At 43.0% G+C, this 72,089-nt stretch overlaps 3 protein-coding genes and 1 pseudogene across 3 annotated transcripts; 3 read left to right on the top strand and 1 right to left on the bottom strand.

Annotated features, from left to right (window-relative positions):
- The first annotated feature begins 10,022 nt into the window (after positions 1–10,022).
- On the top strand, positions 10,023–10,757 carry LOC132583596 (olfactory receptor 5AP2-like; annotated as a pseudogene).
- Positions 10,758–16,875: 6,118 nt separating this feature from the next.
- Positions 16,876–19,568, top strand: LOC132583597 (olfactory receptor 5B21-like). Its single transcript, XM_060255219.1, has 2 exons — positions 16,876–16,914; positions 18,612–19,568. The coding sequence occupies exons 1-2, from the start codon at positions 16,876–16,878 to the stop codon at positions 19,566–19,568; spliced, it is 996 nt and encodes a 331-aa protein (XP_060111202.1).
- A 21,700-nt stretch (positions 19,569–41,268) lies between these two features.
- On the bottom strand, positions 41,269–42,219 carry LOC132583599 (olfactory receptor 6N1-like). The gene has a single exon (XM_060255220.1). It carries the CDS (start codon positions 42,217–42,219, stop codon positions 41,269–41,271), a length of 951 nt encoding a protein of 316 aa, XP_060111203.1.
- A 6,962-nt stretch (positions 42,220–49,181) lies between these two features.
- LOC132584057 (olfactory receptor 5G9-like) lies at positions 49,182–50,149 on the top strand. Its single transcript, XM_060255841.1, has one exon. The coding sequence runs from the start codon at positions 49,193–49,195 to the stop codon at positions 50,147–50,149; it is 957 nt and encodes a 318-aa protein (XP_060111824.1). The 5' UTR covers positions 49,182–49,192.
- The last annotated feature ends 21,940 nt before the right edge of the window (positions 50,150–72,089 follow it).

Consider the following 72,089-nt stretch of genomic DNA (forward strand, 5'->3'; position numbering starts at 1 on the left):
AGGGCTGCCGTTCTCCCCCTTCCCCCCCCCGCTTTCCCTTTTATGGCCAGCGGGAGGAGGAGGCTCCAAATCGGGGGTCTCCAGGCCTAGCGGGGGATTTGGGACCCTCAGTTTTGCCCATGTAGTGATTGCATTAAATTGGCTACTTTCTGTATTCTGTCCATATTACCCAACTCCCTGTCTCTAACCACCCTGTTGAGCAATCAGCACTTGAGGCCAAGCGTAGCATTTCTTTTTTTCTGGATAGCCTACTCTTAAGAAGACACAAAACTTCCTCAGAGGCAGCTTCACCCATGCTGCCAAAGGTCTCATAAAGACCATGGAAGCAGCAAGAATGGAGAGAAAGGCTTCCAAAAGCAAAGCAATCCTTCTTGTTTTTCTTTCTGAACTTGCAGATCTTTCTTCTCAATTGAGATTGTGACAGCTAAAGTTCAAGAGCTCTTTGTCTCTTCCCCTTAAGCTCGTGTCCACAGTCCTGAGGCTTTAGAAGCAGAGCTGAGACTCAGAAAGCTATTACTCAGTTTGCTTCTACCTGGATAGTTTGCAGAATCTCCCCAGTATATAAAAAAGGTTTAAAAAAAATTCTACAGCAATACTTACTTAGTGGAACTTATAATTTTCATCTTGGCCTCCATGAACATGGTACCCTCCACCGGCATCGTCAATATTGTTACAACATTATCATCAGTATCTTCCAAGTGAAGTCCACAGCTCTGAGGCAGAAAGAATAGATCACTTGTTCATCCCATTTCATTATAGTGACATCTTTCTATGGGTCTCTGTTTTGTGTCTAATTAGGCCTCAAAATCAATACACTGAAGGATTCTCATAAAACTTTTTCTTTATTTTATGCTGTTCACATATTGGGAATCATGAAATCCACATGACCGCAAGATACATGGGGCAATAACTAGAATGAGTAAAAAAAAAAAAATAAGGCAAGATGTAGTGGGGTAAGTGGCAGGATCCAACCCATTGTAGGTAATTTTTGATGTTATGGTTAGGCTTTTTGAATAAAACAACTAAAACAGAAACTGGAACTGAACTAGACACTATGATGGGAAATCATATTGATCATGTCATCTGTCTGCATTTTGTAGTTTGCATTCGTGGATGGCAGGGAAAGAGGCCATTTTCCTTCATTTTTCATTATTGCTACAGCTCCCTGTCCTGTGGTGCATTTTGCTGGTAAGGGTCTTAGAGAGGAGCTTCCAGTCTAACGACTGGTTGCTTGAGGAAGGAAAAGGTGAATTCTTCCATGAACTCTTCCTGTGGAGCCCCAATGCTCCTGTATTGCTAACTCAAGACCTTTGTACAATCAAAGTAGATGATTTATGTTTTATTTTTCCACTTGATTTAATGTCTGACTTTCTTGCATAGTGGACTACTATTTAAAAAAAATCCTAGGAATACCAGGAAAACTATTTTCAAACATTCCGTAAACATTAAAAACTATAGTATCTTCTTTATTAAAAATGCCTTGTAAAAAGTTTTGTTTTACACAGTCTACAGAATGCTTTCCTGATTTTCACCAGAGAATGTTTGAGAATGGGCAACTGAGCCTACCTGTTTTTAGAGTGGCACTTTCAAAAGGCTTTGCTCAAATGAGTAAAGCTGTTGAGGAGAAGAAGATTGGGAAAGGCAATGAGCATATTGAGGGTCTCCAGTTCCAGAACCATTGAAGACATTTCATGAATCAGAATGCCTACCATGAACTGGTGGGGAGAGAAGCAGGTGATAACACCCATTGGTCAACCAAGCAGTCAATTTGAAGCAAATTATTATTCCAATAACAGAACATTATGATGCCAGAAGTAGCTACCAGAAATCCGAAATAAAACTAGCTCATCCATAACTGTTAATTTAGTATTCCTTTCTACAATAAGCAATGCTTGTTGAACAGGTTTCCTTAGAGCTCAGAATTAATTACTCTTGCTTAGGGTTTACTGCTTACAAAACCTGCCAAAATTTCCTACAAATTCTTCTTAAAGCTTTGTGAATTTCTTTTTTAAATGAGAGGATTGACCAAGAGTGTCAGGACGCTGCAGAAGATGCAGAAGACTTTGTTTAACAGTGTCAAATTTAAAATGTCTGGTAACATGTAAACCAGGGGTGGAATTCTAGCAGGAGTTCCTTTGCATAATAGGCCACACCCCACTGATGTAGCCAATCCTCCAAGAGCTTACAAAAAAGAGAGCCTTTTAAGCTCTTGGAGGATTGGCTACATCAGGGGGTGTGGCCTAATATGCAAAGGAGCTCCTGCTAGAATTCCACCCCTAATGTAAACTATTATTATGGTTGCATAGAAAAGTCTGAAAAGGCCTTTTGCCTCCCCATTGTGGACAATATCTTCAAGATGGTGGCAACGATACACATATAGAAGACCATTGTTAGAAGGAATGGAAGTGGCTGTGAACAGAAGGTCAGCCACATTCCACTCGGTAGTGTCACTGCAGGAAAGTTTTGCTATTGGACTAAAGTCATAGCAGAAAAATAATTTGGACATTTGAAAAACCAGTACAAAGTAGTCAGAAAACAACAGATCCATGCTCCAGTCTCTAGTTGAATACAGAATGTGCTGTTCCTGATGGCAGCACAGTGCAAAAGTCTTCAGATCACAAAATATTAGCCACAGGATACTGATGGCAGGAAATTTGTTTCTGAAGTTGCCATGGTGGGGAGAGTTCATTACACCCATGAACTGAAAGCATTTTATCTATATGTATGAAATTGTCCACCATGTTGGACACAATTGTTATGGCTGGGGTATGTCTTTCATGCAGAAATCTGGAAGCCAAATGGTCAACAGACTACTCATTTGCACCCAAAGTGCTTGAACAGTGTCAGTGTAGTGATAGTTGTATTGTTTTACATTATTAAAAGAGACATGAGGAGCATTTCAGTATTTCTGCCACTGGGTCATACTAATAGCATGCCATTCTACATGAAACAACAGATATCCCACTATGAGCTTATTTATTTTCCATACTGCAGAAAGGTAAAGAAGCTAAAGATAGGGTGGGATCAGAAATGCATACATTTTTAGAAAAGCAAGCATTTTCCTAGTGCTCTGAGATATCTTATGTAACTGTGACAATTATTTAATACATTTTGGGGAGTAATCCATACATTAACCAATATTTGAAAGCATTGCCTTCAAAAGCATTTCACTTATCATTTCACAGAAAATAATATTTTGTAACAGGGACCTTTGTTTGAAAGATTTCCAGAAATCTCTATGCAGTCAGTCACTGAAATCTCTTAATTGTTCTGCAGGGGGTGAAATAAGAGAGGGATGCTTTCCCTTTCCATATTTCATTTTCCACCTAGGTCTTTGCATATTTAGAACTGAGGTTGGGAAGTTAAAACTACTTTCTTTTTCTGATGTTTGAAAAACATTTACAACACAACCATCCTCCTACTAGTTGGGGGAAGAGGATCCCCCAGTTTGGAGGCCCTCCTCTCACTTCAGGTTGTCAGAAAGTGGGAAGGGGGGAAAGATGTCTGCTGGGCACTCCATTATACCCTGTCGAGACCAATCCTCATAGGGCATAATGAATAATTAATCCATGGGCATTTGGGGCTCTGGGTGGGGGAAGAGGCACCACATTTTTAGCATAACGTCTGGTGCCTTTTTGAGGAAGAGGCACCACATTTTTAGCATAACATCTGGTGCCTCTCCTCAAAACACCCCAAGCTTCAAAAAGATTGGACCAGGGAGTCCAATTTTATGAGCCCCAAAAGAATGTTGCCCTATCCTTCATTATTTCCAAATGGAGAGAAGTCAATGTGTGGTCCCTTTAAATGTGATTGCTAGAACTTGCTTTGGAGGTCAGTCATGCTTGTCACATCCTTGCTCCTGGCTCCACCCCCGAAGTCTCTAGATATTTCTTGCGTTGGACCTGGCAATCCTATCCTAAACCAAAACCTAAATCAATTCCTCAACAAGGGGGCCACTATGTGAGCTAAAGTATCATCAAAGGACATTGAGAAGTAGGCATTTAGTTAGGAAAGGAGTTAGGCTGCCAACTACTGTCCAGCACTCAGCGGGAGGTGGGGCAGGTAAAGCCTTGGGATGTCTCTTCCAGGAAAACCTGGATTCCGCTGAGGTAGCAGAATAGGCCCTTAACTTCTTTCACTTGTGTATACAATTAAATGTTCATTTCAACCTGCACATCCATTTTGAAACAATTTCTCTCAGAAGTAATAAGCCTCTGGGCTCCATATCTGTCCCCAAGGACAGGGGTTTGTCTTCCCTCCACCGCTGTGAGAAACTTGACTCCCATAATGAAGACACCAGTCTGTATTTAAGTACAGCTAAAGCAAATAAATATAGAGTCAGGAGAAGTTGTGACAGTTCAGTAATCAGCATTCTAACAAGATGGAAAAGGCCTGGAACTTATGAAGAACCCAGGAGCAAAGAGGAGTATGCCTAGACATCTTCAAACCCAAGAATGGAGAGTGGATGGATATATCAGATTTTCATCTTCACTTGGAGGTAAAGCAATTTTAAGTAGTAGCTCAACTACCGTCTTTGCCCTTGGAGAAACTCATGTCACTATATCTCAGGATATGTGCCATCACATAAAGTGGCTAAGACGAGAATGGCACCCTTTGACCTTGCAGTCTGGACACACAAGTTCTGCCAGTACCTTATTACTGTCCAACTTCATTATCACAAAGGGAAAACAAAATGGGAAGAATTTGATGGGTTTTTTTAAATGTAAATCCAAGAGATTTTTAATTTTAATTCTGCATTTCTCTTTTGGTTCTGTACATGATACTGCAGCCAATAGTTATCCACGAGTCTGATTATCCATTGGATCTGTCTTTGTGCCTAAATATACTTCTGACCCTAGTTTCACTATCCAGACAACTTGGTGTCCTTAAATAAAGCAGAAGCTGGTTCTGTGGCATCTCCCCTTAGAAGACCATTCTCAGTTTATAAGATAAAGGTCTGTTGACATTCAAGCTTAGTCTTGAACTTTTTATTACGGTCATAGACCAATATAAAAACTATAACACATCGGGCGTTTTCGCACTGACCTTCTAGTGGCGCGACCACCCTCTTCACACCGGAGGATCTGCCCGGATTTCGCACAAGAAGCGCCGGCGCACCCAAAAGAGCCGGCGACTTCCGTCGCGAAACCTGCTCAAACGGAAACCGCCAAGAAGCAGGAAAACGTTTGAGCGGGTTTCGCGACGGAAGTCGCCGGCTCTTTTGGGTGCGCCGGCGCTTCTTGTGCGAAATCCGGGCAGATCCTCCGGTGTAAAGAGGGTGGTCGCGCCACTAGAAGGTCAGTGCGAAAACTCCCATCATGTAAAAACCCTCCTAAACTACATAAACTACAATAAAATACATAAAACTTTTCCACACCTATACAGGTCAGGGATAACTAAAATATAATTTAACCAATTTTAAAATCCAGAATCAGTTCAAATTAATATAAAATCCTTTAAATCAGAATATATAAAATCGTTTATAACCTAAAATTCAAACAGATCATACAAAACCTACAATTTCTTGTTTCTTAGTATGGAACTTCACAAAGTAATGGCAGAATTTAGCTATCTGTCTAGAGATAGATGGACTTGCATCCACCAAAAGTTTCTCCAAACACGCCCTGTCCGCATCTGTTATTGGTTTAACTACAGTCGAGGAAACAAACCTGTCCCTATATGCTTGGTGGAATGGGCATCGAAAAAACATGAGTCATCGACTCCACCTCTCCCGTAGTCCAAGAACAGCGTTGATCTTCATACGGAACTTTTCTATATTTCCCTTCTAACACTTTTGAGGGCATGGCTGCACATCGAGCCAATGTAAAGGCTCTTCTGTGAGCTGATACCTCCAAATAAGAAAAGTACTTGGCGATCCTCATAACATATTTGGTCTCAGTAGACGCCAAAAAAGAAGGGGCCTGTTCTAGATCCCTTTGTCTCTCTATATCACAGATTCTTTGTTTGATAATACTTTTTGCTTTGGCATTACTCTGTGTCAAGAGGTTTTCAAGTGAGAATCCTATACTTTCCAAATTGCTTTCAACCAATTGCAGCCATCTTGGCCTATAGAGGTCTTGAATTATTAGAGGAAAGAGGCCTTTTTTGATTATAGATTCTTAGCCATTGGTATGCTGAAGATAACATAATTCTGGCCTCAATTCTCATTTGCCCAGTTTCTAGTCACAAAAGGGCATTTGGCACACCTGGCGGGAGCTGCAAGATGTTACAGAGAAATTTAGATTGCACTTTTTCAAGAGCCTGTAATTTTTTAGCCGAAATGCCCAGGTTAATACCATACAGCAGTTGTGTTAAAACTTTATATTGGAACAGTTTCAGTGCTGCCGGAACATAAAAGCCCCCCTTAGGACGAAAAAATCTCAGGATAGCATACATTGTTTTCTCAGCTTTCTCCACCCTCATATTACAATGTTCAGTATAGGCGTCTGTATCCTGAATTACAATTCCCAAATAAGTAAATTTTGTTACTTGTTCTATTTTCTCCCCTTTCATAGTCCAATACCTCTTCTTGGCTTTTTTACCAAATGCCATCACTTTTGTTTTTTCAAAATTTATTACCAAACGTTCCTTTTCACAATACTTAACAAAGCTGTCTAATGCCCTCCGCAACCCAATAGGTGTTCTAGATAACAGTACCACGTCATCTGCATATAGCAGTACTGAAAGGTGGCGAAGAGCCAGCTTTGGGGGGTGTAATTTAATATCAGTCATATGTTCCACCATATCACTGATGTAATAATTAAATAAGATGGGGGCCAAAAGACAACCCTGTCTTACGCCCTTCTTGATTTTTATTGGTTCTGTGAGTAATCCTTGCATATTGCATCTCACCCTAAGAAATGATTCTTCATGGAGGCCACGAATAAGAAATAGGAGCCTTTTATCAATATTGGAAGCCGCTAGTTTTTGCCACAATCGTTGCCTTGAGATGGAATCAAATGCTGCCTTTAAATCAATAAAAGCCGCATATAGAGCGGTTGTACCTTTGCCAGAGTACTTCTCAATTAGCTGTTGCAATATTAGGCAGTGCTCAGTTGTCGACCTTTCTTTCCTAAATCCAGCCTGTTCCAAGGGGATAATTTCTTCTTGTTCCATCCATATTTCTAGTTTTTCTAAAAGATGTCTTGTATAAATCTTACTTATAATATTTAAAAGACTTATGGGCCTATAATTGGCGGGATTATTTCGATTGCCCTTCTTAAAAATAGGGACAACTATAGCTGTTCCCCACTGCTTTGGAATTCGACCTGTTTGATCAACATAAGTAAAAAAAAGATGCCAGAAACTGTGCCCACCAATTTACATTCTCTTTAAGCACTTCAGCTGGTATGCCGTCTATACCTGGGGCTTTCCTATTTTCCAGTTGCATTATATGGGCTTTTATTTCTTGCATACTAACTGGTGGCCACTGAGGAAGGTTCTCTGTGTTACCTGAAAAAGGTGGTTGAACATTGTCATCATATAAATTCTGAAAGAAAGCAGTCCATGTTTCCACCGGGATATACATGTCCAGGGGAAAGGTTGTCTTAAATCCCCCAATCTTTATTAGTTTCCAAAAAAGTGCAGTTTTTTAGTTTAACAGGCTGTATAAGTTCCTCCCATAGTTTCCTAGTATATTCTTTCTTCTTCCTATGAATAATGTCTTTATAGGGTTTTTTATGGCTCACTAAGGCATTTTGTGTCTCTACCCTTTTTTCTATGCTACTTCTCATCGCAAGGTAATACAAACGATTTAGTTCTTTTTTTGCTTGAACACATTCAGAATCAAACCAAGGTTTGGTTTTCCTATATAATCTATTCCCTATTGGTACAGTCATAATAGAGTAAATCTCCTGAATTATATCTTGGTAAACTATTAGCGGGTCTTGGTTTTTCTCTAAAGCTGTAAACACTGACACATGCTTCAGCAAATTTTCTGGAGTTAAGATTTCTTTCACTTTTTTATCCAGTTCCCCACCCCACCGTACTCTTCTCCCCCTAATTCCTATCCTTGTTGTATAACGTGCCTCTTTTTGGTTAGTATTTAATGGAAGCGCTATCTGCAGACATAGAGGTACGGTAGATGGTCACCCTCCAAGTATGGGAATACTTGGAAATTTTTAATCAGAGGTAATAGAGAATTGCATATCAGCATATAATCAATAGTGCTCATTCTATTCCCGGACATAAAAGTGTATTTGCCTGGATAATCGCTATAGAATGCCCCATTTAAAATATGGAGCTCTCTTCTACCTGCTAATTTAGCTAAACATAGGCCAGCAAAGTTTGCCTTACAATCTTTAGAATCTTGTGTGAAGGGGAGTCCATTCTGGCCTTGCTCCTGCTCATCTAGTAGGGAATTATGTTTGTTTAGCAAAAAGGCATCATTCATTCCCATACGGGCATTAAAATCCCCTGCCACTAAAATTTGAGCTTCTGGATGTTCCAGGGCAAGATTTATTATAAATTGGTCTAGTAATGCCCAATTTTCTTCTATAGATGACTGTTTTGTTAGAGGTGGGATGTATACATTTATGATAATCAGGCTTCCCCTGTCCCATCTCACCAATAGAGCCATAGCTAAATGGGACAGCGAGGGTTTCAATACGCATTGAACCTTAAGGGCATTAGAAATAAAGATACCCAGGCCTCCCCTTAACCTCCCTGGGCCCTTTCCTGGAACTGTCGGTAAATTATAGGAGGAATAACCATCCAACCAAAGAGTTTCTGCCATCCACGTTTCCTGCAATATAATAATATCAAAATCTCTCTGAAAAAAAGGAACCTCTATGTACAAATGGATACATCTTAGCCATCCCGCCACATTCCATGACAAAATTTCAATAGGTTTGTTAGTGATCCCCATATCTTGCATTGAGGACAGTCATGAGTGTTTTCCTCCATCAGGTGCATGGGTGACATCCCTTATTTCACATATTTCAGGATCGTCAGCTGCAACAATCAGGTTATGCTTTCCTTTGTTAATTATATCCAGACAACTTGGTGTCCTTAAATAAAGTAGAAGCTGGTTCTCTGGCATCTCCCCTTAGAAGACCATTCTCAGTTTATAAGATAAAGGTTTGTTGACATTCAAGCTTAGTCAAAGGAGAAAAGAGACACCTCCCGAGTGCTGCTCTGGTTTGTGATGCATTTCGCCATAAGAGCTGTTTCTGGCACAGCAGTGTGAGTATGTTAACCAGAGTCCGCCTAAAATTTAAGGTCAGCTGCATGAAGTGTGCTATGGTATCACTGTGAGTCACAACTTTAACAACTTTTCTTTTCACATCAATAAATCCAATGAATATTTTTGTTGTAATCTGTGCATCAGCCCTGTAAAGTATTCCTGTATTATAATCCCTCCATTGTGGACACTAAAGTTTAGAAACTAGTTTATAAGGCCATCTATAGATTTCATTGCAGAGACAAGATTTGCAAGGGGTGGAACATGTTATTGCACCACTGTATTTTTTGCAACATTCATAGTTAGCACTTGCAGCATTTGAAAACCCTTAGATACATCATTTCATTGTGGTCTTTCATTAACCCCACACAGTAAACCAGTGTAATATTTCCTCTATTGCAGTTCTAAAGCTACAAGCAAATTTCTCACCTAAAGCAACCCACTAGCTTTCATCTGGGAACTCCCAAATCGTAACACTTTCCCTTATAGCCAGTTCCTGTACCGCAGGTGAAGGGATTAAACCTGGTCTATTAAGTACTTGTTGTTGTTCAGTCGCACAATCGAGTCCGACCCTTTGCGACCCCATGGACAAAGTCACGCCAGGCCCTCCTGTCTTACACCATCCTCCAAAGTCTGCTCAAATTTGTGTTAGTTCTTACAGCAAATACAGAATGCAACAAATCTGTTCTTCAACACAAACTTCATTCTTCGAGGATTCAGTGATCACCCAGAGCTCCAGACTCTTCTCTTTGTAGCATTCTTCACAATCTATGTGCTTATTGTGGCTGGCAATCTCATCATTGTTGTGCTGGTTGTCAGTGATGAGCATCCCCACACCCCCATGTATTTCTTCCTAGGCAACCTGTCATGCCTGGAGATCTGCTACACATCCACCATCTCGCCCAGATTGCTCTTCAGTCTGTTGACAGGGGATAGAACCATTTCAGTTCATGGCTGCATTATACAATATCACTTCTTTGGTGTCTTAGCATCAACAGAATGTTATCTCTTGGCTGTGATGTCATACAATCGATACTTAGCCATACTTAAACCATTGAGATATACATCTCTCATGAATAGCAGAGTCTGCATCTGGCTTATTACCTTCTGTTGAATGAGTGGGGTATTAAGTATCAGTATAATAACATAATTGTTGCTGAAGCTGTTGTTTTGTGGTCCAAATGAAATTGAACATTTCTTTTGTCACCTAGCTCCCATGTTAAAGCTTTCCTGCAGCAACACTCATTTCGTGGAACTTCTAATTTTCATTTTTGCCTTCATAGACACTGTTCCACCATTTCTCCTTACCCTGATCTCATACATGAATATTGTCACCAACATCCTCCAAATGAAGACCAAGGCTTCAAGGAAGAAGGCTTTATCCACTTGTTCCTCTCATCTCATTGTAGTTACACTTTCGGGGGGCGGGTCTCTAATTTGTGTCTATTTACTCCCTGGAATGAAAACAATGAATGAGCTTCATAAAACTTTCTCCCTGTTTTACACTGTCCTTTCTCCTATGCTAAATCCTCTTATATACAGTCTGAGAAACAGAGAGGTGAAGGCATCCCTTTAGAGAACTGCCACTAAAATTGTCCATGTCTCTTTTACCTTATCTTAATTATGGCTGTTTGATATTGTTAAGGAGCTGTAGTTCTCTGCACATTTCAGTACTTTATCATACACATGTTATGATAACCTAACCTGGATGGCCCAGACTACACCTATCTTTTCAGATCTCAGAAGCTAAAGAGGGTTGGCCCTGATTCGTACTTGGATGGGAGACCACCATTTAAGTCGAGTCACTGTGCAGAGGCAGGCAACGGCAAACCAATTCTGCACTTCTTTTGCCTGGAAAACTCTATAGGGTTGTTATAAGTCAATTGAGACCTGATGGCACTTTCCAGAACCACCGATATGATAACATTGCTCATGAAATAATATGTTCCTCTAATAAACCTTTTTTTTTTTCATATACTGCATAAGATAGAACTATCTAAAGGAGAAGTGGAATTTGAAATACAATATACCAGATATGTCATTGTGTAATGTTGTGAAAAACCTTGCACAATTATTGTGTAATTATTCTTCACATTGAGAAAATAAAGAGCAAATAGATCAATACTTTAAAACATTAACTTAAAAAGCATTTCACTCATTCTGTTGGTGATAAGATTTCATAAGGTTCTTTTATTTTAAATATTTTTTGTAAAATGTCTATTTTTTCCATAGGAAAAAATGGGGGGGGGGATGCTTTTCCCTTCAATATTGCCATTTCCCCCCTAGGTTTCTGCATTTCTAAACTTGACATGAGAATGCACTACTGCTTTTCTGAATGTAGTCACAGCCTCCTAAATTCAAAGGAGGCCTCTCTATTAATTTTTGACTGAAGAGAGCACTATACACACTGAAGCATAAATGTAAGAGCTCCTGTGAGGTAATTCCTACAGTTATCATCCTCACCAGGCTCTCAAAGTCTTCAGGGGCACCTGCATATAGAGAACGAACCATATGTCCACTGATACCATTGTGGCTTCCTTGTGGGGATGCCTTCAGTTATAGGCACAAAATTAGGGACAGAGTTTCTCATAGTTTTCTACTCCATATTAAAACTCAAGGCCAGGAAATTTGTAAATGCATCCCACCTTTCCTCATAATATTTTGTTTAAAGGTCCAGCATTTGATATCTGTCACTACATTTTATTCAGTCCAGTGTTCGAAAATCTAAGAAAGAGATTTGTATGTTAACAGTATGTTTTGTTACATCCCACGACAAAATATGAAGCCAAATCTCTCTGATTCTGGACAAGACCTATGGTAACAGTCTTCCCAACTAGAAATGAGTCATAAAGGCTCATACCCTGTCACAAATTTTGTTAGTTGTTAAGGTGTTCCTGAACTCCTATGCTTTTTTACTGCTACAGACATACTAATATGGCTACCCATCTTGTTCTATCTCATTTGACATAATTATGGTAGAGAGACCTGCAAAAATTTCTTACAAATTCTTCTTAAATCTTCAGGAATTTCTTTGTTTCTGGACAAGACCTATGGTAACAGTCTTCCCAACTAGAAATGAGTCATAAAGGCTCATACCCTGCCACAAATTTTGTTAGTTGTTAAGGTGTTCCTGAACTCCTATACTTTTTTACTGCTGCAGACATACTAATATGGCTACCCATCTTGATCTATCTCATTTGACATAATTATGGTAGAGAGACCTGCAAAAATTTCCTACAAATTCTTCTTAAATCTTCAGGAATTTCTTTGTTTTCCATGCTGTAAATGAGAGGGCTGAAAATGGTGTCAGAACTGTACAGAAGATGAAGAAAGCTTTATTTAACTGTGTCAAGTTGAAAATGTCTGGTAATATGTAAACTATGATTATGGTTGCATAGAAATTGCAAACCAGAACAAGTCTGAGAAGTGCTTTTGTCTCCCACTGGTAGACAGTATCTTCAAGATGGTGGCAATGGTACAAGGTCATTATTAGAAGGTCATTATTAAGGAGGAATGGGGGTGGCTGTGAGCAGAAAGTCAGCCACATTCCATTGGGTGGAGTCACTGCAGAAAAGTTTTGCTATTGGGATAAAGTCATAGAAGAAATATAATTTGAACATCTGAAAAACTGATACGAAGTAGTCAGAAAACAACAGATCCATGCTCCAGTCTCTAGTTGAATGCGGAATGTGCTGATCCCGATGTCAGCAGAGTACCGAGGTCTTCAGATCACAAAATATTAGCCATAGGACACTGATTCCAGGAAATTTGTTTTTGTTGCCATGGTGGGAGGAGAGAAAGATGATACAGCCATGAACTGAAAGTGTTTTATCTATATGCAAGAAATTGTCCACCATGTTGGATACAAATGTTATGGCCGGTAACACATCTTTTATGATGCTCAATGTGCAACAATCAGGAAGCCAAATGTCTGACAGACTGCTCATCTGCACACAACGATCCTGAACATGTCTGACAGCAGAAAAGATATGTGCAGTGACATGTGCCATTTTCTCACAAATGCTTCCCTTACCTTCCAGTAACCAAATCTGATGCTGCACCTGCATATGCAATAATTTTCTTATGCAAGCGTATGATAAAAAAAGAAAATGCTTTTATTTGCCTCAGAGTCTGCTAAAATGGCCAGTTGGGACCATTCAGTACTGGCCCTTGTATACCCAATCTGCAGTCCAATCAAGCTTCCCTCTGGGAGAACAATCCTGAGAGTCTCGTTCCCCTATGAACAGGTTTTTATTCAACCTTTTTTGTCAGAGAGAAGTAATGACTTTTTCGACAGAGAGCAGCACTGACTACCAGCACAAAAACCTCCCTATTCCAAGTAACCAAAGACACTATTTTGTGTTGAAGTACCAATGTAGAAGATTAAAAAAGGGTTAGCTCAGCCTCCAACAGAAAGTTCTTTGGCAAATTGGCTGATGCATACAAAGGACGCAAAAGAGAAGAGGAGTGTGCACTGTGATCCCAAAACTGAAAAATGGGGAGCAGAGAGACTCTTTCTAAAATTCAGCCACCTACTGAAATTCACTTTGAGGTAGATCAATTCTATTTACTATCTCAACTTTTTCCTTTAGCCTGCAGAGAATCTCATTTCTGCATATCCAAGGCTTTGAATCAACACACAATGAATTGCATGTGAGGTGATACAACGACACCCTTCATTTTTCAAGCTGGGCACCTACTACCCAGCAGTTACTCTTCAGTTAGAGTAACCACAATTGCATAAGTAGCCCTATGGGTTTGGTCCTCTTTTTGAGTTTAGTGCCGTAACAGCAAGTCACCACTCAGGTCTGTCATCCATCTTCCCACTGGAAATGTTTCTGGCACATGTTGACATGGGAAATTTCAACTGCCAATAATATGCAGCTGTAGATCAGCTATAGAAACACAAGTATTTCCTTGACTGGCTTCTGCTAGTGATCAGTCAGTTCTTTGGATGTTTCAAGTAGGTCTTGATCAACAACATGATCTGCTGTTCTGTTGCCAGAGTTGAGCAGAGATTGCATGATGAAAAGACGTTACATAGTAAGTAACTAATTTTCACCATATTATTATGATGTTCTGACAATATGTGAATTCCCAGCTTTCATTTCAAAAAGAGGTAAATAATTACAGACGTATGCCTTTTTTCCTGATATCACTGAAATGAGGTCTTAATTATTTTAAAATTAAAGCTGGTAGTTCAGAGAGCCAGTCACACATATTGTTATAATGATATCAACAACAACAACAAGCCTTTATTGGCATAAAACAGGTTTAGCAGTACAAATAACAATATAAGTAATATAAAATCCTGGATAATAGAGTACGCAAGGGAGCTAATGTACATAAAATGAGTAAAATATATGTAATTTCAAGTTTAACAAAATTAAATGAATAAAACAAATAAGATATGGTCATTCCAGAGCCAGTCTCTGTTGGATTTCCATGGCCTGTTGAAGAAATTCGGCAACCGTTAAAGTTAACTCAGAGCAGGTGTCATTTAAAAGTCTGTAGACTTTGCCTGAATCAGCACAGCTCAACATATCTGCTAAAATATCTTTCAAATATGTACGACGAATATCATCATAAAGGGGACAATTCAATAATACATGGGAGATAGTTTCGATACATTTGGGATTACAAAGACAATGTCTGGCACAGTAATCAATCCTGTTAAATCTGCCAAATAAAATAGCAGATGGTAATGCATTGCATCTCATTAATGAGAAAGCACGCCGTTGTTGTGGTGCTTGCAGAAAGGAGAAATATGATGCTAATATTCCTACAGAAAGAGGAAGTTCAAAATTCAGCGGGGAGCAAGTTTTGTTGGCCAGGCTATATAATGTTTGCATTTCGATATCCAAGATTCTAAGCTTAAATTTCAAGAATGCATCTTTTAGGGATAGCATAAAAAGTGAATCTATATCAATGCCCATAGACTTAATTTTCCTCTCAATAAATACTAACCAATTTGACATATTGGATTCTGAGAGCAGTTGATATAGAAGGCTCTCCGAATCTGAGTAGAAATGTAGCCATAACCAATATTTAAATAACAATAGCCATGCTTGTGTTTCCACAAGATTCATCCCTGTTTCTAAACATAGAACTGCATATGGTACGCACTTCGGGAATCCCAGGATTTTCCATAGAAATTTTGATTGGACACCTTCAATGTTGTTGTCCAAGGCTGTGATCCAAACTGGGACCCCATATAAGAGCTATGGTATCACTTTAGCCTTAAAGATTTTTAGCGCAGCTGGGACAAACTGATTGCCTCTACTATAAAAGAAGCACTGAATATCTGCAACGTTAACATTGACTGACTTAATTATACAGTTACGGTGATTAGTCCAAAGTGAGTTATATTGGAAATGAATTCCTAAATATTTATAGTATTTTACTTGTTCCATCTCTTTGCCACCTATTGACCATTTAATTGGTTTCCAAGATTTGGAAAATACAACAATTTTAGATTTGTCATAGTTCAATAGGAGCTTATTGTAGTTAAGGAAAGTGATACAACAGGCAAGCAAGCGTTTTAATCCAATTCTGGAACAAGATAGTAAAACTGTATTGTTTGCATATAAAAGTAAGGGAACATGTCTGGCACCGAGTTTAGGACTATGATGATAGATATCTGACAAAAAGGGAGCAAGGTCATGAAGAAAGAGGTTAAACAGAAAAGGGGCCAACATACAGCCTTGTTTAACCCCTTTGTTTAACAAGATTTTTGACGTAAGATTGCCTGATGAAGAGCATTTGACCTGACAAAAGTTAGAAGTATATAATTTTTAACAAGCATGAGAAGTCTTTTATCAATACTTGTTTGTTCAAGTTTAGCCCAAAGCAGGTCCCTGTCAATTGAATCAAATGCTCCCTTTAAGTCTAAAAAGGCTACATACAATTTCATCTTTTTCCTAATAGCGTATTTGGAAATTAGATGAGACAAGGTATTACAATGATCAAGAGTAGTTTTGCCTTTACAAAATCCCAGTTGTTCAGGACCAAGAATTTTTTCTCGTGTCATCCATTGTTCAAGTTTACTCAAGAGATGTTTAGAATATAGTTTGCCAATGGTAGTTAGGAGACTAATCAGCCTGTAATTATTTGGGATGGTGGGATCTCCTTTTTTATAAATTGGGACCACTATTGAGTTGAGACAGGCTTTAGGAATTATGCCTGTTCTGTCAATATTTGTAAAGAGGGATGTGAGAGGAGTAGCCCACCAATCTGAATCTCACTTTAGGTTTTCAGAAGGAATAGCATCAGGTCCTGCTGCTTTACCTAATTTCAATTGCGAAATTAGTTCTTTAACTTCATCAGGAGGCACAGAGGGCCACTCCGGAAGATCTACCTGAGATAGTTTGAAAGGTCCAGAAGTGTATAAAGTACTTTGGGAGACAACTGATTTTGAAGGTCAAAGTACTCTGATGGTAAGGAAAAAGCCCCAGAGTCACGGTAGCATCTATAGGTATTGCGCAACAGAGTTTTAATGGTTCTACATTCTTTATCAAACCAGGGCTGCAGAAATTTCATGTTTCTTTCCTTTTTTACATTTTTAGGTCTAGCATTTAATGAACTAAGAATGTCAGATATTAGGGAATCATAGGCTGTTATTAGCACTGAAGGATTAGTTGCATTAGTCAAAACACTTCTAAGATTCGAAAAGGAATGAGAGTTTAAAAGTAACTATGCTTCTCATATTGTCTGATTATTCCAGCAGATTTTTGGTAAGAACATAGAATCCACCAAGTGTAGAGAGGGATTAAGGGAAAGGTCAGGGGAAAACTCTGCATGGACGATCAAAATAAGTGGAAGGTGATCACTGGTAATGAGATCACCTATGCAGAAATATTTAAATAAGATTCTAGTGAGGGAGGGACAGTAATGTAATCAATTGTGCTGCAACCCTTCTTAGAAATGAATGTAAAATCCCCAGAATGAGAAAACCTTTCCAGGCCATTTAGCCAGACCCTATTGTGTTGGATACAGAATTTGGCAAAGCAAATGCCTGCCAAGTTTGAAAAGCTATCTTTAGCTTGCCTCCTATAGGGGAAAAAAGGTAGTAAAGTAATATCTAAATTGAGGTTAAGGGCCTTAAAAAAGATTTTTTTCATCATTGCCAACTCTTGCATTAAAATCCCCTGCAGCTGAATGAGCTCTGAGAGAACTGTTCATGAGAGAACAGTTCTGAGAGAACTGTGAGTGACCCACGGTCACCCAGCTGCCTGCATGTGGAGGAGGAGTAAGGAATCAAATCCAGTTCTCCAGATTAGAGCCTGTGCTCTTAATCATTACACCATACTGGCTCTCCACATGATAAGGAGCCCCCTTGCATTATTGTTTTAGATCAGTTACATAATTCTGCATGTTTTGCTACCCAGTTCCTGGCTTCTGTTCACTGCTATCATCTCCATCACTAAAACATTGTTAAAAACATTTTTTTTTTTGTTTTTGTTAAAAAATGTTTGTCTGCCATTTATTTTTTGGAATAGTTATTCTAGCATTTCATTTTTAAAAAGGTAAAGATAGTCCCCTGTGCAAGCACCAGTTGTTTCCAGCTCTCGGGTGACGTTGCTTTCACAACGCTTTCACGGCAGACTTTTTACAGGGTGGTTTGCCATTTCCTTCCCCAGGCATCTACACTTTCCCCCCAGCAAGCTGGGGACTCATTTACTGACCATGGAAGGCTGAGTCAACCTCAAGCTGGCTACCTGAACCCAGCTTCTGCTGGGATCGAGCTCAAGTTGTGAGCAGAGCTTTGGACCGCAGTACTGCAGCTTTACCACTCTGCGCCATGGGGCTCTTCAGCACTCCATTTACTCATCCCATATACATTTAACCTAATGCTTTCATGTTCTTTCTTGGTCTCAAACTGAATCCCAGTTCTTAAAATATCTATCTCACTTTTATCTCATCCCTTCTCCAAAGGCCTTAGGGTGGCTTGTATGGTTCTCGTGTACTCCATTTTTTTTTATTTTTGCAATAGTCCTATGATGATGTAGTTTATTCTGGCTCAAGGTCATTCAGTGAGCTACCCAGGCAGGAATTTGAACCTGGGTCTGCTTCAACCAGGACTTTTTTTGTAGAAAAAGCCCAGCAGGAACCCATTTTCATATTAGGCCACATCCCAGATGTCACCATTCTTTCACTGGGCTTCTTGTAGAAAAAGCCCAATAGGAACTCATTTGCATATTAGGCCACACCTTCTGATGCCAAGCCATTCAGAACTGTGTTCCTGTGCATTCCTGCTAAAAAAAAAAAAAAAACCTGGCTACAACCACTGCCCCATGCTGGATCAATCTATGTATTCCCAGCTCAAGCGTGCCAATTTCCAGAGGTTTTTCTAATCTACCATGCGTACCATGTAGAAAATATTTTTTTTTTAATCAGAGCTTTATTTCATAAAATCTTTTACTTCCTACAGCAGATACAGAACAGAACAAATCTAACTGCCAACACAGTCTTTGTTCTTCTGGGATTTAACGACCACCCAGAGCTTCAGACTCTTCTCTTCCTGGCTTTCCTCAACATCTACATGCTAACTGTGGTTGGCAATTTCATCATTGTTGTGCTGGTTGTCAATGATGTACATCTCCACACCCCCATGTATTTCTTCCTAGGCAACCTCTCATGCTTGGAGATCTGCTACACATCCACCATCCTGCCCAGGCTGCTCTTCAGTCTGCTGACAGGGAATAGAACCATTTCAGTTCATGGTTGCATTATACAATATCACTTCTTTGTTTTTTTGGCTGTTGCAGAGTGTTATCTCTTGGCTGTGATGTCATATGATCGGTTTTTAGCCATATGTAACCCACTGAGGTACATATATCTCATGAATAGCCGAGTATGCATCTGGCTTATTATCATCTCTTGGATGAGTGGGCTGCTAAATGTCAGCATAGTGGCATCACTGTTGTGGAAATTCATGTTCTGTGGTACCAATGAAATTGAACATTTCTTTTGTGACCTAGCCCCTGTGTTAAAGCTTTCCTGCAGCAATACTCAGTTAGCAGAACTTGTAATTTTCATTTGTTCCTCCATCAACACTGTTATCCCCTTCCTACTTACCCTGATCTCATACATAAATATTATCATCACCATTCTCCAAATGAAGACCAAGGCTTCGAGGCAGAAAGCCTTCTCCACTTGTTCTTCCCATCTGACTTCAGTAATCCTTTTCTATGGGTCTCTGATTTGTGTCTATGTACTTCCAGAAACTAGCATGTTAAAGGGGCTTCATAAAACCTTCTCCCTCTTTTATACTGTCTTCACTCCAATGCTCAACCCACTTATCTATAGTCTAAGAAACAGAGAGGTCAAGGTATCTTTTTTTAGAATTGCCACTAAAATTGTCAATGTAGTTCACACCTTACCTTAACGATAGCTGTATTGTTTTACATTATTAAAAGATACATGAGGAGCTACAACTAAATCCTCGTACGACATTTCAGCATTGCTGCCACCGGATCATGCTAATAGCATGGCATTCTACAAGAAGCAACAGATTTTCCACTACAAGCTTATTTATTTTCCATGCTACAGAAGAGTAAACAATCTCAAGATAGGATGAGATCAGAAATGCATACATTTTTACAAAAACAAGAATTTATTTAGTACTCTGGAATATGTTATGTAACTATGACAATTATTTAAACATTTTGGGGAGTATTATGTAAATAAACCAATATTTTAAAGCATTGCCTTCAAAGGCATTTCACAGGGGGTTTTGCTTGATCGAGTTCCAGAAATCTCTAAACAGTCAGTCACTGAAATATCTTAATTTTTTCTATAGGGGATGCTTTTCCTTTTCATATTTCATTTTCCACCTAGGTCTTTGCATTTATAAAACTGAGGCTGGGAAGTTACAACTGGTTTCTTTTTCTGATGTTTGAAAAACATTTACAACACAACCATCCTCCTACCAGTTGGGGCAGGAGGGGGAGAGAGAGATGTCTGTTGGACACTCCATTATACCCTATGGAGACTGATCAGAGAATAGGTCTTTAACTTGTCTTGCTTGTGTACACAATTAAATGTTCATTTCAGCCTACACATCTATTTTAAAACAATTTATCTCAGAAATAATAATCCTCTGGGTTCCAGATCTGTCCCTAATGCCAGGGGTTTGTTTTCCCTCCACTGCTGTAAGAAGCTTGACTCCAGCAGAGCAGTATTTTAGCATAATCATCACTATGATGCCTTCTCCCTTCAGATGGGTGAAGACACTGGTCTGTATTTAGGTTCAACTAAAGCAAATAAATATAGAGTCAGGAGGAGTCAAGACAGTTCAGCAGTCAGCATTCTAACAAGATGCAGTAGGTTGGAACTTATGAAGCACCCAGGAGGCAAGAGGAGTGTGCCTTGAGATCCTCCAACCCGAGAATGGAGAGCAGATGGAATTCATCTGATATTCATCTTCCTAGTGGATTTCACTTGGAGGTAAAGCAATTTTAAGTTCTACCTTCTTTGCCTGTGGAGTAGCTTATGTCAATATAGGTGTTTTTACATTCAGTTTGATCCAGAGTTTTAGAGTCATCAAATCACCTGCCACTGTTCCGCTTTAATTATTTTCCTTTTACATTCAAGCTTTTCAATTTTTTTTTGGGGGGGGGAGGCGTGTCTCTGATCAGAGGGCAGCTGGAATACCAGTGCTTAGTTAAACGTATACGATTGCTTGGAAATCATGTCAACAAATCGTGTCAACTGCAAAAACAATAAAAATTTAAATCACTAGATGAGGCAACCAATGATATGTAAAAATTTCAAATGCTGTCAGTTCTCATGCAAATTATTGCATCTTGTGGTGCCTTTTGGAGGAGTCTTTTAAAACGCAGGAAAACTTTTACAACACAAGTTTGCAACGCCTGTAGAGAAAAGACCAGACCAAAACTAGTCTCGAGAAAAACACTTTTGTGGCGTCGTCAAAACCCGTCTCACTGAAACAAATGTAAATGCCTCGGGAAGCAATGATGCGAAACAATTATGGGAACGTTATGTAATGTAAAAGGTGAGTTTACAATGCGGAGATAGAGATTCGCAAACTGCCAGTGTAAAAACATCCTCTATCTCTGGGTCACATAAAGTGGCTTAGACAAGAATGGCACCCTTTGGCCTTGCAGTCTGGACACACAAGTTCTGCCAGTACCTTATTACTGTACAACTTCATTATCACAAAGGCAAAACAAATTGGGAAGATCTTGGTGTTGTTGTTTTATACATTGTGAATCAGAAATACACTGTGTATATATATAATTTTGTCTGCATTTCTCTTTTGGTTCTGTGCATGATACTGCAGTCAATAGTTATCCAAATGTCCTATTACCATGAAAGCTTGACTACCTAAAAGGTCTGGCTTTGTGCCTAAACATACTTCTGAACTCAGTATCCAGACAACAGAGTGGCCTTAAATAACGCAGAAACTGGTTCTGTGACATCTCCCCTATTTGCCTTGGAAGACCATTCTTAGTTTATAAGATAAAGGTATGTTGACATTCAAGTTGAGTCAAAGGAGAAAAGAAAGGTACCAGCATTCCCAAGCGCTGTACCAGCCTTTCTCTGTTCTGGTCTGTGATGCATCTTGCCATAAGAGCTGTTTCTGGCACATCAGTGTGAGTATGTTAACCTGAGTCAGCCTTAAATTTAAGGTTGGGTGCATGAAGTGTGTTACAGTATCACTGCGAGTCACAACTTTGATTAATCACACCACTAAAACAAATGAGTATTTTTGCTGTAATCTGTGTGTCATCTCTGTAAAGTATTTCTATATTATAATCCCTCCATTGAGGATACTAAATTTTAGAGACCAGTCTACAAGGTCACCTACAGATTTCATTGCAGAGGCAAGATTTGCAAGGGATGAAACCAATACTCCCTTAAAGCTGTGGAGCTGTATGAGCAAGAATTCTACTTCGTGAGCTGCAGGCATTATAATTGTGAGTTACTGCATAAATTAATTTGCTCTGGGGCCATTTTTCCTGAGCTAAGACAAAAATGTGTGAGCTGGAGGCTAAAAAGCTGTGAGCTAGCTCACACTAACTCAGCTTAGGGGGAACACTGAATGGAACATGTTATTATACCACTGTAGACTTTGTATCTTTTCCAACAATCATAGTTAGCAGTTGCAGCATCTGAAAACCCTCAGATACATTATTTCATTGGTCTTTCATCAACCCTGCACAATAAACCAGTGTTATATTCCCTCTATTGCAGATCCTAAAGCTGCAAGCAAATTTCTCACCTAAAGCAACCCACTGTCCAGCTTTCAACTGGGAACTCCCAGATCCTAATTCTTTCTCTTATGGCCAGTTCCTGTGCCACAGGTGAAGAGATCAGACCTGGTCTATTCAGAACTAAGTCTCAAGTTATTTAGTGGGGTTTACTCCCGGGAAAGTGTTGTTACAATTGCAGCCCTCATCCTACTGAGTGCATAGATCCTAGGGATCTAACTCTGTATCAACTGCAGTCTTGCCTTTTAGCATATCGGCTCACAGAAACATTCTGTAAGTATAGAAAACCAGGGAGATAATGGGTGTGTCATTAAAACATTCAGAACCAATTTTTATTGTTTAACTTATTTAATTTCCATATTATATTGCACATTCACGTCTTTAAAATGTGTGCGATTATTAAATTTAGAAATAATTGCCAGCAACAGTGTAGGAAAGGCTGTTCACAAGAGCAATGAAATGCCTGACAGGTGAGGTAGCAAAAAAGTCTCTGTGTACAATGTCTTTATCAGTTTACAACACCCCAAGGCTGGCATTGTGGAATTTTTAAAAGGAAAACAGTGTGGGAAAGAACATTTGGAAGCAATGGGTAAGGAAAGTACATAAACCCTTTCCCTAGAATCTGCAACCTGTGGCTCAGTATGCAATCAAAAATTTTAAATGACATCAAATCTTAAGGTATATTGGAGGGACAGGCAAGATGCTAGAATATCCAGTGTGTAAATGGAATGTCTTATTTGATTAAAGGGCTTCCCAAGATGCTTTTCAGAAAAGAAAATGATATAAGTTATCCATTGTGCACCATGCACATATTCATACTAGCTTTCTAAAACAAGTGCTCAGGGTAAACCTGTGTATATTTATTATTATTATCAGACCTCATATGTGCCCCTTCCTTAAAAAGGCAACAGCCAACATTTCAGCTGCAAAAATGTTATGGATATATTAATTGTGCAGTGATTAGAAATGTCAAGAGAGAGAGAGAAACATACAGAGAGAGAAAGAGAGTTTTGCAAATAGGCTTACACTGGCTCTTCATTGAATTTTGATATAGTTTTGCTCCTTAAAATTTACATAAGAACATAAGAGAAGCCATGTTGGATCAAGCCAATGGCCCATCCAGTCCAACACTCTGTGTCACACAGTGGCCAAAAAATTATATGTATATATTTTACATATATATACACACTGTAGCTAATAGTCACTGATGGACCTCTGCTCCATATTTTTATCTAACCCCCTCTTGAAGCTGGCTCTGCTTGTAGCAGCCACCACCTCCCGTGGCAGTGAATTCCACATGTTAATCACCCTTTGGGTGAAGAAGTACTTCCTTTTTATCCGTTTTAACCCAACTGCTCAGCAATTTCACCGAATGCCCACGAGTTCTTGTATTGTGAGAAAGGGAGAAAAGTACTTCTTTCTCTATTTTCTCCATCCCATGCATAATCTTGTAAACCTCTATCATGTCACCCTGCAGTCGACGTTTCTCCAAGCTAAAGAGCCCCAAGCGTTTCAACCTTTCTCCATAGGGAAAGTGTTCCAACCCTTTAATCATTCTAGTTGCCATTTTCTGCACTTTTTCCAATGCTATAATATTCTTTTTGAGGTGCGGTGACCAGAATTGTACACAGTATTCCAAAAGAGACTGCACCATCAATTTATATAAGGGCATTATGATATTGGCTGATTTGTTTTCAATTCCCTTTCTAATAATTCCCAGCATGGCATTGGCCTTTTTTATTGCAATCGCACACTGTCTTGACATTTTCAGTGAGTTATCTACCATGAACCCAAGATCTCTTTCTTGGTCAGTCTCTGCCAGTTCACACCCCATCAACTTATATCTGTAGCTGGGATTTTTGGCCCCAATGTGCATTACTTTGCACTTGGCCACATTGAACCTCATCTGCCACATTGACACCCACTCACCCAGCCTCAACAGATCCCTTTGGAGTGCCTCACAATCCTCTCCGGTTCTCACCACCCTGAACAAGTTAGTGTCATCTGCAAACTTGGCCACTTCACTGCTTACTCCCAACTCCAAATCATTTATGAACAAGTTAAAGAGCATGGGACCCAGTACTGAGCCCTGCGGCACCTCACTGCTTACCGTCCTCCACTGCAAAGACTGCCCATTTATACTCACTCTCTGCTTCCTATTAATTAGCCAGTTTTTGATCCACAAAAACCTGTCCTTTTACTCCATGACTCTCAAGCTTACTAAGGAGCCTTTGATGAGGAACTTTATCTAAAGCTTTCTGGAAGTCAAGGTAAACAACATCTATTGGGTCTCCTTTGTCCACATGTTTGTTCACCCCCTCAAACAACTGTAACAGGTTAGTGAGGCAAGATCTTCCCTTGCAGAATGCGTGCTGAGTCTTCCTCAATAACTCATGTTCATCAATGTGCCCACTCATTCTGTCCTTGATAATGGTTTCTACCAACTTTCCCGGTATTGAAGTCAGACTGACTGGCCTGTAATTTCCCGGATCTCCTTTGGAACCCTTTTTAAAGATGGGGGTGACATTTGCTACTTTCCAATCCTCAGGAACGGAGGCAGATTTCAATGAAAGATTACATATTTTTGTCAGAAGACCCACAAGTTCAACTTTGAGTCCTTTCAGATTGTTGTCCTAGGACATAACTGCACTTCCATTGTTCCTTTAACAAAATTTTATTATCCTGTAATATTTTGCAATAATACTCATAATCTATTATTAAAAGTTCATACAAAAACATTACATTTTTCTCCTCCCTCCCCCCCTTTTCATGACCTCCAATGGTGTATTTTAAGTAAATTGCTAAAACTAAAAGGTATTTTTTTCAAATAAAGAATCTTCATTAAAAAATCTTACAGCAAGAAGATAAAAAGGAAAGAAAAAAACATATGTAATAATTATAATCCATCTTCATTATAATCCTTTAGTCCTATCAAAAGAAAATTCAAAAGAAAGTATATTCCCATATTCCTGCTTTTTGACTATAGTCCATGTATACTTCCTCCAAAGTATTGACTATTGTCAAAAATCGCCAAGTATCCTTTAACCTTCCATTGTTTTTCTACATATATTTCAAATATTCCCCATTCATTTTTAAACTCCTCTAGATCATTTTCTTTTAAGATTCTTGTAAGCTTGTCTATTTCACTCCAACGCATAACTTTTAAAGTCCAGTACCACTTTTCTGGTATTTTATCCTGCTTCCACATCTGCGCATATAATGTCCTTGCAGCTGAAAGCATGTACCAAATTATCATTCTATCTTGTTTCGGAAATTTTTCCATTTGTAATCCCAACAAAAAGATGTTGTCTCACTCACCTGGCTTCCAGGCAGACAAAAGAGGCCCATCCGGCTTCACTCCCCTGCAAAAGGAGGCAGCCTCCAAGTGACAATGCTCTCCTCTGAGTTCAGCTAGGAAGCCAGTCACAGAGGAGAGCACACCATCCTGCTTTTGTCAGTGACTGGATAGCTTATAAGTTAAGCATGGTAGATCATCTAATGTCAAAGTACTGAAGTCATGTGATAAGGATCACAAGGCAGGCTGATGCAATTCCTGGAAGTCACTGAAGTCACAATGAGTCAGCATATTCACTGATATGTGGGCTGAACTATAAAAGGAGCTGAATGCCAGAGTCTTTTTCCTCTCTGTATTATTGGTAGTCTGGCGAAGCATTTTGAAGCTCTGAATTGTGAATATTGTATATATACTACACTTCTGTGTGAATATCTGTAAATACACTAATAGTCCTGGAAGAACTGGTGTGGAGTCTCTCCTTGTCAGCGTGCCTATTCTTATCAGCCTATTCGGACAGCTCTCTGCTAACACTCACTCTCTGTCAGGGTTATGGGCCCAGACTGTGAGCTGTGCTGTTGAGGCTATTTTTGGCTGTGAAGAAGAGAAGTGCAGGGCAGAAGTGTATGAGTGAGTTCGAGGAAAGTGCCGAGGACATCTCGTTATCCTTGTCGGTGAGTGACGAGGGGGAGGACGGAGTCCAGCTATCAGTGGAGGTCGGTGATATGGCGCAACTGCAGGCTGTGCTGGTGGAGAAGCTAACCTCAAATAATTATGCTGTGTGGTCTCTCCGGATGGAATATTTTCTATGGAGGGAAGGACTGTGGATGTTTGTTTCTAACCCTCCTGTGAATCCTACAGCTAATGAGGCAGCACAAGAGCAGAAGGCTCTTGCCCATATTATTCTTTGTGCGGGAGATGATCAACCTATCTACGTTAGAGGCAAAGCCACCGCCAGCGAGGCTTGGAATGCACTGCGTGGTATGTATGTACGCACAACCGCTAGTTCGCTTATGGCCTTGACACGAAGAATGTACCGTATACTGATGAGCCCAGGCAGTTGTGTAAAGGAGCATATCAAGGCTCTGACTGATTGTTTCGTGGAGTTGGAGACAAGAGGAAAAATTGTTGCAGTTGATGATCGTGTTTATATTTTACTTTCATCGTTGCCGAGTGAATATTTGCATCTAATTACATCGTTAGAGGCTGTGGATAGTACACTGCTGACTATGGAATATGTATGTGCTTGACTCTATGATTATCAGGACAGGATGACTGCAGCATCCCATTCTGGGAACAAAGCCAGTGCACCTGCTGGTGGGAGTGAGCAGAGCTCTGTGCCAAGTTTGCATCCTGTTGCGAGGCAGCAGCAGGAAGTCGGCCCTGTTGCTCTTCATGTACGAAAGTGCTATCAGTGTGGATCTACAGCTCATATCAGATGGTTTTGCACTGAGTCTGGAAAGCAGCGGAAGAAGACATCACCATCGTCATCTGGGAGCCATGAGCAAGCAAGACTGGTGACTGCAGGAGCAACTAGACTACAGTCTGTTTGGCTGGTGGACTCTGGTGCAGCCAGTCATATCTGTACTGATAAGGCTTTGATTAAAAATGCCCAAACACTTGTTCTAACACATGTAAACCTCGCAGATGGGTCTGAGTCAGAGGTAGTATGCAAAGGCCAGGTAAGTTTTCCAGCTCTGGGGTGTGAGCTGGAGGAGGTGCTCTGCGTGCCAGAGCTGAAGTCTAATTTGCTAAGTGTAAGTGCATTAGCAAAAGCAGGGTTTGATGTGTCTTTCACTGTTACAGACTGCAAAGTGTCTAGAAACGGAAAGGTTCATTCCCAGGCGAGAATGATTGATGATGTATATGTAGTGGAAAGCATGTCTGCAAAAGCAGAGCAAGTGTCCAATATATGTCCACATGATTCATGTGTCCATTTGCTGCACTTTAGACTTGGTCATTCTAGCTTTCACACAATAAATAAAACTTTGTCACTGCTACCACATGCATCAGTGAAGAACTGCAAGGCATATTTAGACTGCCAAATATGTAAACAGATGAAAAGTAAAGCATTCCCTGTCACTAAAGAAAGTCTGAGAGTGTCTAAAGGGCCACTAGAGTTGGTCCATACCGACATAGTGGGACCATTCCTAAAGAGCCACTCATCAAACAAATATCTGTTATTGATAATTGACAACTGTACCAGATATTGTTGGTCATTTGTGCTTAAACAGAAGTCTGAAGTGTTCAATTGTTTCAAGTTGTGGGCAATGAAAGTGCAAAAACTTGGGGTGCAGCTGAAAGCTGTACAATCAGATAAAGGTGGAGAGTTTATGTCTAATCAGTTTAACACATGGCTGGAAAAACAGGGTGTTGTGCACAGAGTAGCAAACCCAGCAACTCCCGCAGAGAATGGAATTGTGGAAAGGGGGGGGGGGAGTGCAGTGCTTCAACAAATGATGTATGCCATGTTGTCTGATGTAGATTTACCTATAGCTTATTCGGCTGAAGCAATTTTGATGACTACATTTCTGCATAACAGACTATGGACCAAAGCTACAGATAATATTCCTTATCTAGTTCTTTATAATAAGGAACCAAGCTTAGAATTTCTAAAAGTGTTTGGCTCTAAAGCTTGGGTTAACATCCCTTTACAACTAAGAAGGAAAGGAGGTGCAAGGTCCAAGAAACTAGTATTCCTAGGGTATCAGACACACATGAAATCATACAGATTCAGTGATTCAGATAAAAAGATCATGTTAAGCAGATCAGCAAAATTCAGTGAGCATGGAAACTGGCAAAGAATTCATGGGACTGAAGGAAAGACTCATGTGTGGTTGCCATTAACTGATAATAGTTCTGAGTTAGAGATTAAGCCAGAAACTGAGCAAGTGCCTGTTAATTTAAAACAGGAGGTGCCTGATCATGAGCAGAGTACTGATCAGGTGCCGAGAGTGTCTTCCCGAAGCACCAAGGGAGTTCCTCCTGTCCGATATGGATACAATAACAGTGTTAATCATGTATATATAACTGAGCCTGAAAGTTATAATGAGGTTTTATCACTCCCAAAGGAGGAGAAGGAAGCTTGGCTGACAACTATGAAAATGGAGTATTGTTCCCTGTACGAAAATAATTTGTTTTCTCAAACAAGCAAGCCTAAAGGGAAAAACATACTTTCATGTTGATGGTTGTTTAGAATAAAACAACTAGCTGACGGATCCGTGCAATGAAAGGCTAGGCTGGTAGCCAGAGGATTTTCTCAAAAATTAGGCTCCGACTTTGAGCAAGTATTTGCACTCACTTTGCGTGCAGAGACTTTTAGAGCTGCATTGTGCAAAGCCGGATCACTAAACAAAAGAGTGCATCATATAGACTTTGAAACAGCTTACTTAAATGCTCCTATTTCAGAGGAGCTGTATATGCAGCAAATTCCAGGTTTTGAGGACAATACTGAGCATGCTGTGTTACAATTGCACAAAGCATTCTACGGATTGAAACAATCGGGGCATGCCTCGTATACTTGTTTGAAAGAGGCTTTGCTGCAGGAGGGATTCCAAAAGGGCTTGGCAGATCCCTGTATGTTTACCAGGCAAGTGAAAGGTTCAGAAATAAATCTATTTGTTTTTGTTGATGATTTGCTGATAATGTTTGATTTGGATGAGCAACTTAATTGGTTCTTGGACATGGCGAAAAAGTTGTTCAAAATAAAACATCTAGATACTATTAGTTATTACCTGGGAGTGGAAATAATAAAGAGTGCTGAAGGATATTTTGAACTGTGTCAAAACAGAAAAATCTACACGTTACTAGATCAGCATGGATTGAAAAACGCACATAGCATGTCCACGCCAATGACAACAGGTTATGCAAATGAACCAGACGAGAAGAAGTTGCCAGATATACAGGCATACCAGTCCCTAGTGGAATCTTTGCTTCATCTAGCCTGCTGGTCCCGTCCAGACATCTGCTACGCTTTACATATGCTATGTAAGAAAGCTGCTAATCCGTACAAAAAGGACTGGACAGCAGCCAAAAGAATTTTAAGATATCTAGGAGGCACAGCAGAGATGAAATTATCTCTAAGGGCTGGAGAACAGCCGCAAATGAGAGCTTACTGTGATGCAAGCTGGGCAGATCTCCCAGAAGCAAAATCCAGATCAGGATTTGTAATATACCTAGGGGGAGCACTCATTCAATGGAAGGCTATAAAACAGTCACTAGTTGCATGCAGCACGTGTGAGGCTGAATTTAGTGCATTGAATGACTGTGTACTCAGTATTGAGTGGATTGTACAAACGTTACAAGATATGAATATGCATTGTAAATTGCCAATATCTGTAATGAGTGATAGTTCTGCTGCCAAACAGTTGGCTGAGAACCTCTGTGCAAAAGGGAGGAGCAAACATATATTAATAAGGTATTAAAGTGTGAAGGAGGCAATCAGCCATGGTGTTATGTCATTGGTAAAATGTTCCACAGACAATAATATTGCAGACCTGTATACCAAATGTTTGTGCACAGAAAAAAATGTCAAACTAACAATGTTGTTAGGCATGCATTAACTTATAACCTAAGGAGGTGTGTCAGTGACTGGATAGCTTACAAGCTAAGCATGGTAGATCATTTAATGTCAAAGTACTGAAGTCATGTGATAAGGATCACAAGGCAGGCTGATGCAATGCCTGGAAGTCACTGAAGTCACAATGAGTCAGCATATTCACTGATATGTGGGCTGAACTATAAAAGGAGCTGAATGCCAGAGTCTTTTTCCTCTCTGTATTATTGGTAGTCTGGCGAAGCATTTTGAAGCTCTGAATTGTGAATATTGTATATATACTACACTTCTGTGTGAATATCTGTAAATACACTAATAGTTCTGGAAGAACTGGTGTGGAGTCTCTCCTCGTCAGTGTGCCTTTTCTTATCAGCCTATTTGGACAGCTCTCTGCTAACACTTGCTATCTGTCAGCTTTAGGGTGGGTGAAAGTGCAGCAGGATGGGGGGCACCCAATGGTGCCTGGTAGGTGGACTGGTGCCTAAGGCAGCCCCCTACCTTACCTACTCCCATGCATCAGGCATCTATTTCATTCTCAAGCTCGTTCTTTTTCATGATACTGATTCCTTCCATCATTCAATTACCATGTTGTAAAAGTTCCTGGTTTTCAATCTGTTGTCTGTTTTGCTCTGATCTTATCAGCTACTAGAGATCTGCCCCTGTAACATTTCTCATCACAATTCAATCTGATCCATGGCTTCTTTTGGAAAAGTGACATCAAAATAATGGAGGGGGGTATTGAAACTTCAGGATGGGAGGTTCATAATAGTCCTTTGGCCACAGCTGATCACTGAAGCACATGAATTCACACAACCCATCAAGGTGAAAGGCCAAACAAGCTCGAAGCACAGAATCATACAGACTATATGACAATATGGGCAGCAACAACAATTGCAATTTCTACTGTTGGAATTTGGCCCAGTAATGTCATTAGCATCTATGATGCATCATAATTCAACCTTCTCCCTGCTAGGTCAAGAAAAATATTTGGGTGAATAAGTGTGCATGGGTATAAAGAGATTCATAAGCTGATGGTACATCAAAAAACTTTCTACTGTATTGTGGGACATGTAATTTCTTATGAGGAGACCATACCAATATCTATTTATGTGGACTTAGCCACCAATGAGAGATGGTTTTGAGTCTTAATGTGGACATATGGTATTGGGCAGGTGTGTTTTAAAAAAAAAAAAAAAAAAAGCCCAACAGGAGCTCAGCAGGGCTCCAAGAGGCCACCACTGAAGCACAGCTCAGTCCCGCAAGCTGGGCAAGTGACTCAGGCCCCAGGAGGCCTTCCCAGTTCTTCCTTCCTTTTTTTGAAGCCAGTAGGAGTAGTGCTCCAGTGCGCTCCGGCTCAAAAAAAAAAGCCCTGATACTAGGTAACATGCACACCTGGGTTTCCAGTTTGGTTTGGAAATCTATTACTCTCTATTTGATCTGCTTGCAGCGCTGATCCCAACTGCGGGTGACTGAGGATGGACATAAAGGACAATAGGCAAAGTTGAGATTTCAATGTCATTAAATTTTCATGTGATAACTGAGATTTTCATTATTACTACTTAATTCTGAGATTATGGCCGATTCTGCATTGATGTTTAAGCCAGAGTTTCTGTGGACTGAAGCCGGACTGAAGCTGGCTTATATAACTCTGGAGTAAAGTTGTGCAATCCAGACTGATCAGGGAGAAATGAACACCAAGGCTGCATTTCTGCACTGTATCCACAAGGTGGCGCCATTGCTCTCATTGTAACATCTGATTTGCCTGCAAGTTGGCACCAAGAAAAAAAAATGTTCTGGCCCATGTAGCCCTCCAGAGGTCAGAGAGCTGATGCACAGCACACTACTGTGCACCATGGGATCCCCTCAAACCTCCGTGAGCCTTCACCGCAAAAAGAGTCCGGAGGAAAGGGGGAATTTTCCCAACAGAGATGGAGCCTAAGGGTCTGGGTGAGGTGGAACATATTCTGCTGACATTCATGCATTGCATATTTTCATATCAAACGCGAACAGAGTGTAAACGTCTCCCCCAGAAGTCTGTGCAAGTGCCTATTTGCTTATGTAAACAGTAACTTCAACGCAATAGGATATGACCATGACATGTGTTCCCATGGCTGAAACAAGGGGGGGTGGGGCTTCTAATGAATGCCGCCTGGCCAGACATTCCCCATCTCTCTTTCTCTCCCTCCCTCCTCCAGGAAGTGTGCTTATTTTAAACAAGGCAGGAGAAAGTTCCTCTCCCTTCCACCTGCACAAGAAGATTACCACTCTGCGTTGGCAGGGGGGGGGGCGGGTCAGAAGACTTTTGCCAATTAGTAAGCAGAGACAGTTTGGTGTAGTGGTTAAGACCGGTGCTCAGGTTGCCATGTCCGACTCAACAAGTATTTGAGGACTTTGGGGTTGGAGCCAGGAGCAAGGGGTTGAGAAGACAAGCACGGCAGAACTCTGAAGGGAGCTCCGGCCATCATTTTTAAAGGGACCATACTCCTTTTAAATGTCGAAAATCCATTGGGAATAATGAAGGATAGGGGCAACTTCTTTGGTGGCTCATAGAATTTATCCCCTCAGCACAATCGTTTTGAAACTTGGGAAGGTTTCTTAGGAGAGGCATCAGATGACATGTTGAAGTTTTTGTGCCTCTTCCACAAATTACGGCCGCCCCCAGAACCCCAGATACCCATGGATCAAGTCTCCATTATACCCTATTGGAATCAGTCTCCGGTGGGTATAATGGAGTGCAAAGTGGAGATTTCCCTCTCCTCCCCTCCCCTACTTTCTGATGACCCTCAAGCAGGGGGAGTTTTATGGGCAGTACAGGAGCACTGCTGACTGCTGTGTTTTGCAAATGTAAATGTGATATTTGCTTCAGGGATATATAATTCACAAGGTGAGAGTCCTGGAAAAGGGTCATTTACATATCAATTCCCACTAAAACCCATGCTTGCTGCCCCTACTCAGCCCATCAAATGCGTGACTTGTCCAGTTGACGGGTGCCATCTCCCACCGGATTTTCCAAATAGGCGTTTATATGCATATCTGTTTATAAGTCTGCTCTTTACAAGGGAAGGTGGGCCAGCCCAGGGAGGGCCGGTTTTGAGGTAGTCTGTTGTCCGAACCAGGGAGTCTGAGCCTATATCAGGACCCTGACAGAGCCCTGTAATCGCAATATGTTCAGAGAAGATAACCTCCACATGAGTGCTCCTCCCAACTTGCCAGCAACCCACACATTCTGCTCCCTGGTTGGGTCTGGGTGAGCTAATGGACGTGGTGGTGGAGGATGGGCACCTAAGCGCAGTTGGTCTATTGTAAGCAGGTGCTTGCTAGAACTGTTATTACAATGCTTATGCTTATGTTTTTAAAACATTGCCTATAAACAGGAAGACCATCATGCACTGCGTGTGATCGGGTTCATCTGCATAAGGCAGCCCACTTTCCAAATATGCTCGAACAAACCCGAGATATATTTCTGAGATATATTTCCACGTGTATTCCGACAAGAGACTAGGCGGACCCCTCCCCCTTCACTCCAACAGAACAAGAGACAAGGGCCCCTCCACCTTCAGAGACTATAGAAAGGCCACTCCCCCTTCCAGCAAACAGAAAAAGAGGCTAGGGCCCATCCCCCTTCAAGCAAACAGAGGGCGTGTTGAGGGACGATCCTTTTAGTGAGTGACAGGTCACGTTTATAATGGATTGCTCTATTTTTCACTGCATCAAGGGGGAGTCCCCCCCTCCCAGCCAGACCCTCATGGATCCACGTGATTTTTGCCTTGGAGCCCCCCAAGCCCTCCACCACAGAAATCGTGGATCCACAGCTTCGTGGCAGCGCCACGGACCAAAAACTTGCTTTTGGACCACGGAAACTCGTGGATCCACATCATTTTAGCTTCAGATCTCCCCAAGTCCTACATCCAGTCACATATCATGTCCATGGGCAGAGTTTCCACCACAGAAATCATGTGGCTGTATGGAGGGCTTGGGGGGGTCCAAAGCAAAAATCACGTGGATCCATGAGGATCCGTGGTCCCAAAGCAGAAGCTGCTCAAGCAGCAGTCCATGCTGTGAAGCAAAGTGCATAACCACTAACATAAAGGAATGTGTGCAGACTCGGGAACAGAGCAGGCTTTCCGCACACGTTCAGAACTGCAGCCACTCATGGCGCTAAAGCTGCTGCAGTGTTGCCACCACCTAGGTTAGATCCCCGGGGAAGCTGGTGCAGATAGCTGTCTCTAGGTTGACTACTGCAGGCCATAATTCATAGCTGCACAGATCGAGAATCCAGCTTCCTTTTATGCAAGGCGTCGATGAATGGTGAAGCTGAGGGGACCACCATCCTCTCCTTTGGAAGGCAGTTTTGAAAAATCACAAGCTCATGTTTCCCAACACCTACCAATGCGGAGAGGACGCCTACTTCAAGCCTTCGTATTTCAACCAATGCAGACTTACAGGGCTATATGCTTTGATGTGCTGCGGAGCACAGTGCACAATTTTTGGTCAATCAAATTAATTTAAAGTAAATGTATAGTTAAAGGGAGAGAGCTTGGAGCTTTGCTTTTTCATTTGTTAAGGTATGCCTGGTTCAAGCAGGAAAGGTCGTATTTCTATTACCGAACTGAAGGACATTTCGCGGTTTGGCCTGAAGGCAGCTGAGCCTGCAACCACTTTGAAATGTAAATGGAATGACTTGCCAGGGTGTCGCTAATCGCTTTCTGGCGCCCATTGAAAAGTAAGCTTTGGAAACCATTTGCTTTCTCAAGTGTCTATATTTACATAATGGCTAAAATGGGAAAAACTGATTCGCTTATGTTCTGACCTTGGATTCCTTAAATGATATTATAGCATCATGAAACCCTCTTATCCATCCCAAGCAAGTCAACCACTTGGTCAATTATCTCTCACAAACCTGTTCTACTTATTAGGAACCACCCAAGTCGCTTGTCAGCCAGCAGCCCTATAGGGTTGTTTTTAAAAAGATGATAAGAAAATAAGATGAAAAGATAGTTAAGCAGGGTTAGGCATGCTGAATTTGGTGTGTCACAATCGCCTTCACCTTCCTCCCCCACAACAGACACCCTGTGAGGTGGGTGGGGCTGGAGAGGGCTTTCACAGCAGCTGCCCTTTCAAGGACAACCTCTGCCAGAGCTATGGCTGACCCAAGGCCATTCCAGCAGGTGCAAGTGGAGGAGTGGGGAATCAAACCCGGTTCTTCCAGATAAGAGTCCACACACTTAACCACTACACCAAGCTGGCCCTCCGGATTCTGCTGGATTTCTTGGAGGCATGCCTCATTAAAGGTTGCATATCAAGCTAGCTCTTATAAAAGGCATATTCATAGCTTTTTTATTAATTGAATGGAATGCTAATGTGCTTGAATAACCATGGCGATGAAAGCACACCTCACCTCACCTTCAACCACCCACAAGGAAGAATAACTATGCAATGTTTCAGAATTTCAAAGGAACAGGAAATCTTTATTCCAAGTAGAAAAAAAGGGATGACATTTGAGATGGGAAAGATGTCATGACAAGTGTAATTGGGCAACATAACAGCATTCTGGGAACTCCACAGAGAATTACAGCTAGACTGATCAATACATTGTTGATGCTATAGGAAATCTATGATAATACGGAATTCTAAAGGAGGTTTGCCATTGACTTTATTCTTTGCAATGGAGCGTGGTGACTAGAACACTGAATTCACACAGATTCGTCCTCTCCCTTGCCCTGCCTGCACAAGAACGCCTTGGTTGATCTGCAGTTATCTCTTGCACAGAAACCTCGGGAATTCTGCCTCTGGAGGGAGATTTCTCTTGAGAGGAAGGGGGGGGGTGAGGGTAGGAAGGGGGGTGGAGGAAGGAGAGGGTGGAGGGATTCCCTTTTTGCTTCTTTTTTTTCTTCTTCTGCTCTCAGGATTCCTGTTCCTACGTAAATCACATCACTCAATTAACCTACCCAATGAGGGGGCAGAGTGTCACACCAATGGAAAATTGGGGTGTCATATGTGTAATATCCAATCAGACCATTCGCATCATAGATCCATCCCCCAACATAGGCATTTTAATTACACTGGCCAAATGACTTTATGGCCTTGTTTTTCCCAAAACTGGTTCCTTTGAAGCTCCCCAAAAGTGATAGATTTCTCACTTAGTGTCAACCATGGATGGGCATCCATCAGGTGGTCAGGGGACTGGCTGACTTTGATGGCCTTAGCAATTAATTGCTAATAATGAAGGCAGCTAGGAATAAATAATGAAGGCATAAGAATAGGAATAAATAATGAAGGCAGCTAAGAAGAGTCTTTTTTTCCCCCTCCACTGTAGGATTTTGAACATCCTGAGGCTGTCTTCCAGAGCACAGCCACCGTCTTCTGCATTCCCATCCTCAGAAACGATTTGCCTCCAGTCTTATCCGCTGTGAATTGTAAAGAGAGAAAGCACAATGACATATTTTTCTGCATTGATTTCTAAAGTTTTACAAATCATCAGAAAGCTATGGCACCGCAATGCAAAGGAAAACGAGAAGTGTGTTTTCAAGAACAGGAATTTTAGGGAAACTGAATGACTGATTTCAGACCAGTCACAGGCTTACAGCCTAATCTGCTTCACAGGGTTGTTGTTCAGATCATATGAGGGGAGAGAATGATAAGAACTGCTTTGGCTCGCCCCCCACTATGAGGAATGACTAATTCTCCTATATAGAGGATGCAGGGAAGTCAAAGGTGATGGAAAGCTGAAGTCAGAGGGGCAAATAAGAGGACAAACATAGGTTGTCAACTCCAGCTTACGAAATTCCTGGAGATTTAAGGGGCTGGGCCTGGAGAGGAAAGGGGTGGGACCTCAGAGAGGTTCAATGCCATAGTATCCAAACCAATAATTTCCTCCTGGAAACACTGCTGCAAATCTGCAGGTGAGGGCTGGAGATCACTCAGTGTTACAACTGCTCTCCAGATGCCAGAGATCAGCTCACCTAGAGTTGGGGGGGGGGGGGGAGGAATGCCTTCACTTGGGTGGGTGGGAAGACAGCAGGGGTGGTAGACACTTGCCTAGAGGCCTTGAGTTGTGCCTTTCCATGTTGATGGGAAATTCCTGCAGATTCTCTGGTGGACTTTGAGGAGGGCATAGGAGTTAGGGCTTCAGAGTGGGGTCTGCTGGACCCAGCGATTGACTGATTTCAGACCAGTCACAGACTTCCAGCCAAACCTGCCTCACAGGGTTGTTGTTCAGATCAAAGGGGCAAGAACAGAATTATGAAAGCTGCTTTGGTTCCCCACTCTGCACTGTGAAGAAAGACAGCCCTTCCAAATAGCCCTTCCACGCAGGCAGGCCAGACTTCTCCTCCAGCTGCCATCCACAATTGCCTGCGTGCGTGGAAGTAGGGATGGGGGAGGGGGGGAATCAAACGGCCACAGCAACTGTACTCACCTCCCCAAATTCCACCCTTCCCAGGCACCATTTCCAAGCCAGAGTTGGAAGCCCTATGGAATCTGAAAGCACTCCTCTTAAGGTGGAAAGGAGTGCCTCCCAGAACCAGTTGAACAGTACCTCTTAGGTCAGCAGAGGACCTCCATCTTGTCTGGACTCCATTTCAATATATTATATCTCATCTAATTTATTACTAACTGTATGAGCTTGCTTAGAGTTATGGCACAACCTTTGTGCAACACAATCCAGGTAGAAAAAACAATAGATCTGGCAATACATCTGAAGGGTACAGCTTTTCCATCATTGCAGAGGCTTGTTGCAATTCTGTTGGGGGAGGAAGGGAGGGTGACTGCCTCTGATTCCCCCTCCAACTTCTGACCACCTTTTTGTCACCCCACTGTTCCTGGGGACCCACTGACCTGCAGGAGTACCATTTGAGGGGAATGTGCAAAAGGCTGCAATGGGGGAGGTGCAGAAGATACATTCATTTACAGTCTCCATTCACATTATTTACTGGACTTTTTCTTCAATAGAGAACTAAAGTTGGTGGTTCTTGTTTTAAAATCCGTGTTTAAATTAGACAAGAGTGCTGCCGGATAAGAAGATTGTGTGGGAAGAAGTGTACAGCCTGAAGGGAAGTCTGTCCCTTCAGGCTGTACACTTTGGGAGAACATATTTTGGACCAATTTTGTTCAAAATGTGTTCAGACTCTCAATCCTAAAGCCTGAAGTCTTGGTGCTGCTGTTGAGGGAACGCTTTTTTACTTGCCTCAGAGCGCAGCAAAAAAGTTAAGCTTAATTGTACTCACAAGAAGCAATCTGGAAATGATGCAGCAATTATGCTTGATAGCCAAAACTTGTCATGTAACAATCGCACAGCAATTGGTGGGTCAAAATTGCGCTGTGTAGTTCTTTCATTAAGAAAGATTTGCAGTGCGGGTTAAATTAAAAGAAAAGTATTTACCTGTTTCAACTCGCGGTGATGCTGAAATATCATCAGGATTCAAAGTTAGGAGAGCCCCCGGAGTGAACAATTCCTCAGATCTAGCTCTTCAAAATATGGGCAGGTTATAGGAGAATTTCCAGATATGTTTAATAACGCGTTTATAATCAGCACGCATTCCCTCAGCTTTGGTACGGCATTCCAGAGCAGAGCGTCTGTGTTCTCTCTTGGTCATCTCCACAGAGATCCGTTCATAAATATCAATATTCCTGAACTTTCTCTTCCCCCAAAAGTGCAGAAAATGCAGAAAATTGGGAACTCCTTCCATCTTTACAGTTGGAGAACTTTTGCACCAATGTGATGAGCAAAGAGACGCATTTCAGCGGTTGCAGCAGAAGGAGGGACGAAATGCACGTCACATAGGAGCTGACCAATGATGATTGCTGCAGGAAGCGCCACCTGCTGGTGGTAATGAAGAAAAGCTACAGAAAGAATAAAAGCCACTGAAAACCCTCTTAAAAACAGCTCTTGGAAAAGTAGGATCAACACCGTGGTTAATGCAGCTTCACTCCTGTTCCAGGATTTCAAGTGTAGATCCTAGCGAAAAAGCAGGAGCTAGACAGGCCAGTTTTCAATGTGGATTGAACCACCTGAGAGGGTAGTATTACTGGGTCTTTTGCCCAGTGCAGAATCGGCCTATGATAAAGTTGGAAGATGCACAGGAACGAGCGTTAAAACTGGAACCTATATGTTTTGTGATTCCAAAAATGTGTATGTGTATGTGAGTGGACCAATATAGTAGACATATGTATAAACCATTTTATTCATTTATTAAATTTTTTATGGTGCAATGATGCCCCAGGACAGCCCAGTCTCATCAGATCTTGGAAGCTAAGCAGGGTTGACTCTGGTTAGTACTTGGATGGGAGATCACTAAGAGCGTCCAAGATTGCCACTGCAGAGACAGGCAATGGCAAACAGTCTATCACCTTGAAAACCCTCCAAGGTTGCCAAAATTCAGCCAGAACTTGACTGGACTTTACACATACATTTAAAGTCCACTGTTCCCAATGAGTATCAAATCAGATCACACTGAAAATCAATGACATTGTATATGAAATCTAATAAACACAGTATGCCAATACAACCACTATGAAGAGACTTCTAATGAGCAGTGAACTAAGATTTAGGATTACCAAAATCTGAAAAAAGCAAAGCATGGCACAGAGTGTGACTATAATGAAGTAAAAGTGTACTTTTAAAGCAAGTACATTTATTTATAATTTTGCATAACTGTAGAATGACAGGGTATCTAATGAAAACCCTGCAGATTTAATGCTGGGAAAGAATGCATTCAGTTTAGACAGTGGGCAAGTTCCAGCCAGGTTTTTTGCTGGTGAAAAAGGTAGCAGGTAGTCTGTGTTGATCATGAAAAAAAAGATGTACTGGTAATAATGCGACTTGCACAGTCAAAGACCATACGAGATGGGGACAAGGAGGAATCATGATTAACAATGAATGAAATAGTCGGTTGGATCCAAACAAGCATATATGTATTAATAGAATAGAATGGCACTATGCAAATCCACATAGATCTGTATGTAAAGCAGTTCCCATTAAATTAGATGACCAAAGTATCCATTTCCTCTGGGCACACCAAAATATACAGAAGCTGATAACTGAAAATTATGAGAGGGGAGAGGAGTTTTTCATATAGCCACTGTTATTTAAATATTAGATTACAGGTATGAGTTTGGTTAGTGAAAAGGAGAAAGTTTATTAGATGGCTGAGTTCTAATAAATATATCACTTATCTCTAAGCTATTATATCATTATCTGAATAACAATCTCATATTCTAATTTCCTATACTGTTAAACAGAACCTCCATGTCCAGAGGCAGAATGAATTCAGGTTTGCTTGTTGAGCAATAAGAGAAGGAAACTTTAGCTTCTGTGCCCTTGCTTATGAGCCTCCTGAAGTATCTACTTGCTTGTGAGGAATAGCTGTTATTGGGCCTATAGGTCTCATGACTTTCATTAATTGTGTTCAGACTATAAGTTTTTACAGGTTTGGTCCCAGCCTGTTTGAAAGAAATGTGCTGCTTACTAACTGCATGCACCTGGTGGGCTTGACAGCTGGCTTAAGACGCTCCTATCTAGTTTGCAGCTGGCTATATGGACTAACCAGCTATTCCCTTGACTGGCCAATGGCTGAATGAAAGGGGAGCACTGGGACATTTAGTTGATGATGGCCATGGAAAATAAAGGCAACTCCCTCCTCCTTGATATTGTTTTTAATGAGCTGCTGACAATTGAGGAAGCAAGCTTTTCTTCTTCTTGTTGTTAGTAAGCCAGCTTTTAGTTATTGTTAGGCAAGTGTTGGTATTTTGTTACTTGCTATTGTTGGCACCTTCAGAATAGTTTCTGTCTAGCTTACATTCTGTTAAACCTGACAGATTTTGTTTATTATAAATTAAAGGGACATTTTAACTTTGTGCATAGAGTTATGTGTTGAGTGCATGCATCTACACCTCAGAAATGAACCCAGGGGACTGTCTGGTCCTGACATTGGTCAATATAGGAACCAGGAAGCTGGACTTGATGGACCCTTGGTAGTATTCAGTAAGGCTCTTCTTATATACTTATTCACTTGTAAAGTTTTTTGACACCTTTCTTTAATGCTTCCTTAACTTCTTTGTTTCTTAGGCTGTATATAAGAGGGTTAGCAAGGGGAGTCAAAATGGTGTACAGGAGAGAAAACACTTTGTTCAGGTCTCTCAGGCTGCTAGAGTTTGGCAAGACATAGACAATGATCAGAGTCCCATAAAAAATGGTCACCACTAGGAGGTGAGAGGAGCAGGTAGAGAAAACCTTCTGTTTTCCAGAATTAGATGGGATTCTCAGGATAGAAGTGATGATACAAACGTAGGTTGCCAAAGTCAACAAGAAAGGTGGAAAAGCACATATGGATGACAATACGAAACTTAAGACCTGTATTGTCCTTGTGTTGCTACAGGACAGACTGACTATTGGGGCAAAATCACAAAAGAAGTGGTCCATCTCATTGGAACCACAAAACACTAGCTGAGAGATGAAAGAGGTGGTGATGGTGATAGCCACCAACCCACCCATCCAGGAACCAACAGCTAGCTGAGCACATAGTTTGTCATTTATGAGAGTAGCATAATGCAGTGGCTTGCATATGGCTAAATAGCGATCAACAGACATGGCAGCAAGCAGGAAACACTCTGTTGTAACAAGGACACCAAAGAAATAGAACTGGGCAATGCAGCCTATGAATGAAATAGATCTGTCCCCTGTCAAGAGACTATACAGCACCCGGGGAAGGATGGCTGAACTGTAGAAGGTCTCCAAGCAAGACAAGTTGCCCAAGAAGTAGTACATTGGGGTGTGAAGATACTCATCAGACACAACAATCACAACAATGAGGAGGTTCCCGCTGATGGTCATAATATAAATTGCAGAAAGAAGCAACAGGAGTGGAATCTGGGACTCCCAGCCAGTCCCAAACCCCAGGAGAATGAACTCGGTAATCCTTGTTTGATTTCCTCCATGTTGTGTTTGACACAGTGCCATGCAGACAAACCAGCATGCTGGAGAAAGAAAATGAAGAAAAAGAAAGTAGTTAAATTCAAAGAAAAAGCTAAACAAATTGAGAAACCAATTTGCTCTATTTGCATTAAAATTGAATTATTTATTCTAAATTTTTAAAATTTTAATGGGGATATAGAAAACAGAAAACAGGGAAATAGGGAAAAGGGGGAAATATATTAAGTAAGCTTTGTTATAATTACACAATATATGGACAGTTTTACAAATACTAAGGATATTTCTTAATCATTGCTTACATATGTTATATAGCAATTAGTTTAACAAATATATGACATAAAACAATGTATTAGCATATTAACATGAGTATTTCATACTGAGATATATATGAATAGCATCATATAACATGATTGTTTAGAAGTCCAAGGTAGCTGCCTATTAGAACCTCTATCTGTAATCTATAATATTCTCATACTTTCTAGTTTATTCTGCTATATGATGTAACCTCATAAGGACCATTATAAAGCTGTCATCCTAAAGTTTGTTATAAATAAAGGAAAACACAACCAATGCTAATAATGTTTTGTATTAGGTCTATCATATAATATATATTATACTATAGTATATAATGCGTTAAGTCTATCATATGATATTATCATATACCAACAAACCCACAAATCTTATTTTCTGACCATGTGTCAAATGCAGTAGATTCTATACAGCTCAGTCTTATGCATGCTGACTCATAAGTAAATCCTACAGCATTCACAAAATTTTAATCTCAAGGTTTAGTAACTCTTTGTAAATCTGACTGTATATCAGATGTATATCTGAAAATGAAATGTTAGCTGTCCTTGCTCTTGGGTTGTTTAGAGATGCAGAATGTCTACTCTGATTATTGCTTTTCATATCATCCTGAAAGCATTTGGCAGGCAACTATGCTTATTCAACAGTCTCATGTTTACACCGCAGTGGCTTTACATGGAATAACCCCAATTCCCTCTAATAATGTTCATCTGTCATTAACAGAAATAAATTAATAGAAATTAATAAAATCTTTCAGTATCTGTATATTTTGGTGTGCTCAGAGCAACTGGATACTTTAGTGATTTTAGAATCATAGAGATAAGAGGAGCCATGCAAGATATCCAATCCAATCCTGTGCTCAATGCAGGATTAGCCTAAAACATTCTTGACAAATGTTCATTCAGCCACTGCTTGAAGACTGCTCACCACCTCCCTAGGCAGCAGATTCCACTGCTGAATTACTGTCACAGTTAAAAAAAAAATCCTAATAGCCAACTGGTATCTTTCTGCCCATAATGTAGACCCATTGTTGTGAGTCCTATCTTCTGCTGCCAACAGGAACTGCTCCCTGCCCTGCTCTAAGTGAAAGCCTTTCAAATACTTGAGAGCAATTGTGTCCCCCTTCAATCTCCCCTTCTCTAGATTGAACATTCCCAGATCCTTCAGCCTTTCTCACAGGATTTATGGATTTGCATGCATATGCATAGTGCAAATTGTTCTTTCATAATCTCATCTTGATCATAATCTCAGATTGAAGGGCTAAAGAGTGAAAATGCCAATTATCACATGAAAACTTTGTGTGTTGAAGCTTCAACTCTGCCTTTTCCCTCCTTATACAAATTTATGTGAAAAAAACTAATTTACCATGAAACAGGTGGATTGTAAAATCCTGCTGCTATCCTCTCCAGCATCAAGAAGTCAACATGCGGGCTGATAGTAGAGGCTGCAGTAATCGGTCTGAACAATCTGAGTAATTGTAAAATGCATCACCTGTTCTTCTTTCAGTATTTATAGACCTTCAAAGGAGTATAAAAACACTTATTTGGTTATTAATTTATTTTTTAAAAAATTGTGGTGGAAGACATAATCTCCCAAGATATCTATACACAGGAGAACAATAAACACTTTTAAACAGAAGGAAAAAATGAATGCTTACCTCTGAGTGAAGAGAAGAATCAAAACAATTTTTTTTATATATACATTGTGTTGAATTTCAGCCGAGATATCTGGGCATGTACATGCATTGATGTAATATGCACAGGGGTAGGACTGAGCAAGATTCCTGCCAGTGTTCTCCCCCAAGTACCATCAGTGGTCACTCATGCAGATGTGTGGGAAAAAATCAGGGCATAGCAGTGCCATGGACTGCCACCAAGTGTGACCAGGGCTGCAAGCAGATCATATATAGGTTGATGACTTTCGCCACCAATCTGGAAACCAGGGAGTGCATATTACCTAGTATTTGTATCTGTGAACATCCCAATGCTATATTCAAAACCCACATTAAAAGTCAAAAGCCAACTCATTGGTGGGTAAGCCAACAGGCATGGACACTGCCATCTCCTCCTAACAAACTATAAACCTTTGAAGAGGGTCAAGCCACAATACAGTAGAAAGATTTCTGGTGCTGCATCAACTTATGCAATCATCCTACACCCATGCTCGCTTAACCACTCAGAACTCTTTCCTGATCTTGTTGGAAGAGGGCTGAGTTATTAATTTAATTTAATTTGCAATTTATGCTCCGACCTATTCTGCAAAGTGGGCTCAGGGTGGCTTACAACATTAAAACATTGCAATAATAAGTAAAACATATCAAATTAAACACAACAAATTTAAAATTTCATAAACATAATACACAGATTAAAATAATTCCAACAATAGTACCGCCTGAGGACATAGTTCAGCAGTTGGTACAACTTCAGCTAATTAACACTACTTAGCACAACTTTAGATTATTGGCACCACTTAAGATTGTAACTCAGACCCTTGACCCAACTCAAGCACATGGATAGTAAAGTGCTGGGGGAAGGTTTCAGAGGACACCTGGTAGATTAAAAGCCTGGTGGAAGAGCTCCGTCTTATGGGCCCTGCGAAACTTTGGTAAGTCCTGCAGGACCCAGATCACCAATGGGAGCTCATTCCACCAGGTAGGGGTCCAGATTGAAAAGGCCCTGGTCTCGTTGAGGCCATCCAGGCATCCTTAGGACCAGGGATCACAAGAAGATGTTGTGTAGATGATCTCAAAGCCCAGAGGAGCTTGTATATGGAGAGATGGTCCCAAAGATATGCAGGCCCCAGGCTGCATAGGGCCTTAAAGGTAAGGACCAGCACCTTGAAATGGATCCGGTACTCCATAGGGAGCCAATGCAATTCATGCAGCACTGACTGCATTTGCATCCGTATAGGCCTCAATGCTAATAACCAAGCTACTGCATTCTGCATCTGCTGGAGTTTCCAGAGCAGAGTCAAGGGCAGCCCCATGTAGAGAGACTTACAATAGTCTAATCTGGAAGTGACCATTGCATGAATCCCTGTGGCTAAATCATGGGGTGCCAGATAGGGGGCCAGCTGCCAGGCCCGCCTTAGATGGAAAAAGGAGATCCTTACAGTGGCAGCAACCTGGGACTCCATAGATAAGGTGGCATCCAGGACTACCCCCAAGTTCTTCACCTCTGTCAATGGCACTAATGGAGTACCATCGAAGGTTGGGAGCCTGATCCCACTCCCTGCCCCCCCATGCCATTACAGGTGGTAGTGCACTACTGACTAAAATCCCAATGACAGCAAATAACAACCAATAATGCTGCCTGCCCTCTCATATAATTTGTATGATACTGCTTAGAGTTTATTTGATGTTTTGCCTTGGTAGGTTATGTTAGTTCATGTGCTTCAGTGGTCAACTGTGGCCTTAGGACAATTATGAAGCTCCTGTCCCTGCAGTTTGAAACCCACTCCCCAATATTTTGATTTCTCTTGTCCAAAAGGAGACACAGATCAGATTGGATTGTAAGGACCAAAGTTCCAAGAACAGATCTCCAATAGCTGATAGGATCAGAAGAAAGCAGAACAACCATAATTGAATTCCTTCTGCCGGGTTTTGGATATCTAGAATCCAGGAACTTTATGACACAACAGTTGGAGGACACAGGGAATTTGTATAAACTGAATCAGAAAAAATAAATTTGAGAATGAAATACCAGCTATCACCACAGGAGGGCACATTTAAAAGAAATATGCATTTATTCATGAGGTAAAAATTATCTCCCAGAAACGTGATATATATTTTATTTTAACACACTGAGGAGAGATAACAATATAGTTTAACATATTTCAAGTACAACCCACATCAATGAAAATTTAGCATTACATTATAAAAACTTAATCATCATACAAACCTCCAGACATCTGCGGCTGCACAAGAGGATGTGGCTGAGCATCTGCTTGTGTGAATGTGATGGTCATTCACAACTAATACCACAAGGAGGATGTTGTCCACCACAAACTCAATGAAAAACAGAAGCAACTGCTGATCCCTGAGATCCCCAAAGCCAGGAAGAAGGAATTTAGTGACAATTGTGAAGGGACGGTGGCTTAGTGGTAGAGCATCTGCTTGGTAAACAGAAGGTCCCAGGTTCAATCCCAGGCATCTCCAACTAAAAAGGGTCCAGGCAAATAGGTGTGAAAAACCTCAGCTTGAGACACTGGAGAGCCGCTGCCAGTCTGAGTAGACAATACTGACTTTGATGGACCGAGGGACTGATTCAGTATAAGGCAGCTTCATATGTTCATATATATGTTCATAATTGTTCCATTTTCTTGTACTGCTTTCCCCATGCTGGTAGCTCAAACCTGCAAAGGTCAAATAAAGTACTCTTTAGTGTGGTGAAAATCACCATACTAGATATTGGTCAATAGATATTGGATGTAAATACCAAAGACATACACTTAACCCATCAAGGGAAAAGATGAAACAAACTCCAAGCACAGAATCATACAAGCTGTTGTCAACCATCTCCATCCGCATGGTCCTAGAATAAGTGAGTTGAAAATGGCAGGTCTTCATCACTGTTAACACCATCTTAGTGTTAGCACTTTTTCTCCAAGTGTTTCTTGTGACTTTGACCTCTCTATGAAATTATGGAAGGAAGAGAAGGCTGTACACTGATGGTTGAATCCACAGAACATCAGTGTTCACAATCCTGGAGCATTTAAGGGGCAAAACATTTGTGTGTCTTGTATGCAGTGCACTATGGCAGCTCCATTCAGCAGGATCAACTTTGTTGAGGATCCCAGTGTGCAGGAACATTGGCCTTGCATTGGTATGAAAGAGCACATTTTGCTTTATGGCTTCTCCCTGGAGTTGTAGATTGCCTAGGACTAAAAGGAGAGCCCCCATTTTTTTTCCAGAAACAATGTAAATTCAAATTATTTAAGTGTGCAGGTCTTTGAAGTAGGCTGTGAGGGAAATTTAGTACCATAAGATTATATGAGCAGTGCTTACTGCTTTCAGGGTGGTGGAAAATATATGGAGTTGGACAGAACCAACTTTTTCACTCATTCTCTCTTTATTACAACCACTGTCCCCCAAAGCTTTTTGTCTTTTTGGTGGCCAAAGGGTATCAACTTGTCCTTTTTTTCACCAGCAGAAAAGCAGTTTGGATACAATACAGGAGAAGATCACCAACATGATCCCTTTTTTGGTGTCCTCCAAGTGTTTTTAGAAAGTCAGTATGGTCATGTGCTGCTTTTGCCCACTAAGGCTTCTGATTGGCTCTTGGAGTTTTGATTGGTTGTGCAGATTTTTTAAAAAAATGTTATAGTGTCAAAATTCTGAAGGTGCCCATAGGCTAAAAAGATCGAGGATCCCTGCCATAGAATTTTATCAGCTTTGTTTTCTTGTTATGCAGATTGAAACCAGCCTCGTATCTACATGTGAAAAAGCAAGTTTAAAAGTATCACAAATAAACAAGCATTGTTAGATAGGATATGCAGATCTCATACCCAGTACATGCCACCACCACCATTTTCTGTAACTAGTATTAATTAGTTACATTTTCCTTCTTAGCTCATCTGAAGTTCTTTTGCATGGTACTCCCTGGAGCCAGAAGTTATGACTGCCTCGTATCACCCCAGAAACCAAATGTCTCACTAGAATGTCTAATATAGAAGCCCCTTCTAAAGAGACTATGAAGTTCTCCTGTGGGATGGTAGAAAAAATGAAGTGATGAGAGAATCATCCAGATAAATTATATAAGGTGAAAACAAAGGTGATATAAAAACACATTTCCAGGAAGAATGAGGAGAAATGAAAGGGAGACTGTGTCCTGAACAGGACCACAGAGGTAAGTGAGGAAATCCAGCACTGTAATCACTTCTTAAACTGCAGTGAGTAACAAGAAAGGGATAGTAAGGAAACATATTGTCTTTCAAAGCTAGGTGTGAGAGGATTTTCCATGCTCCAATCCCATCAAAGTTCATAGATATTCAGTTGGTTCTGGTAAAGGAATGGATGGAGTTACTGTCTTTTAGTACTTTAATCATGAACTTCTTTTCATCTCTTTGAGCCTTAAATTGTGCTTTTTAAATTCCTTTTAATCTGTTATTAGCCACTTTGGGAGTTTAGGATGAAAGGTGGGATATAAATTTAAACTCTTTCATTAATTCAATGGTTCATTCAAGAACATGTTATTGTGGATGGTTAAACTCGGATATTGTGAACAGATGTTGTTTCTTTTGCCAACTCCTGAAGTCACCAGCAAAAGTAATGGATCCCCCTAACCATACAGCAACACTTGGCAGAGACTACTAGCAGTTCTTCAGCAACCCCCAATCCACTAGTTGTGGATTGATCTCAGAAATAAAAACCTGTTAGAACATACAGGAAAGGGTTGTTTCCAGCATTTCTACCTGATTGTCATCTGCATAAATGCCATGTTTGGGTCCAAGGAGCTTCTCTGCTGACATAACAGGCTGTTTGACTGCCAAACAAGGATATGCTGGGCACCATAAGACATATGTGGACAAAAACGATGTGAGTTGGGGGATGAGTGAAAAAATGTCTACCACTGAGCTATGGAACTTCCTAAGCTCTGTCTCTAAGCGCCCTATCCTTTAGTACCTGGTCCTTACATACAGTGATTTCCTCCACACTAAACTGCATTTTTTGACCTTGCAGGTTTGAGCTATCAGAATGGGAAAAGCAGAACAAGAAAATGAAACAACTGTCACTGAATTCCTTCTTCTGGGCTTTGGAGATCTTGGGGATCAACGGTTGCTTCTGTTTTTGCTCTTCTTACTGATCTATACTGTGACCATGGTAGGGAATATCTTCATTGTGGTGTTGATTGCAGTTGACCACCACCTTCACACCCCCATGTACTTCTTCTTGGGCAACTTGTCCTGCTTGGAGACCTGCTACAGCTCCAATATCCTTCCTGTGATGCTGACTAATCTGTTTCATGGGGGCCAAGGAACCATTTCTGTCAAGGGCTGCATGGCACAGTATTACTTCTTTGGTTTCTTGGCAGCTTCGGAATGTTATCTCCTAGCAGCAATGTCTTACGATAGGTATGTGGCAATCTATAAGCCACTGCTCTATACGGTACTTATGAATGGTAAGGTGTGCCTCCGGTTAGTCGCTGGATCTTGGGTAAGTGGTTCATTGGCTATTAACATAACGATATATTTAATGCACCAACTGACCTTCTGTGGTCCCTCTGAAATCAACCATTTCTTTTGTGACTTTAATCCCCTATTAAAGCTATCTTGCAGTGACACACACACCATCAAACTTCTAACTTTCTTCCTAGCTGCTGTGTGTTCCCTCCCCCCATTTATGTTGACCCTAACCTCATATGGCTACATCATCTCTGCCATTGTCCGTATACCATCCACCACTGGCAGGCAAAAGGCCTTTTCAACCTGCTCCTCTCATCTCATTGTGGTGTCCATTTTCTATGGCACCATCATGATCGTCTACATGTTGCCCAAAACAGAGGCCCTGCAAGACCTCAACAAAGTCTTCTCTCTTTTCTATACAGTTCTGACCCCTTTGTTCAATCCCCTGATATACAGCCTGAGAAACAGGGAGGTAAAAGTGGCCTTCAGAAAGACTCTAGCTAAGTTTTATGCATTTGAAAGACTGTAGGAGTTTGTTTGCGTACTTAGAGTCCAATTTCTCTCTTATGCTGTTAGGGGTAGCATTTTCATTTCAGTAAGTTGGATACCTCCAGCTTTCTTGCTAGAAAAAAGCAGGAGGGCATTCCATCACCACAAAAGGCTATATTGGGGACCATGGGAGCTGCATGGACAAAGCCATATGGAATGGAGATTGTAATAAGGAAGGGAATTGGGCAGGATCTAGGCTTTCAAAAAACCCTTTGTATTCTGTATTTTGCTGCATAAATGGGACATTTAATCTACAGATTTGTTTCCAGCTTTGTGTCAAAATTTATATTTTGAGAGGGAAGAGTTTTTCCAATTGTAGCTTGCTTTTTTAAATCCATGTCCTAGACAGAAATAAATAATGGAACAGATTATTGGATGCATTTGCTTTTGTTATCTTTTTTTTCTATAATATTTCTATCCCTCTTCTCTTAGCTAGCTTCGGTCAATTTCATTGATTTCAAACAGATTTAAGGCTGTGACTTTTATTTGCACGGTATTTTCTGTTTCTTTGCACCAAATGACGCCCCTTAAATTTATGCATTTTTTAGCATACAGAGAAAATGTTTTATAATGGCTAGAATGTGCAATTAGGATCTGGGAGCTTCAGATCCCCACTCTGTCATAGAAGTTTGCTGGGTGACCTTGGGTCAGTGGCTCTCTCTCTCAGATAGAAAACTATCTCCCAGAGGAAGATTTCCTCCTACTGGGGAGGAAAGCAAGATATAAATTAATTAAACAAACATATGTATGTATCAATAAATCAGCATTGTACATTATAAGAGCAAATGAATCATATCTATCAAATTATGGATTAATACAGTGTGACTGCATTGTATGTATTACAGGGAAACTCAACCTTTTCCGCATTTTTTAACGACACCATGTGCTATGTAACTGGAAAAGTTATCTTGGAAAATGCAAACATACCTCATCCACAATCATGTACTGTGCTCAGCTCAACATCTGTACTAACTTTAAAGGGGAAATAATGGTCATTTGTTCATTTGTGCAGTTTGTGCAGAAATACTTATATCCAACTTGTCATATTACATGGCCTCAGGTAAGACACATTTTTGTAATTGTCTCAGAGTGACAACTTTACTAACATCAACAAGATCCCAGTTATTAACAATGATAGAGGCAGTTTTAGTGTATGCTCTCGATGGATGGGAATGTGAGAGCTCTTCACATTGCACCTGGAAACAAGACTAAAACTGAAATTCAAAAGAATCTTCAAGGTTGGCATACTTTTCAGGCCTTCATCTAATGTGCCACCTTAAAAGATGCTTTCCAAGGAATTAGATTTTAGAATTTACTAATATGCTCATGCTTGACAGAGGGTAAGTCTAGCAATAGCTGTTCACCATGATGAATAGAATGGAACCTCTAGTTTCAATGGCAATGTATCTCTGAACAATTGCCGGGAACAATAGTAGAGCATCAGCTGCTTGTGGATTCAATCCACTTCCCAATTCCAATTCCAAAAACCTTTATTGGCATAACAGCATACTTCCCACTGGTGAAATAGAAAAGAAGGGTCTTGTATAGCCAAAAAAATGCTAAGCTGAGGACAGGCAATGTAGTAATCAGGGAAACTGAATATAGAAGCTGACTGGATCTAACCCACTGCTTTCATGCCCTGATTGCAGGTATCCCATAAATATGTGGCTAGCCACTGTAGGAAGCAGGATGACAGACTAGATGGACATTGGGGTCTTGGTGTACTCCAGCATGATTCATTGAATTATTTTATGATTGGTTTCCTGCTTCTTTTTCCTACCCTCTCCCCCTTCTAAATATCAATATGACACCATTTGGCTTAATAGTATGACCAGTTCAAGAATTTTGGTTTATAGGTACATGTATTTTCATAATAAGATTTTAAGCAACCCAAATGAAGGAGAAGCTCAGAAAAAAAATTCTCATAGAACCCCAAAATTCATTAAACAGAAATAAATGTCGTGTGTGTGTTTAATGTATGTTTCTTTAATATACTGTAAAATGTTTTCATAATCTGTATAATATAGCCTTCTGGACTACTAACCAAAAACATGTGTGAGCATTTGAATAATTCATAACCCACATCCTGTCTTTGCAATATTCATTTAAACAGTGTCCTGTTTAATAGAAGATAACCACCCAGCATGGAAATGAAATACTCATAGGACATTTCCTTCTCCTCAAATTTGGAGAGCTCTCAGCTATTTCTCTTCCTCATTTTCATAGTTATCTACATAGTGACTGTGGTCTGGAACATTCTCATAATTGTCTTCATTTTAGCTGAGCAGTACCTTCACACTCCCATGTACTTCTTCCTGGGAAATCTGTCCTTTTTTAAGACATGCTATAGCTTGATCATTCTGCCAAGAATGCTGATGAGCCTCTTATCTGGAGGTTGATCTATTTCTGTTAGGGGATGTTTTCTACAGTTCTGGTGGTTTGGTTTTTTAGCAGTGTTGTGTCCTAGGCTCAAATGGGAGAACTGTTACTTTTGGAGGGAACTGTTACTTTTGGAGGGAAGCTGAACAAGCCCAAGCTTGTACTCCACACCAGGGTTCCAGAGAAGGCCTAAGCGTGCCCAATCAGGGGAAGGATTGAAACATAAGTAGCCAATCAACATCTAGGCTCATACTGTACCCTGATAGGCCCTTAGGGCCCTGTAAATAGCCAATCCATGTACATAGTTAAGGACCAATCAGAAGGGGGCAAGAATTGTATAAAAGAGCGGGAAGTTTGAATAGAGCTCAGTCTGTGTGTGTGTTCCTAAAGTAAAGCTTGCTGAAATCACTCTCCGACTCTGGTCTCTTACTGCGCCAACCCCAGTACTTTACAAGCAGCAACATAATGTTATCACCTGGCAGTGATGTATTATGATCACTACCTTGAGATACACAAACCGCTACACTATGCCTCTTTTATGAGCCGTCATCTCTATGACCAGCTATTGATGGTATCTTGGCTGAGTGGTTCTTTGATAGTGATAATGTTATAAATAAGCTTTTGTACCTTCAATGAAATCAACCATTTCATGTCTTTGATACAATACCTGTGTTGTGTCTGCCCTCTCGTATTGTAAGTTTTCATCTCCACCTCAGTGTTGACATTTCCACCATTCCTGCTTACACTTGCATCATCACCACCATTTTGAGAATCCCATCTACCACCAAAAGAAGTAATGTCTTCTGCACCTGTTCCTCTCACCTCATGGTAATTACCACATTTTATGGGGCATTAATTGTGTTGTATATGCTTCCAAGCACTTGACACACTAAGCAAGCTAAACAAAATCTTCTCTCTCCTCTACCCAGTCTTAACACCTCTAGCAAACCCTCTCATATACACCCTGAAAAATAAAGAGGTCAGCAAATCCTCAAGAAGAGTTGTTGGTAAATGTTCACTGACTCAAAATTTGACATTGCCTGTTAATTAAGTGATTCAGGCTGCAAATCCCTGCTGTGTCATGGAAGCTTGCTGGGGGACATAGAGATTAAATGGTGGAAAGTACTTTGTCAGCTGCTTTGTGTCTCATTGGGTCAAAAGATGGGGCACAAATGAAGTAAGTAAGTAAATGAGCTTAGGCCAGCTTTTCATAAAATGTCTAAGTGGCAGTACAACAAGGTGTTCAACATAATAAACATAAAAACAATTATTATGGTTACAAGTGGGGACCCTCAAGAAACTTGTGGGATTGGCTATCTGATTCACCCCACCTCTGTTTCATCCCCTCTCCCCTACTTTTTTGCCTCTTATTCCTCCATCTCACCACCCTTTCTTTTACTCTGTTCCCCCACGCCTGTCACTCTCTCTTTCAGCTGCCCCAGCCATCTTTGCACCCCCCCCCCCCAGTTGGAATAAAGAGGCTGACACAAAATAGTTGGGGAAACGGGCCACTTTATTAACTTCACAACTAAAAATGGCAAGGTAAAACAGCTATTGGACAAGCCCTGGGGTCTTCCACCGACCCCACCATGTCCAACAGTGGGCAAGCCACCCAGCCCCCAGCATGAGACATACAAATGTGGCTAGTGCCAGGCTGGCAGACCACGACTGCCCTCCCCTTACCATCCACCCCGATCACCAGAAGGAGGCGACTAAGGGGAGGCATGAATACGATCCACATTATACGACATTGAGCCGTAAAGCCCATCTGCCGTTCCTGCGGATCGACTGCACTCAACAGGTGCATAGGCCTGGGTGCTCACCAGCAAGGTATAAACCCCTTGCTCCTTCCACCAAGTGACCAACTTAACCTACCTACCTAACAGCCACACCACTGCTTGCAGTACAAGGTAGGCGAAAAACACCTCACCAGCAGCCAATCAGGTGAGAGAGAAAAAATTCCTACCTGGCCCCCAAAAGGACGACCAGTCGAAACCTGTACTACTGCAGGGTGGGTGGGTGGGCTGAGAGCTCCATTACAACTGCGTAGTGACGGGCGGGGTGAAGGCTATAAATAGCCTGAGCCCCGCCCTCCTGAAGGACCCAGATGCCCGAGTAGCCTCCGTTCAGCCTGCATCCTTCCAGGGATGCAAAGGATGGCCCCACGGCACGTAGCCGCTTTCGCGGCACGTAGCTGCTTTCGCGGCCCGGCCGGGGCGGGGCCAAATTGCACCCCCCAGTCAGAATAAAAAGGCTGACACAAAATAGTTGGGGAAACGGGCCACTTTATTAACTTTACAACTAAACACAGCAAGGTAAAACAGCTATTGGACAAGCCCTGGGGTCTTCCACCAACCCCGCCAAGTCCAACAGTGGATGAGCCACCCAGCCCCCAGCATAAGCCATACAAATGTGGCTAGTGCCGGGCCAGCAGACCACAACTGCTCTCCCCTTACCATCCGCCCTGATCACCAGAAGGAGGCGACTAAGGGGAGGCATGAATACGATACACATTATACGACATTGAGCCGTAAAGCCCATCTGCCGTTCCTGCGGATCGACTGCACTCAACAGGTGCATAAGCCTGGGTGCTCACCAGCAAGGTATAAACCCCTTGCTCCTTCTGCCACCGCCAATGCCAAGCCTCTGCTTAGGCATTCGCACCCCCCGGGCAGCCCAGAGCCGCCCGAAGACCCCGCTGCAAGTCGCTCAAAAAGGCCTGATTCCCCACATCAGACAGATGGACTCCATCTGGCCGGTACAATTCCAACATATCCACCCTAATTCCCGAGTGGGGAAGGTAGGTACCCAGACCTCCTTCCAAGGCCTTCCTCAGAGCCCTATTTGCCTTCCAACGGGCCCGCTCGATCCCAGCCGGATCCCAAGCGGCCTGCCAGATTCTCCGTGGCAGGATAGCAGACCAAATCAGACGAACTCCAGGCCACCTCCGCACAATGACCCAAAGATCCGCCACCGCCTGCAAGGACAAGGCCTTCCCCAAATCATTACCACCCAGGTGAATGACGAGAATGTGAGGTGGGGCACCAACCCTTCCCAAAAACAGCCAAGGCAAGAGCCCTGGCGATCTCAGCCCCCAACGCCCCTGCCATTCCACAATAGCCCATTCACTCAGCCCCAACTGTGAGCCGACTGATGATCTTCTGGCAAAGTGGGCGGCCCAAAATATCATACTGTGCCCGTATATGAGGATCTGCAGCCTCCCCTGGTGAGCCGTAGCACCTGTAATGAAACAATCAAACAACTGAACATCAACTAACATAACGTAGACGTTAACTCCCGGCCCATCAGGGAGACAACAATGGACAAACATAAGCATAGTAAGTTGCCGATCTCCAGTGCCCCACCCGTTGGATGACTGGTTCCGGATAGCCCATTGCTGCCACAGTTGATGCTGCCCCGATCCGGAAGGAATGGGTCCCAAACTTAAATCTCCCCAATCCTAACTTCTCAAGTGCCCGTGCTGTCACCGCCCAAAATTGATACTTGGTGAAGGCCCTCCCCAAAAAAATGGCAGAAAAAAGGCCTTAAGGCCTCCCCTCGGACAGCCACATACTGCTGTAAAGCTTGCACCAGATATAAACCCACTTAACCGTGGTGCCCTTCTGCCTTTGGTCCGTTTTGGATCGCCAGACTCGCAAAAACACGTGTCTGTCCTTAAAAGTTACATCACCGCACTGCAATGTGCAAGCAGACTGATCCCTCCTTGATATCATAACTAGCTCAGATACCCTTAAGGCACCAAAAATGCCGTAAGTGCAGCTGCGTGGAACAACACAACTTCGTAGTCAGAACTGCACACCTTGGGCCAAACACCGCCCAGCCCCCTAAGGATGGAAGGGAAAATGGGCTGACGGGCATCTGCCCATGCCCCACCTTCCCTAGACCAGCCTTCCAGCATCTTTTTTACACTGAAATCATCTACCACCGCCGGGTACCCATGTGCCTTACTAATAAACGCCAAGGCGGCCAACTGACCCCGAATGGATTTGACTGCTATTCCCCTTCTTTTTGTTGCACACAAAACTGTATCAGGTGTGAGACCGGGATGGGCCAGCTGTCCCCCAGCCCCTCAGAGCTCCTAAAAACCCTAAACTGTAAAGCGGTTCGTTCATATGCTTTCCGAGTACTTGGGGCCAGAGCTAAAAGAATTGCCCTACCGGCTTCTGCCTGCCAAACTGCCACAAGTCTTGAGGCATCCGGAATGGCTGAGGATCGGCCTCCGGTACCAACTGACGAAAACGCTCCATCTGTCGACGAGACAGAGCGTCCGCCATCCCGTTATTAACCCCAGGCACATGTTTAGCTAAAAACAAAATGTTTAAACGAAGGCAGCGTAGCGTAAAGGCCCTGACCAGGTTCATAACCAGTACGGACTTGGAAGACAAGGCGTTGATGACATGCACAACCACTAAGTTGTCTCACCAGAAGTGCACCACGTGGTTGGCCAACTGCTCCCCTCATATACAGACTGCTACCACAATTGGAAAAAATTCCCAAAAAGTCAAGTTCCTGCAGATATCGCTGGCTTGCCGATCCTCAGGCCAATGCTCAGCGCACCAATGCCCCCTAAACAAGACACCGAAACCAATAGAACCTCCAAGGATATTTGGAGGTCCGCTTCAATCTTCATATCCTCCAGCCAAAGAGATACCCCGTTGAATGAATCCAGGAAGCTCTTCCATACCTCCAAATTGCTGCGCATACTGGCCGTTATGCGCGCTCTATGATGAGGTAAACGCAGGGACCCCATGGCATCACAAAGGTGCCGAAGAAATGCCCTGCCCGGCGCTACCACTCTACAGGCAAAATTGAGATGCCCAACCAGTTGCTGCAGCTCTAAAAGCGACACCTTATGCTTCCACTTTAATGCAGCTAGCCTAACCCTAAGCAGTCGAACTTTCTCTGCCGGCAACCGCGAAGCTTGCTGTAAGGTATCCAACTCAATACCTAAAAATGTCAGTTGAGTGGTAGGGCCCTCCATCTTCTCATGAGCCAAAGGCACCCCAAGCTCATCCACCAGCTTCATAAAAAGTTCCAAGAGCTTGGCACAACGCCCTGTACCTACAGCGCCCGTGAACAGAAAGTCATCTAAGTAATGAACTACCTCGCTGCACCCAGATCTATCCTTCAGCAGCCATTCCAAAAAGGAACTAAACCACTCAAAGGCAGCACAGGATACTGAGCACCCCATCAGTGATGCCCTATCCATATAATATTTTCCCTCAAACTGAAATCCCAACAGCTCAAAGTCCTTGGGATACACTGGTAAGAGCCAAAATGCCGACTTGATATTGCATATGGCCATTTCAGCACCCCGCCCGCACCCCCTCACAACCTTGACTGCTTGGTCAAAAGAAGTATAACTAACTGAACAAAGGTGGTCGAGAATTCCGTCATTCACCAACCCCCCTGCTGGGATATGAAAGGTGATGGATCAACCTATATTCCCCAGCAGCCTTCTTGGGAACCACTCCTAATGGGGAGACCCTCTAACATGGAACTGGGGGGGCCTCGAAAGGACCAATAACTCACCCTTCTGCACATTCTTTTGCTATTTTTTCTCTAACAACATGCTCCATTCCCACAATGGAACTAAGGTTGGACGCCATATAGGGCGCCCTGGGCCCTGAAATGATATCTGAAATCCCTGACTGAACCCGTCCCACAAATAAACTCTGTCAGTGACCCTGGGATAACCCTCCAGGAAACGCCTAAGAAGTCTCAGTCGAATGGGACCGGGACCCTTTACCAGGAGTCTGAGTTACCCCCTCCCCCAGGGTGCTTTGGCCCCCCTTTTTGTTTGGCTTTACTGCATGCCAAAAATGCGTGGGACTCGCCGCATAACGGGCATTCATGTCTCAATTTGCATGCTTTCTGCGAGCAAACTCCTTGTGACGTGAACTCCCAACACAACAGCCGGGGTTGAACCGGCTGACCCGCCGTAGAGTGGGCTGTTGAGGAACCTGTCAGTTTATGCACTAAATGCCCACTGTCTGCCCTATCCCCCAAATTGGGCTTAGCCGGGGCCATCAGCTGCAACCACAACTGCTGATTGATTTGGTTCCAAGGCAACATCGGATTAATTGCTGCTCTCATCCGAAAAGTTTCATCATATTGTAACCTGGCCGCACCTGCAAAATCGGTGTATGCCCTGTATATAATGTCACAATACTGAAACAATGGCGCAGCCCGACTTGGCTGTGCCCTTGCAATCACTCCTGCATATATGAGAAAACCCGGGAGCCAGTTGGCCCAGGTCCTATCAATCTTCCTATGCCTGAGCTTCTCCTTTTCCTTCTCGTCCATCTTTTCCTTACTTTTCTTCTCCAATTCTCTGTACAGGAGACTAAACACATCGACATACTCGCCTCTCAAATTTTTTTCTCTCGTCGTGGGGGTCAGGTGATCCCCCAAAGGCATTGCCAAGTCCCCAAAAGGGATAGCCAAAAAGGGGACTGACCCATATGGGTTAGGGAGATAACCCCATGGATTCAAAGGGGCGCTGGGCCACCCCAATGGTTGAGCCACTGACATTTGCCCTCCCCAGGGTAAAACCCCTGATGCCACTGTTGCTGCTGGCAATCCTTGTGCAACTTCAGACCCCGTAGTGGCTGAAGGTGGCTGGCACCAACCTGCCGAGGTGCCCTGAACCCGCCCCAAAGCAGTACTACCTGCCACCCATGCTGGCCCTGGCTGAGCTGGGAAAACCCCATGTCCCCCTTGTTCAACTGATGTAGATGCCTGCCCAGAACCCCTGGGCACTGGCATCACACCATGCCCCCATGGTCCCCATGGCCATGTGGCTTGTTGCTGTGTCATTGCCCTCATACCTTCTAAAGCCGCTAGTGCCACCGCCACAGACTGGATTGGCTGTTGCCTGTCCTCCACGCCTTCCTGTTCCACTATTTCATCACTCAGCACCGCATCCTTGCTCGTACTGGCCTCCTGGCTTCGGTTGGGCATCGGCCTACAGCCCATAACCTCCTGTAATGCAGAAAGTCTTGCCAACACCTCTCTTTCAAATGTAATGGTCCCTGACTGCCCAGTTGCACTACGATGCCCAGGCCAAACTGAAGGTGCCCCCAACATGCCCCGTTCCCTTTTCAGAGTGCTAAGCCGCTCCATAATGGCCTCATTTCCACACTGTCCAATTGCTCCTCCCCAGGGTGGGCCCACTTCGTGGGGCCTTTTGTGGGCTGCTTGCCCTTGGAAGGGCCCTGTCCCTTCTTTGGACCCATCACAAAAACAAACCAAGCCTCACCAACACCAATAACCCCAATGGGGGGGTCTGGCAGGAGTGAGAAGCACCCCCTCCTTGTAATTAACCCCCAAGGCCAACTGCAGGAGCCCCCAAAGCGTTTCTATGGAGGGGAGGGGAGTGGGCTCGAATGCTCAATCCCTACTGCGGCCCCTAGCCACACCCCTGTAGCCAACCCCCCCAAAGAACAAACTGCCACGAGCCATGAGGCCGCTGCCCCTGGCAACCCCTCCCAGCCCTCCGTACAGCCACCCCTCCTGGGGCCCAATGCTGATGAAGACAATCCGGGTCTCCTTAATGCTGCTCCACAGGCCCCCATAATCTCCGCTTCTCTGTCGGCTGTCTGGAGCCCCGGCCTGCAGAACACGTCCCCGCTGCAAACGCTCCCGGCCGAGGGCAGCTGATGTGCCTCTGACCCGGCTGAGAGCTCTGTTAGAACTGCGTAGTGATGGGCGGGGCGAAGGCTATAAATAGCCCGAGCACTGCCCTCCTGAAGGACCCGGATGCCCAGGAAGCCTCCAATCAGCCTGCATCCTTCCGGGGATGCAAAGGATGTGTCAGACCTTGTAACTTACTAGTTTAAAATGTCCTGAACTGTCCATGTTCCCTTGCCCAAACTAACTCCATCTTGGATGGCTCTACTAACCCTCTTTTCTTAGAAGCTTGCATTTCAAACACTGTTGCAACAATAAACAGCTCCCATGGGAAATTCCTCACATAGCCCTAACAAATGCAGACGGGCTTTGAAGATAGCTAATTGCCCCAAGGTAACCAGCAGGGGCCTTTCCTTGGGAAAGAGATAAGGGAGCATGAGAACCATCTATTGCTCCCCGAACGTGTGAGAATGACTTTATTGTTTACTTTTGATGTTAGAGGTTAAAATGGCATGTAACGCTTTGAAATGTATCAATTCCAATTTTGTCTTTGCTCCAGACCACTAGTTCTCAAATAAAATGGATTAAGCTGCTACCAACTATGGTCCGTTTCCTTTGAAGTTCAAGGTCTGACATTTTGGAATTGATCCCTATTTTGGAGCTTATCCGAACCGGCAACTTCCAGCTGGATGGCTGCCAAAGTACCAGATAACAGAGAGCCCACCGAACCGATAGATGAACAGTCAGTCCCACGTGGAGTCACAGTGACTCGGAGGAGGGCGAAATCGCCGGTGCACTTCTCCACACTGCTTTACACCCCAAAGCAGTGGCAGCCACGTAAATCTACGGCCCTCATGGATGAGGCAGCCGGGCGATATGCCACCTTGCTCACCGGCACAGGAACAGAAGGGGAAGAGGGAGTGGCAGGAGGCAGCGAGCCAGACAACGGGAACGGCCAAACCCCGAGGGAAGGCGACAAAGCCCTCCTGATCAGGAACGATATGCTGCTGTGAGTGAGAGAGATCCGGAACGAGGTCCATGTGAGCCATATGCAGATCACGCATGAACTCCAGAGGCAGCTGGACCTGATCCGGGAGCAACTGCCGAGAGCCCCGGGCAATCAACCACCAGTGGGGCCGCCAGCGGGAGGACCAGGAGAGCCAGGCGGACCGGCACCCAACCAACCGGCGTGCCCGGCCGCACCCGTTCCTGAGCAATCAGCAGCCCCAGTACCGGTTCCTGCGCCGGCACCCGTGGGACCACCACCGGCACCCGCCCCCATGCCAGCACTACTACCGGGGTGGCCAGCGGTCCCCCTGGCCCCAGGCCCACAACCCTGGGATGGGGCGAGGGGGAGAGAACTAATGTTAACTTTTGACGGGGACCCGGAGGAAGTGGAGTACTTCACCATCCAGTGCAACAGCTTCATGACACACTGGGGGATGACTTTCCCGATGGAGGTGAGCCGAGTGGACTACCTAGGCTCTAAACTGAAGGGGGCAGCAAGGAGGTGGTTCGTGAGCCTGTACGCTACCCAAGGCCCTGAGTTGGCTACAGTGGCGGATTTCCTCCAAGCCATGCTGCGCCAGTATGGGGACCCCCTGCAAGAGGTAAAAGCACTCGCGGCCTTACAAGGGATGGAACAGGGGTCGAGAACAATCAGGGAGTACACCGCCAACTTCCAGGTCCACTGTGCCAAAGTGAGGGGCTGGAGCGAGCGTATGAAGTATGAGGCTTTCCAGAATGGCCTCAATGCGGGCATACTCGACCACTGCTACCAGCGAGGGCGCCCCGAAACACTAGTGGGGTGGATTCAACTTGCGGGGGAGGTTGAGACCAATTTGCAGCATGTGGTGATTCAACGCCAACAACAGCAGGTGGGAAAAGGGGGGTGCACCCCAAAGACCGCTGCAAAACCAGAGGCGAAGAAACCGGCAGGTTCTGGGAGCGGCTCGACCCAAACCTCCGGGAGGCGTTGCTTCCACTGCGGCAACCCTGGGCACCTAGCCACTAACTGCCCTGAGAAACCACTCACGTCCACCCCAGTGGCCAAGGCCCCAGCGGGGGGGGGGGGGCAAGAAAAGAGGAAGCAATCTGAAGGAGCCCAGCCGGGGCAATGTCGCTGCCTCCCTGGCAATTGACGAGGATATTATAATGGTAGATTACTTGGGAGAAGAATCGTGGGACCCAGAGTCAGCGGGAAACGACAGCGACCTGCACTGAAAGGTGCCAAGCGGCAGGTCATGGAGCTGACGGCACCACTACGGGTGAGCATAACAGGGGAGCTGCTTTTCGTGCCCGTGACACTGCTGAACCCCAAACTAAAGCGGTTCATGCACACCCGAGCCTTAATAGACTCCAGGTGCACCAGGGAAATCATCACCCCCCGGTTAGTCGAGGCCCTAGGGTTGGCAAAGATCCCACTCCCTCACCCCATCCAATTCAAACTCGACCTAAGGGACGCTTATTTCAGAGTCAGGATCAAGGAGGGGGATGAATGGAAGACGGCTTTCAATACACCAATGGGACAGTTCGAGTATTTGGTGATGCCGTTTGGACTGCAGGGGGCACCGGGAGTTTTTATGAACTTTATAAATGATGTGCTGCAGGAATATCTCTACAAGGGGGTGGTGGTGTACCTGGATGACATCATTATTTATTCAAAGGCCCTTAAGTCACACGTGCCGTTGGTCCGACATGTTTTAACAACCCTCTATAAGCACAAACTGTACGCTAAATTATCAAAGTGCGAGTTCCACCAAACGGAACTAGATTACCTGGGGTTCCGGGTGTCTGGGGAAGGGTTAGCAATGGACCCCGCCAAAATACAGGCAGTATTAGACTGGGAGGCCCCGAGAACCCGACGGCAGCTACAATCATTTCTCAAGTTCGCAAATTTTTACAGGGGGTTCATTAAGGGGTTCGCCCAGGTGATGCTACCCCTCACGGACCTGCTAAAAACAAAAGGGAGGGGGCTTGAAGCCAAAAAGCTGGGGGCAAGCCTCCGCTGGACTTTGCAGTGTCAGGCAGCTTTTGAAAAGCTCAAAAGGTTGTTCACGATTGAACCCGTGTTGGCCCATTCAAATGAGCTCAAACCCTTCGTGGTTCAATGCGACGCCTCCGATGTAGCCGTCGGAGCCATACTAATGCAGAAGGACGGGGGGGGGAGGCTCAAACCCTGTGCCTACATCTCTAAGAAATTCTCTAACGAGCAGAGAAATTGGTCGGTCTGGGACAAAGAGGCGTTTGCAGTAACACATTCACTCAAAACCTGGCGGTCCTGGCTAGAGGGGGCCCGCGAGCCGTTCGAAATTTGGACTGACCACAAAAACTTAGAAGCCCTCCCCAGCCGACGAAAGCTAACGGCCAAGCAAATCCGGTGGGCAGGGTTCTTTGCCAAATTTGACTTTTTGCTCAAGCACATCGCCAGTTTGAAGAACTTCCTAGCAGACTCGGTTCGAAGAACTTCCTAGCAGACTCTCAACATGAGAGCCAGAGGGAGGAGGTCGTTGACTTGATCATCTCCCCCTCCACCATCGTGGGGGGAGTAACAACCAGATCAGGGAAGAAAACAGGGCAACAAATTGATAGAAGAGACAGAGAAGGAAGGGGGGGAAAGACCGGAAGGCATAGTAAAAAGGGAAGGGTTTTTTTGGTACTACGAAGGTAAATTCTACGTGCCCAAAACCCTCCGCCCTGAGATCTTGCAGCATTGCCACTGCAGTAAACTAGCCGGCCATTTCGGGTATGTGAGAACGCTGCACTTGGTGAATTGCCAATTCTGGTGGCCCCAAATGAAAAAAGATGTGTCAGAATTTGTGGGATCCTGCCCAACTTGCATAATGGCAAAAAGGCGGGGAGGAAAACCCCCCGGTCTATTGCAGCCCCTGCCCACTGTGTCCCGGCCCTGGTCAGTGGTGTCCATGGATTTTATTGTAGAGCTCCCAGTTTCTCAGGGGAAGACAGTGATCTTGGTGGTGGTGGACACTTTTTTTAAGCAAGCGCACTTTATCCCTTGCAAGCAGCTCCCCACGGCCAAAAAACTAGCCCACTTGTTCTTCCATCACGTGGTCAGGCTCCACTCCTTCCCTGACAAGGTCATTAGCGACCACGGCCTGCAGTTCGTTGCCAACTTCTGGCAGGAGTTTTGTAAAATGGCGAGAATAGAGCAAGGCCTGAGTTCCGCGTACCACCCGCAAACGGACAGACAGACAGAACGCGTGAACGGCCTACTGGAGCAGTACCTCCGCTGCTACATCAATTACCAGTAATCGAATTGGGTGGAGCTATTGCCATTTGCTGAGTATGGATATAACAATAGCGTGCATAGCTCTACCAAGACCCTTCCAGATCGTGAATGGCTATGAGGGCAAGCCATTCCCAGCCCTACCGAGCGCCGAGGGAACAGCGCCCCCTGGCTCCTGCCAGCAGTGTTGAGAGGGAGTGAGAAAAGGGTGGGAAGTAATCCAGGAAAACCTGGAAAAAGCCAAACAGGATTACAAAGCCCACTTCGACAAAAAACACTCACTACAATGGGAATTTAAGGAAGGAGAAAGGCCTGCAAGTTCCTCGGGCCTTTTAAAATCAAACGGGTGATTAATAAAATAACAGTCGAACTAGATTTGCCCAAGATGTTTAGTAAGATCCACCCTGTGTTTCATTGCAGCCTTCTTCGCAAGGATCCTGGAGCCACATCTTGGCACCCCTGCCCTCCAGAGCCAAAACCCATTCAAGTGAAGGGCCAGACCCACCATGAGGTGCAAGAAATCCTGGACTCCAGGGTCCAAAGGGGGGTGTTGTACTACCTAGTGCGATGAAAGTACTTTCCCAATAGTTGCGACGAGTGGGTAAAGTCAACAGACCTATGAGCCCCCCAACTACTGAAGAAGTTTTACCTACTGCACCCAGACAAACCCCAAGCAAGAGCTTAGGGGGGGCAGTATGTCAGACCTTGTAACTTACTAGTTTAAAATGTCCTGAACTGTCCATGTTCCCTTGCCCTAACTAACTCCATCTTGGATGGCTCTACTAGCCCTCTTTTCTTAGAAGTTTGCATTTCAAACACTCCCCTGGCGGGGAGGGCGAGATATAAATAAAAAGTATTATTATTATTATTATTATTATTATTATTATTATTATTATTATTATTATTATTATTATTATTATTATTATTATTATTATTATTATTATTATTAACAACAGCTCCCATGGGAAATTCCTCACATAGCCCTAACAAATGCAGACGGGCTTTGAAGATAGCTAATTGCCTCAAGGTAACCAGCAGGGGCCTTTCCTTGGGAAAGAGATAAGGGAGCATGAGAACCATCTGTTGCTTCCCAAACGTGTGAGAATGACTTTATTGTTTACTTTTGATGTTAGAGGTTAAAATGGCATGTCATGCTTTGAAATGTATCAATTCCAATTTTGTCTTTGCTCCAGACCACTAGTTCTCAAATAAAATGGATTAAGCTGCTACCAACTATGGTCCATTTCCTTTGAAGTTCCAGGTCTGACAGGATGGCCCCGCAGCGTGTAGCCGTTTTTGCGGCCCAGCCGGGGCGGGGCCAAATTCTTTCTGCCCTCTGCCCATCGCTCTCTTTTCTCTTTCCATCTCTACCCATTACTCTTTCTCTCTTGTTCTGCCCCATCACTCTCTTTCTGCCACTGTCCCCACTCACTCACCCTTTATGTTTCTCTATCTCTCCATTTACCCTTTTTTCACATTTTCTGCTCCTCCTCCCTAATGCTTTTTTTTCTTTCCATCATTCATTTTATTTAATAAAGCTCTGAGCTTGCCCACTCATCTTCCCACCTCTATTATCAGCTTTCTGCTCTTGTCCTGCTCTCCCCCACAGCATTGGCTCTCTGCTCTTATCTTGCCTTCCCCCCCCCCTATGTCAGCACCATCCTCAGCAGGATCCTTGGCTGCCCCTCCATCCTCAACACAGCACTCACTTTTGCAGCCCAAACCAGAGTTTCTCCCACTGTAGGCCACCAAGATGGTCCAGCCCAGACCCACTCCCAGCATCCTCTGTAGTGGTCTCCGGGTCTAGAGTTGCTCTCAACATCCACTGTCTCTACAGACAGGCCTGGAGCCGTTCTCAGTATCCCCTGTTGCTGCTCCCAACTCTAAAGGTGAGTGTGTTGTCTGTACATATACACACAATGCTTTCTCCATTTGGGGATGATTTAAACACCCCAATATATTTATATTTAAATGTTGGGTTGTTGTTGTTTTGCAAACCTAAAGGGTTTCCTAAGCTTGTAGGAAAATCTCATTCGCATCTGTCTGGCCCAGATCTGTAGATCCAGGAATCCACAGATGGGCCCATTCGTTGCTAATAGTATATAGGTGATTCTTTGTAATCTGCCTTTCTCTCTGAGACTCAAGATGGATTGTTGTTGTTGTTCAGTCGCACAGTCGAGTCCGACTCTTTTCAACCCCATGGACCAAGTCACCCCAGGCCCTCCTGTCTTCCACCATCCTTCGAAGTCTGCTCAAATTCGTGTTTGTTACAACAGTAATGCTGTCCAGCCATCTCATCTTTTGCCATCCCTTTCTTCTTTTGTAAATAAAGTACAATCAACAGGATGGGCATCCAATGAGCAATACAATAGAAGTGAGTTGGACAGCAATCAGAAACAGCAAAAGAAGTGGCAACGCACCTTTGGAATGCCCTCCCTCTTGAATCTTGCAGGTCACTTACCCTTAATCTCCCTTGGATCCAGAATTTTAACTGACAGGGTCCATCTTCTAGAGCTGTTTTTATGGTCTGCTTCCAGCCTGAGACCCTTTAGTGGATATGACTGTAGACTGCTGAATACTATTTAGTGGCTTGTTTTGATATTGAACATTTTACATGGTTGTATTTATGCTTTTATTGCATTGTTTGTGAATCTCTTACAGTAGGTGTCTAGAGAAGCAGCATATCCCATATTCTAAATACATAATTAATTGATGTGTTAAATATGAAAGAATGCATATGGGAAGAAGTGCCTCAAGTATCCCAGCCTCTGCTGCTTTAACTTTGACATGGAAACTAGTTGTCAATCAACAGAATTGGCATAATAATGTTCCTTATAACCTACTGATGTTTTCAGCAGTAGATTATGTCACAGAATTCTAGTTAGGAAGTTTGCAAGACATGCACCACAACGGTTATCTTTCTTGCTTAATGTGATATTTGCTGCCAATAAACACTTTGCAGTCTCTGAGGACATTTGAGGAATGAGCATACCTAGTTCTCCAAATAAACTATCTTGTAATGGAAAGCAATCCCTTGTACTGTACAATAAATATATTTGAGCTTCAATTTCTGGCACCCTCTAGAGGTCATTAGAAGAACAGCTGTCCTCCTAAAGGTTATCATTTTACTTCCATACAGGGCTATTCATTTTAAGTTCAGCAAAGCCAGTCTGATGGCAGAAAGAAGAAGATATTGGACTTATATCCCACTCTATACTCTGAATCTCAGAGCGGTCACAATCTCCTTTTACCTCCCCCCACCCCCAACAGACAGCCTGTGTGTAGGGGTGTGCAAAAAATAAATAAATAAGGATTTACACGGATTCGGAAATACACAGGGCCAAAAAATTCAGAATACCATGTATTTCGGAATACCGGTACTCGGAATAGCCGCATATATGGTAGATGCGCAGCTATTACCGAATATACGGCCCCATTATACCCTATGGCCATTGAAATCAATGGCAAAATAGGGTATATTGGAAGCCATCTGGAGGGGAGGGGGTTTGAGGGAGAGCCCCCAAATTTGCAGGGGACCTGCAGGGGACTCTCTCCTACAAACCCCCCAAGTCCCAAAAAGATTGGGCCAGGGGGTCCCATTCCAGGGGCACCCAAAGAGGGTGCCCTTATCCCACCATTATACCCTATGGGCCATTGGAATCAAAGGTAACATAGGGCATAATTAGAGGCTACTAGGGGGCAGGGGATTTGAGAGAGAGGCCCCAAAACTGCAGGGAACCCACAGGAGACTCCCCTACAAAAACCCCAAGTCCCAAAAAGATTGGGCCAGGGGGTCCCATTCCAGGGGCACCCAAAGCCAAACCTAACTTCACATCACAGAATCTCTATAGGACCCAAATGCACTACATCCATCTATCTACTCTATGAACCCTGCTGGCCTGGAACCAATATAAACCCAGTTGCTAATGTTACTGCCACACAAAACACAATCTGCTCAAGGTATGCTCTGTAGACCTGGCTGCAGCAAACCCAGATGCCAGCTCTCCAGCCCTGCCCCAAACAACATGGGGATAGCTGGCCAAGCACAACAAGCCTGCTGGTTCTGGGTCTCTCACCAGGTGCCAGCTTCCCTGCCACAAAAAACACAATCTACAGATGCCAGCTCTCCAGCCCTGCCCCAAACAACACAACTCTCAAACAAGAGAAGCGGTGGACAGATCCAAACAACAACAGATCCAAACAGACCACTGAGAAACAACTGTTTAAAAAGTGACCCTTTTTAACAATGAAAATTAGGCCAAACAGCCCCCCCCCCCCACAAGAACCAGAACCAGAATAGAAAAGGAATAACAGCAGCACAACACAGCAGCAACAAATCAAACACAGAATCCTATTAAAACAGTAAAAAAAAACCCTTGACTTTTAACAATGCAGGAACTTTACCAACCCCTCACCCCAAATAAACCTTCACCCTAACCCCAAGAAATCCAAGCCACCCAAATCAGGAAAAGTAAAAGGACACTGCACTTTTAAAAGTCCTCTCACTAAAGTAAGATATGGGCAAATTGGCAACCCCCTCACCCCAGGCCCCCATCCTCAGCAGAACCCCCTAACCCTAACCCCAAATAATCTATCCAGTACTCACCCATCCAAATCTGGATAAGTAAAGGGACTCTGAGTCTTAAAAAGTCCTTTTACTAACTAAGATGAAAACAAGAACCCCAAGACTGCCTTACCTTAGACATCTTCTCTTCTCCTAGCAGGTCAGGCAAGGCTGAGAGAGAGCAGCAGCAGCTGAGGCCAAGGACCAGTGGAGCACAATCTCTCTCACACACCAACACAGCAGCAATTGAATGGAGTCCAGCCAGGCAGACTCCTTTAAAAAGTTATCTGGCCCTACACAGAGCAGTTTCAAAAATACCACTGCTCTGTGATTGGCCAGAGAACACTATTTACTTGGATACCCAAGTAAACAAAAGAACAACAATGTTGCTGATGGCTGGGGAATTAGCCCAGCCATCAGCTACACAACAGCTCTGCAAAGCATGCATTTGTAATGCATTTTGCAAATGCATGCTTTGGATTGGCTGCTGGGGCTCCTCTCCCCCTCCCTCCCTGATCCCAGGGAAGCTATGGGAGAGGCGGGAAAAGGCTTTCAAAGGCAGGAAAGGAGGCAAGCAGCTTCCCTGAGGCTGCAGAAGCTCCTTTCCCACCTTTTCCATGGAGTTCCGTATACTTCCAAATATCTATTCGGAAGTATACAGAGAGCCGTATACGGCTCCCCGTATAATGGCTTCAAAATGGATTTGGAAGTATATAGTGCCGTATACTTCTGAATCAGGGGTGATTCGGGGGTTTCTTTGATTCGACTGAACCGAATGCACACCCCTACCTGTGAGGTAGGTGGGGCTGAGAGAGCTTTTACAGCAGCTGCCCTTTCAAGGACAACTCCCACAAGAGCTATGGCTGACCCAAGGCCATTCCAGCAATTGCAAGTGGAGGAGTGGGGAATCAAACCCAGTTCTCCCAGATAAGAGTCCACACACTTAACCACTACACCAAACTGACTTTCAACTTAAGAAACTGGCTCTTAACTTAAGCAACTGTTTGGGGTAGCATCATTTCCATGGTTCAGATGCAATATGATGCAGACACCTGGATTTCTTAAAAACTGTGAAGGGTGCACAGGCACAATTAGCAGATCCTATGCAGCCATGCACAAACTTAGACACATCAGGAACTCTGGGGCTGCAATCGAAAATTTCATGATCTAAGGCTATCTCAGTGAGTTTGTGAGGGTGCATCCCAAGGATTCTAATTCTGGTTGAGCCCTTGTAGTACTCCAATGACTTCTGCTGAGATTGCTAGGGCCCTTCCATACTATTTAGAGAGATGTTTCCAGAGCTGATTTCCTTCCACAGCTTGAACAATGCTGCACAGGTAATGGTAAGCCTGGCCCTGCTGGATTCTAGTTCCCTTGCAAGCTGTATTAAGTGGTACACAAAAATTGCTAAGCACATTCAGCCCTAAAAAAATTAATTTGGGAATAAAGAGAAACATCATACTGTAGACAGAAGATTGACTGATGCATATGTGTTATGGCATTAAAATATCACCTGGGTATAAATACAGGACTGGAAGCTGCACCATAACCTCTGTATTGACAAAAGAAGTCTCAGAGAGCAGAAGCAAGAGGAGAGAAACACTTACTGGAAAATGATATTTGGGGGCAGAGAAGGGAGAGATAGTGGCAAGTGTGTTCTTTTTAATGTAGTAGCAGTTGCTGTGTTAGGAGCTCATTGAGTTGTGTTCAATTTACTGTAGTCTCAAATACAAAATCTCCATCAGGGGTCTAAAGAACATCTAAATTAGGAGCATGTAACATTAACAAAGTCTGAAAGATCAGATGAAGTCAGTGTGCTGTAGTAATTTGTGTGTCACATTAGGATCTGGGAGACTCAGGTTCAAATCCCTACTCTGTCCTGGAAGACTGCCTAGATGACTTTCAGCCAGTCATACACTTTCAACCGAATCTACTTCACAACATTGTTATGAAGATAAAATGAAGAAGAAATGGAAATACTTTCAAGGACAGAGCCTGTACTGCTTCATTGTAAAACACTCATTCTTTTTACTAGGAACTTCCATTCTCTTGTCTAGATCAAACATCTGCTCTCCTGTTACCTGTAATTTGGAGAATTAGACACATTTTTATAGATATGTTAAGAAGAGCCTTGCTGGCTCAGACAGTGGTCCATCTAGTCTAGCATCCTGTTTCACACAGTGGCCAACCAGTTCCTTGGCTAGTCCAACAACAAGACATAAAAACCAAGGTATTCCCCTGATGTTGACTTCTGGCACCAGTATTCAGAGGATGGCTGCCTCTAATAAACTTCCAGGACTGACTTCAAGGCTTAAAATATCACTATATATATGGTACCCCACTGAGCTTTAGCATCTAACCTCAGCTAACAAACTAAATATTGAAAAGAATGTGCATGTTTGCCCCTTAGGACAAATTTAAAAACATCAGGATTGTAGTACCTGTTATTAGGTTCTGGAAAATGGTATTTTTGTCTTGTGCTTTTCACTCTGATGAATATTAATTGATAGTAAAACAAAGGGTGGTAGATTCCCACCAGGTTTTCTGCTCAATCCTGCCCAGCCCTCCTCATTCCTAGTGATCCTATTCTAGATGGCATGTGTTCATACAAGTTCCATAATCCTTCATATAGTTTTTTGGGGTTGTCAGAGAGGTCCTACATCCTTTTTCTTCCAGCAGAAAAGCTGGTTGGATTCCCCCCCACTGAGTCCCCATCCTCCAGATAGTGACTGGAGATCTCTTTAGATTACAATTGACCTTCAGGTAACAGAGATCAGTTCACCTGGAGAAACTGGGTGCCTTAGAAGGTAGACTCCATGGCATTATCACCTTTGAAGCCCCCCCCCTTTTAAAACATGCCCTCCTCAAGCTCCATCCCCCAAATATCCAGGTATTTCACAACCTAGAGCTTGCAACCCTCCCCTCAGAAATAAAGAGGATGTAAAGAGTAATAAGGGCTGAATGTGAATTATCCAAATAATCAGTGTCATGTTTTTCATACTCCCATAAAACCCCATTCGTAAGAGAATAAAAATTCTGGACTTAACGTTCTACAGGCAGTAATGCATTTATACATAA

This window comes from Heteronotia binoei, chromosome 15, assembly GCF_032191835.1.
Source record: "Heteronotia binoei isolate CCM8104 ecotype False Entrance Well chromosome 15, APGP_CSIRO_Hbin_v1, whole genome shotgun sequence".
NCBI classification, from domain to species: Eukaryota; Metazoa; Chordata; class Lepidosauria; order Squamata; family Gekkonidae; genus Heteronotia; species Heteronotia binoei.

Bases quoted from the DNA above. Each gene is read 5' to 3' on its own strand.
- LOC132583597 (XM_060255219.1), top strand. From the start codon at position 16,876: ATGCTTCTCATATTGTCTGATTATTCCAGCAGATTTTTG. The intron at 16,915-18,611 runs GTAAGAACATAG...TACTTCCTACAG, and splicing joins ATTATTCCAGCAGATTTTTG to CAGATACAGAACAGAACAAA.
- LOC132583599 (XM_060255220.1), bottom strand. From the start codon at position 42,219: ATGGCACTGTGTCAAACACAACATGGAGGAAATCAAACAAGGATTACC.
- LOC132584057 (XM_060255841.1), top strand. From the start codon at position 49,193: ATGGGAAAAGCAGAACAAGAAAATGAAACAACTGTCACTGAATTCCTT.